Genomic DNA, 72,089 nt, shown 5'->3' on the forward strand with positions numbered 1-72,089 from the left:
TTTGATCCTTAGGTTGGGAAGATCCCCTGGAGAAGGAAATGGTAACCCATTCCAGTATTCTCGGCATGGACAGAGTAGCCTGGCAGGCTACAGTCCATGGGGTCATAAAGCGTTAGACATGACTGAGCAAGTAAACAAGACATAGCTGACTCACTTTGTCATACAGCAGAAACACAGCATCATAAAGCAATTATCTTCCATTATTAACATTAAAAAATTGATAACCGTTAAGAAAGCACCGCTAAATCCCTTTCCAACTAGACAGAAACCCCAAACTTCTCTTATGTATAGCTAGTGCATTCAGCTGCTCTGCTACTTTGAAGATCATTTGCAGAGATGAAAAGCCAAGTCCACTATTACAAATAACAGTCTCTACTAGTCCTGCAGCCACGTTCATAAGTCCAGGTGGGAAAAAAGCCACTAATTTAAACACTATAACATTTGGATGCATAAAAAAATCACTTGGACATTGGCTGAACACTGGTTACCTTAACAATAGTCCACCAATTCCAAGAACCATTTCCCTTGCTTCTTGTAAAATTTCAGAGGTAGAGCAAGGTAGATTTTATTAAAAAAAAAAAAAATTACAAGAGTCCAAATGTGTGGTTAGACACTATGTGCGGTGTGAAAACACTATTTCTCACCTTCCCCTGGCCCAGCCCCAGATGATGGCTACCGTCGTCAAAGTCACCACATGCAAAAGCCACTCTGACTCAGCTGCCGGCCTTGCACCGACCCCCTCTGAGTAAGAGCTGTACTTAACTTCGCAGAAGGAAACTTAGCCCTCGCCTTCATTGGCTCTGCAAGCCACCTGCAAGGGAAGCACCTTGACACTGAGGATGAGTATCTGGGACTCGAGGCACTTTCAAGTGTCTCGGGGGACTTGCTAAAGTTAGCCATTTGCACACAGTAAACACTTTTGAATGACTGGACCTCATTTTTTTTTTCCTGCTGTTTAATAAGTCTATAATTAGAAGAATTGGAAGCAAGGTGTGACTAAGAACTGACCACCTGTGCTCAGTTCTTTTGCATCCAGTCTTTCATTTTCAACTACATTCTTGAAGCAGGTATTTCAATGCTTGTTTTGCAGAAAAGGATGGTGAGGTTCAGAAAAGTCAAGACTCTTTCTGGTAGGGAGTAAACAACCAGTAAGTGACAGATCCCAGGTTCTAACCCTGATCTATTTCTCTCCAACCCTTTCACTGCACCACCCTGCAGTCTCCTCTTTCTTCTTCTCTTTTCTTGGAGCCCTGGCCACCTTCCTACATTCTCATCTCAACATGCTCTGCTTCTCTTCTAGATGAACTCTGCCGTCAGAAGGCTGGTCTGCCCCCAAGGCGACTCCGACGCTCCAACTACTTCCGCCTTCCTCCCTGTGATAATGTGAATTTGCAGGGACCCAGTGGTCTGTGATCAACAAGGAAGAGGAAGGAAAGAATGTGTGGGTGGGAGGGAACCCCTTGTCCAACCACTGTCAGCTAACCCATAGACATGAGTAGTTCTTAAACCAATCCCTTTGCAATGTCTAGCTTTTGTCCCTACTTCTTTATTTTTTTTTTACCCGCTTCTATCACTTTTCAGTATATAACATATAGTTTTTGTAGTATTGCATGGTTTTGCTGCTTCTCCATATCATAGACCTGGTAGATAAATGATTAATGTGTCACTTAGATAGAAACATTCTATGTACAATGTCAAGAGAAAATAAACTTGAATAAAATTATTAAAAATATTAACTACTGAATCTGTTTGAGATAGGTCTTAGGGGGGAAGATGCTATCACTGTCAATCTCAACTAACTACAGAACATCAATATTTTACGTTCAAGCATTTCCTAGATTAACTCTCCATTCACTTACGTGGTCCTCTTTACTCCAATTATTTTGCTGGATTGTCCTAACTTTTGCCTGGTATGTCCTCTTTCTGTTGTTCAGTCACTCAGTTACACCCATGGACTGCAGCACACCATGCTTCCCTCTCCTTCACTATCTCCTAGAGTTTGCTCAAACTCATGTCCATCGAGTCAGTGATGCCATCCAACCATCTCATCCTCTGTTGTCCCCTTCTCCTCCGGCCTTCATTCCTTCCCAGCAACAGGGAAGGATTTTTTTCTTTTTCCAATGAGTCGGCTCTTTGCATCAAGTGGCCAAAGTGTTGGAGCTCCAGCTTCAGCATCAGTCCTTCCAATGAATATTCAGGATTGACTTCCTTTAGGATTGACTGGTTTGATCTCCTTGCAGTCCAGGACTCTCAAGAGTCTTCTCCAGCACCACAGTTCACTTCAGTTCAGTTCAGTCGCTCAGTCATGATGGACTCTTCGCAACCCAATGGATCACAGCATGCCAGGCATCCCTGTCCATCACCAACTCCCAGAGTTCACTCAGACTCACGTCCATCGAGTCCATGATGCCATCCAGCCATCTCATCCTCTGTCTTCCCCTTCTCCTCCTGCCCCCAATCCCTCCCAGCATCAGAGTCTTTTCCAAAGAGTCAACTCTTCACATGAGGTGGCCAAAGTACTGGAGTTTCAGCTTTAGCGTCACTCCCTCCAAAGAAATCCTAGGGCTAATCTCCTTTAGAATGGACTGATTGGATCTCCTTGCAGTCCAAGTGACTCTCAATAGTCTTCTCCAACACCACAGTACAAAAGCATCAATTCTTCGGCGCTCAGCTTTCTTCACAGTCCAACTCTCACATGACCACAGGAAAAACCATAGCCTTGACTAGACGGACCTTTGTTGGCAAAGTAATGTCTCTGCTTTTGAATATGCTATCTAGGCTGGTCATAACTTTTCTCCCAAGGAGTGAGTGTCTTTAATTTCACGGCTGCAGTCACCATCTACAGTGATTTTGGAGTCCCCAAAAATAAAGTCTGACACTGTTTCCACTGTTTCCCCATCTATTTCCCATGAAGTGATGGGACCAGATGCCATGATCTTCATTTTCTGAATGTTGAGCTTTAAGCCAACTTCTTCACTCTCCACTTTCACTTTCATCAAGAGGCTTTTTAGTTCCTCTTCACTTTCTGCCATAAGGGTGGTGTCATCTGCATATCTGACGTTATTGATATTTCTCCTGGCAATCTTGATTCCAGCTTGTGCTTCATGCAACCCAGCATTTCTCATGATGTACTCCACATATAAGTTAAATAAGCAGGCTGACAATATACAGCCTTGACGTACTCCTTTTCCTATTTGAAACCAATGTGTTGTTCCATGTCCAGTTCTAGCTGTTGCTTCCTGACCTGCATATAGGTTTCTCAAGAGGCAGGTCAGGTGGTCTGGTATTTCCATCTCTTTCAGAATTTTCCACAGTTTATTGTGATCCACACAGTCAAAGGCTTTGGCATAGTTAGAAAACATCAATTCTTTGGGGCTCAGTCTTCTTTATATGCTCTCTTTATGAGAAGGATTATGGTAATTGTGTAGTTCTAGAAAGTACTCCAGAGACAAGAGTTATTCAGTCCTACTATAGAGACCCAAAATGTCTTCTGCTAAGCTCAGAAGCTGAGGCTAGAGAAAGGAGTACACCAGGTATAAAGGTATCCAGTTTTTCACGCGGTTAGTTATTCAATCACCAAGCAGAGCTAGAAAGTCTTATGTAATTATTCTTTGCGGTAGTAATGGGGTTAGCCCACCTCTACTCCACCTCCACAAGTTAATCAGACAGCTTAATCTGAAATCGGATCATTGCTCTGAAGTTCCTGGAGCTGTTGCTACTTCTCTTATCCTCATCACCATAATCTAGAGATGATCATGCAGATGGATTCTGGAATCATCTGACTGGGGGCCAAAGAAGGGAATTCAGACCTGAATTTTAATAGGCAAGCATAAAGTATACTTGATGGTTTACAGAGAAGAGTAAAAGAAACACAATATTCAGACAACCTGCATTCTTATCCTGGCTCTGGCAGGAACCAGGTAAACTCAGATCAGTCAGTTTCCCTCATTATGAAGCCCTGGTTCAATTTCCCCATCTTTAATATAGAAGAAATTTATGTTTATTCAAAGATTTCTTTTCATTCAATGATGAGATTTAAATGCATTGTTCATATTTCTTGAAGCCTAGATGCAATCTAATTCACAACTATCGTGTCTGCTTTACAAGAAGATAAATACTCTATATTAGGACAACAGTCCACAACGTCATAGAACAAAACCATATTATGAGTGACAAAGTAAACATCATGGACACTTTCATCTAAACAACACAGTACCTTTCCAAAAAAGCCAGTAGAATTCAAACAGAAACGAGGGCACTTTGAGACAGTTCTATGTGGCAGAAGTCCACTTGGTAAGGGCTGGATTCCTTCCATGTTGCAGAAAATCTACCGAAATGAGGACTAGATTCTTGCTGATAAGAAGCATTTCCTTCTCCAGAGTATCTTCCCTACCCAGGGATCAAACCCAGGTCTCCCGCATTGTAAGCAAGACACTTTACTGTCTGAGCCACCAGGGAAGTCTGTTAAGAAGCAGCTTAGTTTAATAGGATTTGCACAACTGATTAAAGAGAAATACTAGGAAAAAAACCCTTGAAGCACAGAATCCTTGCCTCAGTCCCTCAAAGCAGATGTACTCGTATACAGACAGAGTCTATGGATACTGTAGCCAGTGGAGAGAGGTTTCAGAAGGCACCGTGTTTCTGAGAACATTTAAGAGCCTCTTCATGAAACTGACCTTACTGCACATTGACTGAGAGGGGCATGCCCACCAGAAAGCACCCCAATCCCATTATTGTATATATTGCAAATTAGACATTTAAAATAAAACTTTTTCCAACTTCCTTCTCAGAGGAGAGTGGTCTCCTTTGGTCTGTTTCTCTTTTCTATGTTTAGAAAGAAGGCCTGAACTTGGGCTTTTGTCTCCCTTTGAAAGCTGAGTAGCAGCATGGCTCACATATGTCTGTTTTGCTCTTCTCCATCTTCGCCTCCTTCCTTAACCACTGGTTCTGCAACATTACAAACTTGTTTACTCTCCCCCAGATGTGGCCCACTCCTCGGTTCTCCAGAAAGTTCTTTCTTTTCTGTCCCCTTCGGTCTTACTGGATGCAGTTTCATGTTTCACCCTTCCTTTTCTCTTGCATCAAATTCCTGTGCTTTGCCATTTCTCACTATTCTGATGTTCTCTGCTTTTTGTCTTCTTCTCCAAGTGGAAAGCAACACTTCTAACTCACTTTTCATCCTTGCTTTCCTCCCCCTTACAAAGGCTGTTTTCTCTCATAACTTTGCTCTAAGAACAGTTCCAGGGCAGTTCCGGGAGATTAGTTTTGGTTCCGGTTTTCTTTACCTCTGTCCTCTCTTCCCCATTTACAAAATTCCATTCACCTTTTTGGTACAGCCAGGACAGTGTGGAGGTTCCTTAAAAACTAAAAATAGAACTACCATATGATCCAGCAATTGTACTACTGGGTATAATCCAGGGAAAACCGTAATTCAAAAAGATATATGCATCCTAATGTTCATTTCACCACTATTTAAAATAGCCGGGATATGGAAGGACCTAAATGCCCATCCAACAGAGGAATGGATAAAGATGGATATACAGTGGAATATCACTCAGCCATTAAAAAGGATGATGCCATTTGCAGCAATATAGATGGACCTAGGATTGCCATGCTAAGTGAAGTAATTAAGTCAGAGAGAGGAGCAATATGGTATGACATCCCTTATATGTGGAATCCAAAAAGAAATGGTACAAATGAACTTACAAAATGGAAACAGGCTCAGTCTTAGAGAACAAACCTATGCTTGCCAGGGGCAAGGGTTGGGGAAAGAAATAGTTAGGGAGTTTGGGATGGACATGTACAGCATACATATAGATGGACATACACCGCTGTATTTAAAATGGATCACCAACAAGCACCTACTGTATAGCACAGGGAACTCTGCTCAAAGTTATTTGGTCACCTGGATGGGAGAGGAGTTTAGGAGAGAATGGATACATGTATATGTACGGTTGAGTCCCTTTGCTGAACACCTAAAACTATCACAACATTGTTAATCGGCTATATTCCAAAACACAATAGAAAGTTAAAAATTTCATTCACTTCCTTTTTGTTGCTGTTTACTCTCAGCCCATTTCAGGCCCCTGGTGTTCTAGCTTTCCTCCCTTGGTCCACCCCAGAAAAAGATTTGAAAACATTTCACTCTTTATGGTATTAACATTATTCTTTTCCTGGTGAACACAAATGACAACCTTCTTAAGCAAGGAACTTCTATTCTATTCTGATGAAAAAAAGTTATTTGAGGGAATTCTTGGGGGTCCATTTCCACTGCCAAGGCCCGGGGTTCAATCCCTGGTGGACAACTGAGATCTTGCAAGCCTTGCTGCATGGCCAAAAAAAAAAAAAAAAAATTATGTGAACGGAAACAGTGGATATTTAGTGTTGGAAATAAAAGATTTGGTAAAAGTAAAATTAGGCTTCCCAGGTGGTTCAGTGGCAAAAAATCTGCCTGCCAATGAAGGAGACATGGGTTCAATCCCTGGGTCAGAAAGATCCCCTGGAAAAGGAAATGGCAACCCACTTCAATATTCATGCCTGAAAAATTCCATCGACAAGAGGAGAATGACAGGTTACAGTCCATGGTGCTGCAAAGAGTTGGAAATGACTGAGCATGCCTGCAAAAGTATCATTAGGCAGTGATGATTATCTCTTCCTGGCACCTTGAACAGACAGACTCAGCTGCCTGTACACCTCATCTAAAAAGAAAAAAAAACAAACATGCTTTCTTCTTGTCTTCTCTTCCAAAATTGCTCTGAACCTAACTTTACCCCATCATTTCATGCATGTGACTGAAGTAAATTCTCTTTCTTCTTTGAATGAAGAAGTTTTGGAGATTCAAATGTGCACGCTACTCTCTAAAAAGAGCTCCTTGCACACTTTCTCTGAGTATTCATTTGACTCATGGTGCAAAAAGCTGTCTCCCCACTTCTGGACCTTTCTTTTGATGTCCCCGAGCAGTATGTGTTACCAGCCACAAACTCCTCCCCCTCCACAATGCCTGGCGCTCATGGTGAAAGTTGATGTTTACACCTGATCACAAGGTGCAAGCAACTTTGCTTCCTTCTGTACAGAAGCAGCTGGAACACACTGAAAAGACACAGCTGAATAGAAAGAGAAGTTGGAAGAGTACCAGAGAAGGGGGAGAAGGGGATGGCAGAGTGTCAAGAGATGGACATCAGAGAAGGGGAACCCAGAGGCTAGAAGGTGGAAATTCACAAATCTGTCTGGGAGAAGTGTGGTGGAGGATCTGAGTTCCATACCAACCCATCTGGAACCTTACAGGGTAGAGTGAACATTGGGGAGGCAAACTCTGGGAGACAAAGATTTGGTTAAAAACACAACATTCCAGGGCTTCCCTAGTGGCTCAGTGGTAAAGAATCCACCTGCCAGTATGGGAGATATGAGTTCAGTCCCTGATCTGGGAAGATCCCACATGCCACGAGGTCACTAAGCCTGTGTACCACAGCTACTCAGACTGTACTCTTGAGCCCGTACTCTGCAACAAGAGAAGCCACCGAAACGAGATGCCCATGCACGGCAGCCAGAGAGCAGCCTCCATTCACTGCAACCAGAGAAAAGCCCGTGCGGCAACAAGACCCAGCAGAGCCATTAACTAATTAAAAAATACAACATTCTAATAAAAATTGAAATCCCTGTGTGTCTTAGCACTTTTCACTAACCAAACACTAGCGAAAGTGACTTGACTTTCTCTGTGGTAGAGAGAGAAACAGGTGGTCACAGTTTGTTTTTTTTTCTAAAAACCAGTCAACCAAAGCCAGAAGTGGCGGTCAGACGATAACTTCTGGGCAGAACCTAAGATGGAAAAGCAAATGTTGTTTATATAAATAGAAACGTAGAGCGTGTACCATAGCTTCCTGTTGACAAAATGAGCTTCGCTTCACCTCAAACCTTCAATGGTTTTAAAAATAACTGATAATGGGTTTTTTTTTTTTCCTTTCAATTTGTCCAATCACTTTCAGTAAGATTCTAGCTTTTTCTTAACCCACAGGTTCTAAGTTCATTTCTCCGTCTCCAGCTTTCTTCTCATTCATTCTCTTTTCCTTTCTGCTGTGTGTTTACCCAGCCATATATCTATACTGTGGAGCTTTTGGGAGTACATTACCATAGTTCTGTACCAATCCGTAAGGGCTGAACTCAGGATAATCTCATAAATGTATGTGAGATTCACCTCCTCCCCTAACCGTTATAAAAAGTAGTAGGGGACTTCCCTGGTGATCCAGTGGCTGAGAATCCTCTGCCAGTGTAGAGGTTTGATCCCTGATCAGGGAAAATCTCACATGCGGTGGAGCATCTAAGCCCCTGCGCTGCATCCACTGAGTCCCTGCACCTAAAACTCATGCTCTACAACAGGAGAAGCCACCGCAATGAGAAGCCTGAGCACAACTGGAGAGTAGACCCCACTCGCTGCAATGAGGGAAGCCCATGCCCGGCAACGAAGACCCAGTCCAGCCAAAACAGAAATTTTAATTAAAAAGAAAAAATACTGATAGGCTTTGAGCAGGTACAGGTCAATATTTTAAAGGAAAATGAGATTGGTGAGCATTGAGGTATCAACCCTGTCATTGAATGTTTTTCTAATATTTCGTCCTTTCCCAAAAGGTCAAACACAGAGCTACAATGAAGTAGTGAGAACTGTACAGAAACATCATTCTTGAAAATGGGTGAAATTCTGAGGGGGAAAGGAAACTAAAATAGTGTAAATACAAATAAGCCTATGAAAGTGTGTAATATGAACATTAAAACCAAAGTGCTAAAAATAAAAATTACTTCAAAAATGTTCATGTTAGATATACATGACAGCTCCTTAACTGGCTACTGAGAGAAACCTATTGTTTGTTGGAAGGTGAGCTAAAATCTTATATTTACAGTTCATAGGAATTGCAGTATGTTCTAATGACAAGAATAATTTCTGTGCTTCCCTGGTGGCTCAGTGGTAAAGAATCCACCTGCCAATGTAGGAGACGTGGGTTCCCTGCTACAGGAAGATCCCACACGCCTCAGAGGAACTAAGCGGTGCCCTACAACTACTGAGTCTGCGCTCCAGAGCCCACAAGCCACAACCATTGCGCCCATGGGCTGCAACTAAAAGCCCGCATGCCCTAGAGCCCGCAAATTGCAACTGGGGAGTAGATCCTACCGGCCTCACTAGAGAAAAGCCCAAGCGGTAACAAAGACCCAGCAGAGCCAAAAAACAGGCAAATAAATAAAATTACAGAAAAAATTATAATTTCTCTCTTGCCATGTAACAAACTAAAAAAATATACCATCCGAACACAGAGCATCTAAAATCTAAATCAGTGTGGTTCTAGGCATAATGAAATGTGGGTTTGTATCATCCTATTTGTCTAAATGGCATAGAAGAATTGCTACTGGTTTGGGGGCAAGTCCTGATGTCACACTCACCTTATGTGATCCTAAGGTAATCACCTGTTATAACTGTAAATTGGTCACAATACATCTGCCTTAGGAGTGGTTCTGAGGATTAACAAGGTCAGGTATTCAAAGGTTTTTTTGCCTGTAAGACTACTATTTAATAAAAGTAAGGGACTTTTTTCCTAGTTAAGCCATTTGGTTTCTCCCTAACTGTCCTTGAGGAGGTTGACTTTCTTCTTTCCCTTGTGACAACATGAGGTGTGTGTGTGTGTATATGTGTGCATTAGTGGCTCAGTTGTGTTTGACTCTGTGACACCATGGACTGTAGCTCACCAGGCCCCTCAGTCCTTGGGATTCTGCAGGCAAGAATACTGGAGTGGGTTGCCACGCCCTCCCACAGGGGATCTTCCTGACCCAACGACTGAACCCAGATCTCCTGCATGGCAGGTGGATCCTTTACTATCTCAGCCACCAGGGGAGGCCAAAGTGAAATGACCCTCACAGAGTGGCCTTTGCCTGGAGAGGTATGGAAACCTGCCAAGGGTGTACAATGCCACAAATGCTAGTTTCTCTACAGCTTGACCTTCCTAACTTAAATTTTATTTTCGCAGCATCCAAAATCTTCTTTGGGGCAGAGCAGAGTCTTTTTTGCAGGAGCAGCTGGCAGGTCAGCCTCTGATGCTCAAACTTGCAGGATTGGAGGGCAGGTAGGATGGGTGGGGTTGTGTGGCATTCCCAAGCACTGGACAACTAGACACCTTGCAACCCTTGCAAGCACCAGAGGGCAGGACAGAGCCACAGCCCATAAGGGAGTCCAGAGCCAAATGGGCAAAAAGAAGGCCAGATCTCACCTCTGGCCTTGGGAATGCAGCCCTTGCCGTGATTGTGCCCAGGCAGTGCACACCTGCAGTGTGGGCAGGTGTGCACCATCAGTTTGGGGGTTATTCCTGGAGACGTGCATCAGGCAGTGTAACCCCCATAACCACAACTGTCTTGTCTTCTCAGCCAGGAAGCTTTATCGTCCCGACCATCCACAAAAGAAAGGGAAAGCTTCGGCTGGCTGGGGCAAGTCATGAACAGCCTCTTCAGCACATCTTGGCTGAAGATGGAGTTGGTTCTCTGGCCAAAAATTTGTACAGCTTGACCAACACCCTTGGGAGATGTCCTGGCCCTGGGCTCCTCATGCTGAACTTTTGGAAAGAAGTCCACTTATTGATGGAGCCTACTGCTTGGCTAGGGGTGTGTGTGTTTGTTTGTCTGAACAAACATTGTTTCATTTTGAGTGTGACCCTTTGAGATGGACAGCAGAGGGATCATTATTCCTCTTTTTCAGATAGGGAACAAGGTTTAGAGAAGTGAAGGGACCCATCTACTTACTGGATAAAGTATGGCAGAACCATGCCTGAACTAAGTTCTAAACCTTAGGTTAATGTCAATGTTCACTCAGTAGCCAAAGTAAAACTCAGAAACGTCTTGTTTAGAAATCACAAGTAATTTCCTTGGTTGCTGAAGAAGGTTTGTGAGCGAATCTAGACAACCCTTGGTGTCACACACCACATGCACCTCCCAGGAACTGCACCTCTCTGGAATTCTGTGGGGAGAGCCAGGGGTTGTGAACCATGAACCTGGTTAGAAGGAAGAACATGAGAAAAGCCCAAGATGGCCATACTTTTCCTCTTATCAGAAGGACGGAGCACCAGTTTGTTGGCTGATTAGTCAACAGTTTTAATCATGGTTTCTTTGGGCGATAGAGAAAGTGATTCTGAGCACAAACTCTGCAGCTTGCCCTCATGGCGGCCAATCCTGGCTCCACCAAGCAGATGAGTCATGTGGGTTACTCAGCTTGTTTCTACTTTCACCTGCTGCCATGGCAGGTGTTTTCTTGTTTTCTTTCCAGGTTTGATTTTTGATCAAAGATAAAGCAGAGCTTTCATTTATACCACAGACTGTTTTCTCTTGTTCAGGGGCAGAGAGATGCTTAGTTTTGTACAGCCTGGCCACAGCCTTCAATGCCCTGCAAGTACCCATTCTGGGCACCTGAATATCCCACTCCTGTTCTTTACTCTCCTCTGTTCCAGGAAATGTATCAGCTTTGCCTCTCTTACTTATGGGCTTTCTCCTCTGTTTACACATACTGACAGCTGAGAGAATACCCATCATTCCCATGTTTTCTCCAGCTCTTCAGATCCTTTTCTCTGAATTAATGAGGATTTTAACATTTGTTATTTAGGTGAAATCCACATAAATAAAAATAAAGTATACAATTCAGACTTCCCTGGTGGTCCAGTGGGTAAGAATCTGTCTGCCAATGCAGGATAACATGAGTTTGATCCCTGGTCTGGGAAGATTCCGCTTCCCTACAACTACTGAATCCGCAGTCTAGAGCCTGTGCTCCACAACAAGAAATGCCACTGCAGTGAGAAGCCCACACATCACAAACAGAGAGTAGTATCCTCCGTTCTCCCCAATTAGAGGAAGCCCGAGAGCAGCAAAGAAGACCCAGCACAGCCATAAGTTATTAATTTAAAAATATACAATTCAATTACATTTAGTGCATATATTGTTGTTCAGCTATCACTTCTCTCTACTTCCCAACAGTTTTTATCACCCCAAAAAGAAAATCCTAAACCATTAATCATTCATGATTTTTCCCTGCTGCCTCAGGCACCTGAGTAACCACCAATCTATCTACTGCCTCCTTGGATTTATCTATTCTGGATATTTCATATAAATGGAATCATACACTATGTGGTCTTTTGTGTCTGCCATCATCAGGTTTTAAGGTGATCGTACGGGACACAAATGACTCACAGGAGCAACTTCTACTTCTCTTTATGCTGTAGCAGTACCTCCGGTAAGGAACCTGTGGAGGGAGGTCTAAAGTAGCCAGGACAGGGACTTCCCTGGTGGTCCAGTGGTTAAGAATCCAGTTGGCAATGCAGGGGATGTGGGTTCAATCCCGGGTCTGGGAACTAAGATCTCACATGCCATTTGGCGCAACCAGAAGATAAAAATTAAAAATAATGAAATAAAGCAATCAGTAACCAGGACATTTGGGTAGCAGAATCATGTTCAATGTCAGCAAAGTGCAGAGTGCACTGAATGACTTTCTAGCTATGCCGAGTCGACAATTCCTGCCTTCTGTAACAAAGTGAAGACCCCTCGATGGTATATTTAGTCCACGTGAGGATGGGTTGGGGGAGAGGAAAAACAAGGAGGTCTTGAAGGAGGAGGAAATCCAGTTCACACACTAAGGAATCTGGGGCTGTTGATGTCAAATGCTTCTCAACTTTCTAAGATCCTGAAATTAGTTAAATCAAGAAGCAGTGTGATCTAATGAGTAGTGATGGAATGACTATTGTAAGGCAATGATCACTACAGACCCTCAAGAAAGGTGAGAACTGAGGAGGAAGAATGTGCCAATATGATGCCAGGACTTCCTAAAGAGAGGATGATCTGATACCAACGACTGTTGGTGAGTAATCAGAAAGAGCAGAGAATAGCGATCCTACAAGGAACATTTAATCTGCTATCCTTGCTTCAGGACCTATCCCTTACTCATTTTAGAGCTATTTTTAATCAAAATTACCTCTACCAGTCAATGAAATCACATCATTCTTTATACTGCATCACTGAGCAAAGAAATAATATGGAATTTGGTTTTCCAAGTGCCCACAAAGAGAAAGAAAGACCTGTATGTTATCTGAAGCAGTTCTCATTTCCCCTGGCATTTCAATTGTTTATTAAGCAAGCAAGCAAACACACACACACACACACGCACACACAAAATTTTCAGAAGTACATAAAGTCACACAATCATAAAATTTTAGAGCTGGGGAAGACCTTGAAGGTCTTCTAGGCCGATGAAAACTAACCACCTGCTTGGAATTAATGGGTGTTTGTCAAAAAGGCAGAGTACTGGGCTGTACTCCAGAATGACTCCAAAATCTGTAGGAATTAAACACTGGAATGTGCAATTTTATACACTTACCCAAACCTCAGAGTATGAGAACCTCAAAATTACTCACATTTTATTACTTTAAAAAAGTATTTTATTACTCACATTTTATTACTATCAGAAAACTTTGAACCATGGGAGCAGATTACTTTGATGATCATAATTTATATTTTTAAGGCATCTGATCTTCTTAATACTTTCAGCTGCTATAAGATACTATTTTAGCAAAACAGTTGTTGTTTATAGAATATCTTCCATGTACTAGACCACATGCAGAACCACGTATTTAAATTACTTTTAACAAGGGCTTTCCTGGTGGCTCAGTGGTAAAGAATCCACCTGCCAGTGCAGGAGACACGGGTTTGATCCCTGGTCCGGGAAGATCCCGCATGCTGCAAAGGAACTAAGCCCACAGGCCACAACTATTGAGCCTGTGCTCTAGAGTCCAGGAGCCACAACTACTGAGTCCACGCACCTAGAGCTGGGGCTCCGTGCTCCACAAAAGAGAAGCCACTGCAACAAGAAGCCCTCTCACTGCAACTAGAGAGCAGCCCCTGCTTGCCACAACTAGAGAGAGACTGCAGCAATAAAGACCCAGTACAGTCAACAATAAATAAATTATTCTTTAAAATTACTTTTAACAGTCTTAAGCATTTCAACTCTTTGGCCCTCAATGTTCACATCTGAAAACTGGGATAATAGTTTCTACCTCTTTGACTTAAATGAGATCATATGTGCAACTTGCTTACACAGAGCCTATCATAAAGTGCACAAAAATGGTTAGTTATTACTATTATTTATTCACATTTTATACATGGGGAAAGTATAACATATGGCAGCAGGCAACCCACAAAGACAGTTCACTAAGAAATGATGGAAACAGAACTCAAGTCTTCTTGTCTTTGATTACAAAACCCTAACTTTTCACTCTCTCTTGTATATGCGTGATCAATGAAGCTTTGGTTAATGTTCCTATCAAAAATAACTCTTTTTTTAGACCTTTGGCCAGCCCCAGGCTTTTGATGAATGCTTCTGTGTTCTTTCAACCTCAGTAAGTTCTGGGCAGCTGCACAGCAGAGGCTGAGTGAGTAATTCCTGTATATGTCCCTCAACTCTTTCAGACCCCAGAGAAATTCAGTAACATGGCTGGCAGTAAAGTGAGAAAAACAAAAGTTGGGAAATGCAGAAGTTGAAGCACTCCAAGACCACACTTTAACCCACGCGGAAACCTTTTTGGGCTCTTTTCAAAAACAACAAAGTATCATATTGAACAATCTACCTGGTGTCCAAAAATAGTGGTCTAGGGAGTCATTGTCTGAGCATCTCATCTCTCAGACACAGGAATGTGTACCCTGGAGAACTACCAGGGGGACTTCTGGCCATAACGAAACCCCAGCTTGTGTTTCTCATGAAAGTCCAGTTGGTGGTGAAGCCCAGATGTCCATGACAACTCAGCCACCAGAGGCACAATTTCCAAGTCATGTTGTTTCCGTTAAAAATAACCTAGCCAGGTAGTCCTGTGGTTTCTGACTTTTCAAGAGAAGTTGGTGAGGGAAGAGGGTAGTTAGTAAGGAAAATAACTTTTAAAAATACCTGAAGGAAACCCCATTTTTTAAAAAATCTCACTAACTCCAAATCTCCAGGAATGAAAAATGCTACTGTCATGATAAGAGATGTACTTTTTTTTCCTCCTTTAACAGAAGAAAGGTGAGCAGGTACTATAACTTTCTGAGAAATGAGGTTATTTTCTAATGCTAGATGAGTCAGGCTTCTTAAATAATTTTTACAGCCATTATGCAAGCTATTTAACTCTCCATTTTGTTAGAAAGCTTTTCTTAAGAAGCTTATATGAATATGAATGACATCTCATTTTTTTAAGAGAAAAATTGAACTTTTTTTTTAAAAGCACAAAAACCCTACATACTAAAATTGCACACATCAAGTATTGGTCCAGTCTTATATCACTCTATTTACAATTAAACAGCACCATGGTTTTCTCAACTAGGTTAGTTAAACATGCCCAGAAAATTGTTATTCAAAGTCTATGTTCCTTTAAAATAAAATTAACTCTTTAACTGAGCTCAATCCTCAACAAACAAAAGAACCTTTACCTTTACCATAGATAATTATATCACTGAATTTACTTAAGAAAAATAGATTTGAACATTTCTTTTTTTCTCCAGTTGACAAACTTTGAGATATACTGCTGTTTAATGTGGCACACAAATTAAGAAACGTTTTGATAACAGGGGCATTATACTGAAACACCCTCACATACCTCCACCTCCACACATAAAAATATTCCTTTGGAGTCAATGCTGCTGTCTCCTCTTGAATTTGACATTTCATTTTTATCTGTCATCATTGTTTTCTTATAAGCCATCACTCATACCAGAATAAGCTATCATTGTGGCTAAAACATATGAAGCACATGTTGAAGCTCTGTGTTTGCTCATGTTGTTTCTGCCAACTTGGAGAGAGGATGAGAAATTTTATCAGACATATTCATGTATTCCAGATACTAAGCTTTCACACTCACACAGTAAAGCTAAGCAGATCCTTGGAATGACTTTGTGAAGAATTCTTTCCCAATGTCATGTGCTTCATAAGTGAAAGGTACAGACCCAGGGCCCAAGATTTCAGACTATCCTCCGGAAATTCTCTGCTCTGTACATTTTCCCCCCCTTTTTTTGGCCACAAAGCATGTGAGATCCTAGTTCCCCAACCAGGGATTGAGCCCATGCTCTCTGCATTGGAAGGGTGGAACCACTGGGCCACCAGGGAAGTCCATCTGCTCTGTACTCTATTAAAATTCTATCCGTTCATCAGAATCTTGATTGAGAACTCAATCTAGGGAATTCGCTGGCAGTCCAATGGTTAGGACTTGGCACTTTCACTGCCAAGGTCCCAGGTTCAATCCCTGGTCAAGGAACTAAGATCCCACAAGTCAAATCACTTGGCCAAAAAAGAAAAAGAAAAAAAAAAAAAAAAAGGAAATCAGTCTATTGTGAAGCAATAGATTATGAATTCTTTTCTTCCTCTGACTTCATCGTACTAAGTGGGCAATGGTATCCTGTTACTAGGATTAAATAAGAGGTGAAGAGACCGCTGTGTGGGATGCTTTACCAAGAATTCTCTGCAGAGAATCATGGAATCGTTGTTTCTCAATGTGTTTTTCCCATTAAACTAAAAGAGAAGTAAAATTAAGAGGCTGAGCATCTTAAACCAGCCACACGTTGGGCTGAAATGTCTTTGTAATCTATGTTTTTCCTCTAATGTTAACACGATGCTCTATTTACTTGTGGGCCTGCCAGATGTTGACTTACCCTCCATGAGTGCATGATAAGTTGATTCAGTCGTGTCTGACTCTTTGTGATCCCATGGACTGTAGCCAGCCAAGCTCCTCTGTCCATGAGGATTCTCCAGGCAAGAATCCTGGAGTGGGTTGCCGTGCCCTCCTCCAGGGGATCTCTTTGACCCAGGGATCGAATCTGTGTCTCCTGCATTGGCAGGTAGATTCTTTACCACTGAGTCACCAGGGAAGCCCTCTATTGCCATGTACTCATATTTAGGTGTGAAGATATGTGTATCCAATTTTTAGAAACACAAGGCAGTCGTCCCTTCAACTTTGGGATGCAATGATTCTCTCATTTTTATTTCAAGTCTTTTATTGACAGTTAATTCTTTTATATTGTCATTTAAGATCACCTATTTTAAAGCTTGAAAGATAAGTTTCTTGAACAATAATATGCATCATTGTTCCCCTTCAAAGCTCAGCCTTATGCTTTCTCATAATAAGACTTCAGTAAGTATTAGATGAATGAATTTCAGTTTTCAAAGATGCTGTTTATAAATTACTTATAAAAGCACTTTTTGAATTATCTCCAAAGGGGTAAAACATTAAAACAAACACAACAGAATTTTTTCCTCTCCCACAACCTTCATTTTCAAGTACTGAATTTGTATATGTTGGAGAGAATCTTCTTTATGCAATCTCTACACTGAAAAGTAAGATTTTCAAAACAAGAGACAGTATATAAGAATGTACATTGAATTGTACATTATTAGATTCTACCAGTGCTTTGATGTTTTTGTTGTTCAGTTGCTCAATCATCAACCCTATCAAATCTAATTTATGAAATAGAACTAAATATCCACAGATAATTCTAGTGGAGGTGATGGAATTCCAGTTGCGCTATTTCAAATCCTAAAAGATGATGCTGTGAAAGTGCTGCACTCCATATGCCAGCAAATTTGGAAAACTCAGCAGTGGCCACGGGACTGGAAAAGGTCAGTTTTCATTCCAATCCAAAAGAAACACAATGCAAAGAATGCTCAAACTACCGCACAATTGCACTCATCTCACAGGCTAGTAAAGTAATGCTCAAAATTCTCCAAGCCAGGCATCAACAGTATGTTAACCGTGAATTTCCAGATGTTCAAGCTGGTTTTAGAAAAGGCAGAGGAACCGATTGATGCTGAAGCTGAAACTCCAATACTTTGGCCAACTGATGGGAAGAACTGACTCACTGGAAAGGACCCTGATGCTGGGAATGATCAAAGGTGGAAGGAGAAGGGGACGACAGAGGATAAGATGGTTGGATGGCATCACAGACTCAATGGACATGAGTTTGAGTAAACTCTGGGGGTTGGTGATGGACAGGGAAGCCTGGCATGCTGCAGTTCATGGGGTTGCAAAGAGCCGGACATGACTGAGCAACTGAACTGAACTGAACAGATAATTCTGCTTCTGGAGGAATGGACTTGACTGTCACCTTTTTTTTCTTTCTTATTTTGGCCAAGCTGTGAGGCATGCCTAGTTCCCTGACCAGGGATCGAACCTATGCCCCCTGAACTGGGAGTATGAAGTCTTAAGCACTGGACCACCAGGGAATTCCCAAATTTTTAAATTTTATATTTATTTTTTTGCCACAACTGGTGGCGTGTGGGATCTTAGTTCCCTGACCAGGGGTGGAACTCTGGTCCATGGCAGTGAAAGGCCATGTCATAATCAGGGGACCACCATGATTGCCATCTTTCTCTGTTCTTTCCCACAAGGCCTGGTCTTGCGTGCTTCCCAAAACACAGTGTTTTATTTCTCTTTGCTGCTTAGCTGAGACTCATGTCCCATTATTGAACTGAGAGGTGGGGAAACATTCTGGCGAAAAATGGCCACCAGAGACTCTTTCAACAAAACAAAGAGCTCCAAAATCCACACTTCAGTTAGATTTAGATTTAATTACTTGCTAGACCAACTGTCTACACTTTTATGTGGAAGAGAAATCGTATCTTGCGCAAGCAATTTATTGAGTCTGTCTGACATACACAGCCAAACCCAATTCTAACAACACAGTCAATATGGGGGGTAGGGGGGGGAGACTCTTCTCTGCAGCTCTGATGAAGATTTCTAAATGGATATGGTCAATCTAAGATCTGCAAGGTTGATTTTACCAGCAAGATAGCATTGCGTGAGCTTTTAAGTAAGGCAGATCATAAAAAAGAATGAAATTCTGATGCATGCTTTAAGATGGATCAATCTTGAAAACATGAAAAGTGAAATAAGGCAGACACAAAAGGACAAAGATTGTATGTTTCCACTTACGAGTGTCTACAACAGTCATATCCATATAAGATTACCAGGAATGGCCAGGGGGAATGGTGAGTTACTGTTTAATGATTATGGGTTTTTTTGGGGGGTCGTGAAAAAGGATTTTGATGGCTGCACTTTGTGAATGCAGTTAATACCACTGAACTGTGCTTTTTAAAATAGTTAGAGGGACTTCCCTGGGGTCCAGTGATTAAGACTCCATGTTTCCACTGCAGAAGGTACAGGTTCAATCCCTGGTCAGGGAACTAAGATCTCACATGATCTGCAGTGCAGCCAAAGGGGGGAAAAAGGGTTAGAATCCCAGAAACCAAACCAAAACGAAACAGAAACAAAGCAGGTGCATCAGCAGCCAGTCTGTTTTCCTATTTCCGGCTGGAACAAAAGGGCATAATTTGAAGAGAGAGAATATGCAAAAGGAGCTCATACAGTATTGCCAGATCACGTCAAGTTCCCACCATCAGTATCAGGAATTGAGCTTCCCACTGGGGTGAGCTGGGAAATTTTTTTCTAATTTTCAGATTTTGTGATGTTACCATCTCTGAGAATTAATATTTAAACTTCCTTTGGAAGGATGTGTGTGCATGTCACTCTCTAGACAATCAGTTGATACCACTCATATCTGAGGAAACAAGAGGATCAGATTTTACATGCCCTTGGATGATCACACCTTGGCCTCTGCAGAGGAAATTTTTTTTTTTTTTCTATTTTGGAGGATTGTGCCACACTGCCTGTGGGATCTTAATTCCCTCAACTAGAGGAGACTAAACCAAGAATTGAACCGGCGAGCTTGGCAGTGAAAGCATGGAGTGCTAATCACTGGTGTGCATGTGTGATAAAGTCCGCTCAGTCGTGTCCAGCTCTTTGCGACCCTATGGACTGTAGCCCGCCAGGCACCTCTGTCCATGGGATTCTCCAGACAAGAATACTAGAATGGGTTGCCATACCCTCCTCCAGGGGATCTTCCCCACCCAGGGACTGAACCCACGTCTCTTATATCCCCAGCATTAGCAGGAACATTCTTTATCACTAGTGCTACCTGGGAAGCCCGCTAACCACTAGACCACCAGCAGAATCCCTGCAGAGGAACCAACCTCTCATGGACCTAAGACTCAGTGAACATAGACAATTTCGTACTTGAAGTTATAAGTGCCAAAGAAAAATATACGTTAAGGAAGTGGAAAGAGAAAGGTCAGTGTGATGGGATATAGTGGAAATTTTAGATATGAGCCAAGAAAAAGTCTCAATTCGATACAAGGAGTATCTGAGTAAAGACAAAGGACCAAGCAGTAATAACAGCAAGGGGAAGTTTATTCCAGACAGAGGGACAAGCAAGTGCAGAGACTGAGGCCTGTGTGTTCCTTGTGCAGAGCAAGGAGAGTGGTAAGGCAGGGGCAGAGGGCCGGGCAGAGGGTCTGGGGAGCCATTTGTAAAGATGTTGACTTCTTACTGAGAAAGGCGGGGTCAGGGAGAGTTGACAGCAGAGTGACATGATCGAAAATATTTCAAAAATAGGACTTCTCAGGCAGCCCAATGGTTAAGACTCCACAATTCCAATACAGGGGGCATGGGCTCAGTTCTTAGTAAGGGAGTTAAGACCCTGCACACCATGCAGCCAAAAAGGAAAATAAACCTTAATTAATATATATATATTTTTCGAAAGAATTACTCTGATTGCTGTGAGAATAGACTGTAATTGAAGAAAGGTGGCGGCAGGAAGGCCAGTTGAGCGGCTGAACACTTTTTCAGGATGCTTAGACCTGGAGGTGATGACAAGTGGTCAGAGTCTGGATTTATTCTGAAAGGAGAGTTAACAGGATTCAGGCATGAGATTTAAAAGAGAGCAACCAAGAAGATGGCCAGGATGGCTCTGAGTGCCACTGAGACAAAGAGGGAAGAGGACCGGATTATACGTTGAGAGAGAGAACAGGTGCTCAGTTTTAGCCATGTTTGAAATGCCCAGACATCCAGAGGGAGATGCTGAGGTGGAAGATGGATATACTTACTTTGAGTACAAGGGAGAGTTCCAGGCTAGAACTACAGACTGGGGCAAGGGGAGGATCATTAACATATAGACGATTTTTTAAAGCCTTGAAGCAGAAAGAGAGCAAGAACCCTGGCCGCTTGGCTCACTATTGCAACACCGGCACCTGGCAGTTTCTGTCACCTAGTGGGTATTGAATGTCTTATTGAATGAATAGATAGAATACATATGAATGCAGGAGGGAGAAGTAAAAATCTTTATTAGACCAGCTTGTATGAGGGAGGGAACTTAAAGCCTCTCATTTGAAAAGCCCAACCTGTTTTCTAAGTTCAGTGCAGTCACTTAGAGGCTGATTCTGTGTGATGAAATAAATCTTTTGTTGTTTGAGATGCTGTTGCTTCTGACTTCAAATTAATCTATGGCTTCTGTGGAAAAGATGACCTTATGCAAAAATTATCCTTTGGTGTAATCATCTAGCCTTCTAGCAATTCTTGTAAAGCAATCAAAGGGGGAAAAAAAAAAAAATCAGTGGTTTGGGAGGCAAAAATCTCCGTCCTAAGTCCTGAGTATACTTGGCCAGCAAACAAGCAGGAACAGTTAGTGTCGGTCTTTATTGAGACTCAGAGCTATTGTGTAATTAAATGAGGAATAGATGCTTTTGGCTGATCGGACACACGAGACTTTTAAATTTATTGTTATTATTATGTTTTAAAGATACCATTTTGAGGAGTTTCCTGGCAATCCAGTGGTTAGGACTTGGTGCTTTTACTGCTATGGCCTCGATTCAATCCCTGGTCAGAAAACTAAGATTCCCACAAGCCTTGAGGCTCAGCCAAGAAATAGATAAATGAATAAAGATATCATTTCTTACCAGGATTACAATATACAGTCTGTCTACTTCTCCTGTCTCCTGATCTTTACTACCTGTGGAGGGTGGACTGCATTTTTAAAGAAGCAGAACTAAAGGGACCTATACATTAGGCAGAGTGGCCCTCAGTCATTTTCTCTCTGTGAATTTTTGCCTATGAAAACCCCACCCATCTCCAGTGGACCCAAACAGGAGGAAGCCTGCTGGGGTATGGGGTACCTGTTGGTGGTGATGCTGTTGTGGGGAGGAGCCTAAAGGGCTGAGTTCAAATTTGAATGTGTGAGACCGGTGCATTTTCAGCCAGTGCAGCAGAAGTGCTGGAGGCAAGCTTTTCTTCTTAAGATCTTCAGGGAGCCAAGAAAGACAAACTGGATTCCACCATGGACAGGTAAAGCAGTCTGCTTGTGGGTGGTTGCGCTGGCCTTACTCTCAGAGCAAATCTGAGTGATAACATGCGTAGACTTTCCCTTTCCCCTAACACTGACTCACAGGATCTGCCTGGTCAAGATACACATTTATTTTTCTGGATCTGTCTCATCTTCTGTTCAGATCTTACATGCTTTCCGCCCAATTATCTTTCTCTTTTTTCCTTTCCATACTCAAAAGAACTTTTATGCACCATGCATTGACTTGTCCTTACAGTTAGGATAGTTTATGGTAGTAATATTCATCAGGCAAATGTTAAGAGACTCAAATCATGAAAAGGTCATGGCAATACTGTACTAAAAACAGTAGTGGTAATGGTAATAATTCTGTAAACATTCAACTGTAGAACCTCTTGAAGAAAAACTTGACTACAGAGACTTTATTGAAAATTACATAGTCAAGAAATTATTTTCTAAATGCCAATATTCAAAAGTATTTGCTTGAAGGTCAGTCACTGTCTGTGACAAGGAGATAAATTCAATTGAAAAAGCTTCTTTAATATTATAGGCCAAAGAGGCAGTTAATGGCATTTTTACTCTTTACTGAGTCTCTCCATTTCTTCAGACATGACTTAACTTACTTCTTTAATGCATACTCTGTAAAATTTTGATGATGTCTTCACATGAAGTTTATGACAATGTTATTATCATAGAACTTAACCTATTTCTATTGCAAATGTATGCAAATTTATACCTAATCCATATACTTCAATCTCAGTGTAGAATCTTAATGGTGGATTAAATGTCCTTCAGAAAACTGAGGGCAAAATATCACACGTCAGCTCAGTTTACAGTGAAAACTAATCTGTGGTATGAGACGAAAAAGGCTCAATGGAGATACTTGTAAATAATGAAATGCAAAACAACAGTAAAATCAGAGTTGAAATTCAGAGAAAGTCAGAGAAGGAGAGAGGATGAAATTCAACAGGAGAAAAAGGGAAATACATGATTTTCATTAAGGAAAATACTATCTGCAGAGCACAGCACTGATGGCACGCGGCAGGAAAGGATGACTTGGTCACGATTACTTTTAACCCATCTGTCTCTGGTTTGCATTGCTGGGGATGCAGCCAGGGTTCCGCTTCAGGGCACACAGCTGTCTGGCGCAGCTGTCAACCTGTGGGCCTTACAGACAGTCTCTACCGAGTCCTCTGCATCCTCAAGAGAAACCAAAGAAGACTTCCCTGGTGCGTCAGTGGCTAAGACGCCACACTCCCAATGCAGGGGGCCTGGGCTCAATCCCTGGTAGGGGAACTAGATCCCACATGCCACAAATAAGACCAGGTACAGCCAAATAAATAAATATTTCTTAAAAGAGAGGGAGAGAAACCAGAGAATAGGAACTAAGCCCCCAGCTATAATTAAAGATACTTAACAAGGTCACAGGCATGCAATTCAATTCACTGTGGCTGGTAACTTCTGATGGAAATAGTATTTTCATGTGGGGGTAGAAGGCCATTTGAATTCCTTAGTCTGTGTCCTATCCTTCCTTACACTCCCAGGACACTTTTCCCTCCTACGGGAACCGCCCGGCCAATACCACCTGCAATGCATGATATTGTATCCCCTCCCCCACTTCTCATCCACACAGCCCAGGAGGACAGGTTAAATGCAAAAGGAATTTATTGGTAAGAGACGATGCCTAATCCATTTAAAACTGGGCCCAAAGGAGAGAATTTTTTTTCTTCCTCTCCAGTATTTATTAGGCATCTACTATGTATTCGGTTTATGTAATATGCTGAGGGTGGTTATGTCAATTAACAATAGTAACAGTAACGAGGTAGTGCTGTGGTGGTTTTACCATGGTAAATTATTATCACTTTAGAATAAAGCCAGTGATTATTAGATTTTTATTAACATTCATTTTGGATTTCTGTCAAGTGTGAATTTTTAATTATAAAAATTTGATTGACTAACTTGTATATGGTTTCATATATGTAATGTATACACTGGTGATACATCTAATTCTCTACCTCAGGATTTTCTGTTTTTTTTTTTAATACCTCAGGATTTAAAGTGGATTCCAGGGACTTCCATGGAAGTCCCATGCTTCCATTGTAGGAGGCATGGGTTTGATCCCTGGTTGGGGAATTAAGATCTCACATGTCATGTGGCACAGCGCCCCACCTCCCACACCGCCCCCTCAAAACGATTTCCAATAAGCTTCATGTGTGTGGGAAAAACATTCAAATTACAACACCTTTAAAAATCTCTGGCCCTTGCTTACAGATTTAGTAAGGGTGACACTTGGGAAGTTGACTTCTGGGTCTATCTCATGTATTTCACTATCAAACTATCAATAATCAACATGTCCATACAAAGGTAGGTGTAGAAGCTTTATTCACAATAACCCTCGAATGGAAAACAACCCAGATGTCCCTCAACAGGTGAGTGAATACACGAAATGTGCTGTACCGAAGCAATGGAATAGTGCTTTGCAGGACAAAAGAACAAACTCTCCTGATACATACAGCAGCATGGATGAATGTCAACGTCATAATATACTTAGTACAAGAAGTCAGACACAAATGAGGCGATAATGCATGTTTAAAATAAAATTCTAGAAAATAAACCATCATTTATAATTACAGTGCCTGGGAGGGGGAAAAAGAACTGACTGAAGAGATGGATGAGAAAACTTGGGGGGAGGGGTGCCCTGAAAATGTTCCGTACACGACAGTAGTAGAGTGTTAAGTGTTTACATCTGCCAATATTCATAGAATTGTGAATTTTAAATGGGTGAATATGTAAATTACGCGTGTGTGTGCTCAGTCGCTCAGTCATGCCTGACTCTTTGCAACGCTATGGACAGTAGCCCATCAGGCTCCTCTTGTCCATGGGATTTCCCAGGCACAACCCACTGGAGTGGGTTGCCATTTCCTTCCCCAGGGGATCTTCCCAACCCAGGGATCAAACCCGATCCCCCTGCATTGGCAGGGAGATTCTATACTGTACCACCTGGAAACCTCAATGTAAAAAAAAAAAAAAAAAAAATTGAAATAAGTTTCAATTCTCTCGCCAGCAAACCGTATTCAAATTACTGCCTAGATCATTACTTTGACAAATTGTCTGCACTTCTGCTCAACGCCACTAGGTGGCAGCGTTATCTCCACAGGTAGATATTTTTGCTGAAAAAGACAAAGGACAAAAACCAGGGACACTAACTACTGATGCTTTGGTTATCAACCACATTGGGCTACAGTTCATGGGGTCACAAAGTGTCAGACACAGCTAAGCGACTAACGCACGCACACACACACACACACTGTATAGCTTGTGCTATGTTCACAACTACAAAGGAACTTGTGTTGGCACAGTTATTTCTACAAATTCAACTCAGTTTAGTGCTTATAACATGCAAGACACTGTGCCGGAAAACAAAAAGCAATCTGTCCCTGACCCCCATCCCCGGTGTGTGAAGAACATGGCAAAATATCTAGATTGTATTGTGAATTTATACATGAGATCAGCCTAACTCAAATCTTGTAAATATATATGCATAAAAAGACTAGAAGGAAAAACATAAGTATATTAACAGTGATTGTCATTAGATAGTATGTCTAATTAGTAAAATGTAGTATTAGTCACTCAGTCATGTGACCAGCTCTTTGTGACCCTATGGACTGTAGCCCTCCAGGCTCCTCTGTCCAAGGGATTTTTCCAGGCAAGAATACTGGAGGGGGTTGCCATTTCCTTCTGCAGAGGATCTTCCCAACCCAGGGATCGAACCAGGGTGTCCCATGGTGCAGGCAGGTTCTTTACTGTCTGAGCCACCAGGGAAGCTCTGTGTCTTAATTATCACTAGATATATTGGTATTTTAAACCTTAATTCTTTAACATTTTAAAAATTTTCACTTTCTACTTTTTTGTAATATTCAAGTTGAGAATGGTCAAATACCTCTCACACTTTTAACATATGACTCAAAAAGTGTCACTTCCTGACTCAAAGCACAGAAATTCTAATCTACATTCTACATCTGAGGGGGACAGACGTAGCAATCAATTGATAACAAAGGTTGAATGCTTTGATAGGGATGAGTGGAGAACAGCAGGAAACTTCAGGAGGGGTTTTTTGTTGCTGTAATATTCAGTTTTGCCTAGAAAGAGGGGATAGTGGCAGTTGAGAAAGGTCTTCCTGGAAGAGCTGAAATTGATATTAGGCTTTGAAGGAGGGGTAGGTTTTGCACAGTGGGGTAAAAAAGGCAAAAAGAATTCAGTCAGGATATGTATACCAGCAAGATGGCTGGAAAGAAAACTAGAGACTAGTGCCAGGGGGCCTGCTACACAGGTAAGGAAGGGGGTGAAATGATGGGAGAAAAGAGAAAAATACTAAAAAGCAAGGATAGAAATGTAGTTGTGTCCAACTGTAACAGCTTTACCACAATTAATGAGTTTGGAGTTTATTCTAGATTTTCTGAGATCTCTAGGGCACCTCATGGAAACTGTTATTTTGAAGGGACTACAGGCAGAGACATCAGTTAGAGATCAAGACAATGTGATAAAAAGAAAGATTAGGGCTTGGATTGAAGCAGAGAACCGAGAGAACAGAGCAGGGACACTCCCAGAAATACTGGAAAGTTTGACTCAATAAATTTAGATGATTAATTAATTAAATATGAGTGAAGGAGAATCAAGAATGATTCCAAGCTTTTAGACTGTATTCTTGGGATGGCAAGTTGGTAGGACAGGAGAGGGAGGTCAGGACAGGGCAATTTGGGAATATTGTTTTGGCCACTTAGAATCTGAGATCTGTGTTGGACATTTAGGTAGACGTTGGGGCCTCCCTGGTGGCTCAGTGGTGAAGAACCCACCTGCCAATGCAGGAGATAACAGAAGTTCGATCCCTGAGTCAGGAAGATTCCCTGGAGAAGGGAATGGCAATCCACTCCAGTATTCTTGCCTGGAGAACTCCACAGACAAGAGAAGCCCGGCGGGCTATAGTCTGTGGGGTAGCAAAGAGTGAGACATGACTAATACTGGAGAGAAAACCTGAAAAGATGAAACTGGGAAAGACATCTGTAAATCCAAGTTATCAACATCTAGAAAGCAGCCTGTCCTGTGAGCATGGATCACTTTGGGGTTCTTGCTGTCTCAACTGGTCTTAAATACAAGCATGAAAAGGGGTAGTGGATCTGAAGTTCAGTAAGTCTTAGGCATCCAGCATAAGGAAGCAAGAGCATCTCCTCTGGTTTGGCCCAAGTATTACAAATTTTTCTTTAAAAGCTGATGGAAAGCCAAGAAGGCTGCATCTCCTCCCTCTTCTCTCACCCACAGCCTCTTGATGAAGCAGAGACAGTTTATTTACCAGTTCAAAAACGTGCGCTGGGCTAAGGGCCGCCATGAGACCTACTTGTGCTATGTGGTGAAGCGGCGGGACAGTCCCACCTCCTTCTCACTGGACTTCGGGCACATTCGAAACAAGGTATCAATTAATATCTCGCTATTAATTAATTAATGCCTGCTACACTGAGGGCACTTTTATAGCCCCCTGCTGATGATGCTACTCAGCCTGGTTCATTTGTCTTGATTAGATTTCTGAGATACCTTTTCTTTTTTCTATGTCCCTGCACCCACAATAGACAGGTTCCAAAGGCAGTCATTTAACATCCTCCCCAATCCTGCTGGGCACATCAAGGCCACACCTTGTTTCAGTGCTAAGAATCACTGCCCCAAACCTTCCTCTCCTTTCCCCAGCATCCAAATTGCTTTTCAGATTAAGGAAGAAACCAAAAGAAAGAGACTTTTTATTTGGGGGAATATTATCAGCTCATTCAAGCTGAACTGTAAACGTGGAAAAACAAATTGTGGCTTTGGAGTTTTAAAAAATGAAGGAAGAAGAATTAGGAAAAATTAATGATTCAGTTCTATCTTTCAAATGATTTCTATTCCTTCCTGCTCCCCTAGATCATAAGCCAGTAAGTACATTCATCATAGTGACCCTCAGAAAATTCAGGGAAGCCATGAATTAAAACTAGAAGATCAGGATTTCCCTGGTGCCACAGTGGATAAGAATCTGCCTGCCAGTGCAAGGACACAGGCTCGATCCCTGGTACAGGAAGATTTCACATGCCCTGGAGCAGCTAAGCCCATGTGCCACAACTACTGAGCTTTCATGCTGCAACTACTGAACCCTCGCACCCAAGAGTTCCTGTTCTGCAACAAGGGAAGCCATGAATAGATAAATAAGAAAAACTGCTTCTCAATAATATGGCAGCAGTGGTGGTTTAGTCGCTCAGCTGTGTCCGACTCTTAGGACCCCGTGGACTGTAGCCTGCCAGGCTCCTGTGTTCATAGGATTCTCCAGGCAAGAATACTGGAGTGGACAAGAATACTTGCCATTTCCTTTTCCAGGGAATCTTCCCAACCCAGGGATTGAACCCAGGTGTCCTGCATTGCAGGCAGATTCTTTACCAACTGAGCAATAACATATCTAGCATTAAAAAAAAAAAAAGACCTAGAAGATCAGAGAATTACATTTTCAAGAGACTTCGTCACCAAAATCCAGAAGAGTTTACATAACATGCAGTTGACACATGGTCTTGGCGGAAACGCAGGGAAGAATCCCTGGGTAGAATGACACTGACACATGCCACTTTTCTTGGCCTGTATTTGTATTGTGTTCATTATCCCACTTGCAATTGTTTTAGCTTCTAATCTTTTCCCTATTTGGTGATAAGACACATTCTAAATATAGAAAGCTTTTGTGTTCCTTTCCTTCTCTCTCCCTGAGTCTTCACAACAAAACTCCATTTAACTTATGAGGAATCAGAAGATCTAAAAGTTGGGTGACTTATGGAACCTAGGTCTCCAGATTCTGGGAGCAATGACTTTTCTGCAACATGAAGTGGACTTGCTATATCTCACTATAGTGATTACTATTACAATCATGGGGGGTTATACAAAGAGCAAACTCATTACAGGCACACCTCAGAGATTTTCTAGGTTTGATTCCAGAACATGGCCATAAAGCATACTGCAATAGAGAATGTTGCAATAAACTGAGTCAACTTTGGGGGTTTCCTGAAAGCGCTAGTTTTTCAGTCCTTTCTGACCCTTTGTGACCCCATGGACTGTAGCCCACCAGGCTCCTCTAGTCCATGGACTTGTCCAGGCAAGAGTACTGGAGTGGCTTACCATGCCTTCTCCAGGGGATCTTCCCGATCCAGGGATCAAACCTGGATCTCCTCCATTGCAGGCAGATTCTTTATCATGTGAGCCACCAAGCAAGCCCTAGTACATACAAAAGTTATATGTTTACACTATTCTATAGTTCTTTTAAGTATGCAATACAATTGTATCTAAAACAAAAAGTGTATATCTTAATTTTAAAGCTTACTGCTAAAAACTGCTATCATCTAAGCCTTCGATGAGTCATACTAGTAACAAAGATCACTGACCACAGATAACCATAATAATGAAAAGTTTGAAATTTGAAGAATCACAAACTGCAACACAGAGACACAAAGTGAGTGGATGCTGTTGGAAAAAATGACACCAAAGGACTTGCTCAAGGCAGGGTTGCCACAAACCTTCGGAACGTGAAGTATCTGCAAAGTCCAATATAGCCAAGCACAATAAAACAAGGGACCCCTGTATTTAATTGTTCTTAGACCACAGTCGGTGCCTACCACCTCTTTTACAGCACCCACTTGTCAGTCTCAGACTCTCCTAACCCTAACTTTTTATTCTCCACTTGGTGTAGTGGAGTCCAGTGTATTTTCACAATGGTTACATCAACAGCACTTCCAAGCCATGTTCTTTCCTCTCCAAGGAAGGAAAAGCAACTTCACAAACAAAAATTAAATCTGAGATAGTGTGATGCTACTTGACCCACTCAAACCATTCCATCCTCCCTCCCATTATTCCACAGAAAATCGGCTCCCTTTCCCCTTCCCAAGGCCGAAAGTGCAAAGAGTTTAGGCTCACTGCTCATCATTGTGTCCTTTCAGGCAGTTGCTTAGCCTTTCTGTAATCTAGGACAAAACTGAAGACAGGCACCCCAAAAAGGCTGACCGGTGGGAGGGACACGAATTACTAATGACGGTGAAGCTACCAGCAGGACAGTCAAGGTCGGTCACCATCCCCTGAGTCTCTGCTCTCTCCGCAGGCCGGATGCCACGTGGAGTTGCTCTTCCTCCGCTACATCTCTGACTGGGATCTGGACCCTGGGCGGTGCTACCGCGTCACCTGGTTCACGTCTTGGAGCCCCTGCTACGACTGTGCGCGGCACGTGGCCGACTTCCTGCGGGGGTACCCCAACCTGAGCCTGCGGATCTTCACAGCGCGCCTCTACTTCTGCGACAAGGAGCGCAAGAACGAGCCAGAGGGGCTGCGGCAGCTGCACCGCGCTGGAGTCCAGATCGCCATCATGACCTTCAAAGGTGCTCGGGGACCTTTCGGCCCGGCTCTGCAGAGCAGGACTGGCCATTCAGATTGGGAAAAGCCAGGGTGAGAAATAGGGGAGAGAGGGGCAGAATTCTAACTCGCCCCCAAAGTCCTAACTCACCTCTGGCGCCAAAAGCTATCAAGGAGAATTGGAGGAAAAGAATCGGTGGGCCCAAGACTTTGGGGGAGGGGTGGCAGGGTTTTCTTTCTTTCCTCATGATTTGAGCTCTGACCCATCCCCTCCTCTCTCCTTTTTAAATTTTCAAATAGATTATTTTTATTGCTGGAATACTTTTGTGGAAAATCGTGAAAGAACTTTCAAAGCCTGGGAGGGACTGCATGAAAATTCGGTTCGTCTGTCTAGACAGCTTCGACGCATCCTTTTGGTAAGTGAGGGGGCTTTCTTTGCTTCTCGTTTTCTTTCTGTCTCCAAAGTTATCTATCCCTGGCACTACTTATCTTTCCTTTTCCTATATTTCCTACATTTCCGCATATGTGTTTGTGTGTGTGTGTTTATCATTCTCCTCTCATTTTTCCTATGATGAAAACTTTCTCGTCTGTTTTTGTTGTCATTTCTCCTACAACTGAGTTTGCTCTAATATTTCACAATTCAAAGCCCTCTACTAGCCCTCTGGGGTTTCCCAGGTGGCGCTAATGGTAAAGAACGTGCCTGCCAATCCAGACGACAAAAAAGACTCAGGTTCGATCCCTGGGTTGGGAAGATTCCCCTGGAGGAGGGCATGGCAACCCACTCCAGTATTCTTGCTGGGAAATCCCACGGACAAAGGAGCCTGGTGGGCTACAGTCCATGGGGTCGCAAAGAGTCAGACACGACTTAGCACAATCACTAGCCTTCTAGTAAAATTCCTTTCCCTTCCACCCTTCCCCACCCTAATCCCCTCCCTTCTCTTTCCTCACTCACATCTTTAACTTAGACTCTCCTCAGAATCCATGTTACTCCTGGTAAAATTTCTTCCTCTCTTTCTCTTTCCTCTCCCTCTCCCTTTCTTTTCTTCAAAAATATTAATGGGAACGTCCCTGGTGGTCCAGTGGTTAAGACTCTGAGCTTCTGGGGCAGGGGACATGGGTTCAACCCCTGGTCGGGGAGCTAAGATCCCAGATGCAGTGCAACCAAAGGATACAAATTTTAAAAAGAAAAAAATTAACACAAAAATTACAAAGGCACTCACTGTCTTTCTCCACAGCCACTCTATGAGGTTGATGACTTGCGGGATGCATTTCGTACTTTGGGACTTTGATACCAACCTTCAAGAATGTCACATACAAAGAAGTATCTGTGAAGATAGTGGGTAAAAGAACTATCTTTGAAGAATTCTTCTGTTCTTCAACTCTCACTTTCTTTGAGTTTAAAAAAAAAAAGTATTCATAGAGGACTTTTTAAAAAAAATGTCTTGAAAAGAGAAGGAACACAGACCCACCAGGGTTAATGCCAAAAAACTGGTTCAGTTTTTCAATGTAACATCGCCCCCTACTGGGAAATGGCAGAACTGCAAGGCCTGAGAGCCCCTAAGTGTCAGTACTCTTGACTTTTAAGCAGAGAGAAAGCAAGAGGTTAATGCTGAGGAGCATGGTGAGAGGATCAGAGGTTTTATGACCAGTATTTTTAATTATTTGATTCTTGTTCTGCGTTTTCAACGGTATTAACAATAGATTTTTCTACTTTTTCTTTGGGGTTCACTTTCAAGTGAACAAACTTGCCACCCTGTGACCCACAGAACCTAATGAGAGAACCTGGGTGACTGCAACCCCAAGCTGTCTATTCAAAGCATTAATATCCAAGCATGTGTTCTGTGTTTAATTGTCTGAAGGCTGATTTTAATGTTTGTACATACTAATTTTTTCTTGGCACGGAATATGCATGATCACCGTTAGGATGTTGTATAATAAAGGAGCTTAAAATGAATTTGAGGGCTGTGAAAAAGACATGCTACAAGTGAATTAATACCTCAGGTAAAAATCGGCAAAAAGATCCTTTTAGAATCTTAATTGTGCAAGCACACGTCTCCCACGTAACTAGTGAACGCTTGGAAGGAAGTTGCTTGAATGTTGAGAAAAGAAAAAAGTCCATTCTCTCTGAACCTCAGGAAAGTCAACCAGGTCAAGATTTTTCCCTTTTTTTTTTTGCCTGTATGGGTCCCTTCTCTCAAAGATGTGACAATATAAGAGACTGTGACAGAAGACAGTATTTGAGAGAGAAGGACGACAGAGCATTGCAAGGAAATAGTGTTTTATCCATTAAAATGGAATGATCCACCACAGCACAAACTGATTATTTGTTCCTAATAACTATCATGGACTGTGAGGAAAATATTCAGAATAACCATAACACAACTATTACCTAGCAACCCTTGCAATGCAGATAAACAGACCTACAGGAAAAGTTGAAAGCAAGAAAAGAAAAAAACTAGAATGCATAATTATACTGTTTTACTCTCATTGTACATAATTTGTGAAATAATTAAATATTAAACATCCTTATTCATGTATTCATGTTATATGTTTATGGTATGCAGTGTCTCATTTTTATCATAATTTCCCTTTTTGATTTGTTAAAATGGATTTGTAATGTCTCATACATTTATACCTTTGGAAATGCTAATAGTAAACCATATAATTGTAACACAGTCTAACACTGTATTAACATTGCTATGAAATCCATTTTCTTGATTTTTTTAGTAAATTTTTCCCACAGCAAATTTGATTCTGGCTCAATCAACTGAATAAATGATAATTTTTGGAGATTTGGAGATAAAAGGTCAAACTAAAGTAATTCCAAAGGTGATTTTTAAAAAGTTAAACTACACAAAGTCCGTATGATGGAATAGACTTCAGAGTCCAAGAATAAGTGCACACGTCTATGTTCAACTGAGTTCTGACAAGGGCGCTGGGACCATTCAGTACAGAAAGAACAGTATTCTCAGCAAATGATGCTGGGACAAGTGGATATCCATCGACAAAAGACTGGATCACACACACACACACACACACAAATTAATTCAAAGTTTATCAAATACCTAAATCTAAGAACGTTCCTAATCCGTACCTCCCTGCATAAGTCTGCTGTTCACTCAGGGAAGGCCTAAGATACTAAAGACTTTTTCTACAAATAAGAAACAGGGAACCCAGCAGGGCCTTTCCTGGGCATGTCCTTTTCAGTCCTCCTTTTGATAGGACTCAATCCTGAGGGGAACGGGAGTGGAAGTTTTAGATAGAGATGTTAATCATAAACTCAGCAGAGGAACTCTGTTTTATGAGGACTTGGTTTCAAACTCACAGACTGAGGAAATTATTTACAGATATTATCTGATAAGAGTCTAGTATCCAGAATATAGACAACCTAATTTAGGGACTTCTGGGCAGTCCAGTGGTTAAGACTCAGCGCTCCCAATGCAGGGGGTTTGGGTTCCATCCCCAGTTGGGAACTAAGATCCCACCTGCTGTGTGGCTCCATTAAAAAAAAAAAAAAATGCCGATACATTTCTCCAAGGAAGATTAACAGACCACTAGTAAGCGGATGAAAAGATTCTGGACATCCTTAATCGTGAGGGAAATGCAAATGAAAACCACAATGAGATACCACTTATAGTTACTAGGATGGGTATAAACAAACAAACCAAAAAAATAATAATAGCCATTGTTGGTGAGAATGTGGAGAAATTAGAACCATATATTGCCTAGAGGAAATGTAAAATTGTGCAACCACTATTAAAAAGTTTGGTAGTTCCTCAAAAGTCAGTATGAAATTACATTAAAAAGTTTGGTGGTTCCTCAAAAGTCAGTACGAAATTACTGTATGACACAGCAGGTCCACTCCTTGGCACACACCCAAGAGAACTAACAACAAAGGTTCAAACAAAAACTTGCACATGAATATTCTAGCAGCATTATTGGTAGTAGCCTAAAAGTGGAAGGGCTTCCCTGGTAGCTCAGCTGATAAAGAATCCACCTGCAATGCAGGAGACCCTGGTTTGAGTCCCAGGTCAGAAAGATCCCCTGGAGAACGGATAGGCTACCCACTCCAGTATTCTTGGGCTTCCTTGGTGGCTCAGAAGGTAAAGAATACATCTGCAATGTGGAAGACCTGGGTTTGATCCCTGGGTTGGGAAGATTCCTCTGGAGGAGGGCATGGCAACCCACCCCAGTATTCTTGCCTGGAGAATCTCATGGACAGAGGAGCCTGACCAGCTACAGTTCATGGGGCTGAAAAGATGTCCACTTCCAAAACAGATAAATCCAGAGTTCAAATTCTCTTAAAATTTTCAGCTTGAAATGCCAATATTTAATGTAGGATTCTTTATATTATATTTGAATGCATATTATCTTGAACTAAAAACAAATATATTTGGAGACCAGAAGGAAGGGGGCAGGGCACAACCATTAACATAAATTGCTTAGAACCAACTAGGTTCAACTTTCAGTAGATCTTGAGTCTCATTAAACACTAATTATAATTATAATTCATTATCCTCTAAATGACACACCCACAGGGGCCAGGACAGTTCAGGGCCAAAAAGGCCAAAAAAGTAGGTGGTGGCCCCATTCTGAAAAATCCCCACCCCTCCTCCAAGCTGGTTCGAATGTTCCTCCCACTTATCAGCCGAGGAAACTACTCAAGCCATGAAAACTAACCACCCCGTATTTCAGGGCCCCTCTCCTCTTCAGGCCTCCCAGGTGGCGCTAGTGGTAAAGAATCTGCCTGACAATGCAGGAGATACAGGAGACAATTTCGGTCCCTGAGTCAGGAAGATCCCCTGGAGACAGGAAATGGCAACTCACCCCAGTCTGTGGGGTCACAAATAGTCAGACATGACTGAGCAGAAGCACAGTGGGACTGCAGCCCACCAGGCTCTTCTGTCCATGGGAGTTCCCAGGTAAAAATACTGGAGTGGGTTTTCATTCCCTCCTCCAGGGGATCTTCCTGACCCAGGGATCGCACGCAAGTCTCCTGAGTCTCCTGCATTGGTAGGTGAACTCTTTACCACTGAGCCACCTGGGAAGCAGTGTAGGAGGCCACAGAGAGTTGGACACACTGCCAGCTGAGCAGCAGACACCTAAAGATACACATAACACTTAGCCACTACAGACTGAACAGATAAAATCCAAACTCATCTGGGGTTATCTCCAGAGAGAAAAATAGGATGGGAGAAAGAAAGTAGGGGAAAGGGAACTTAATGCTTTTTACTCCATACAGTTCTACCAAAAAAAAGCACAAGTTTTTAATAGTTAAAATTTTAGAAAAATACCATTGAAAACAGGACTCAACAGGAATTCTTGTTTTCTATTCTCCAATGTTTATTTACTAACATACAGACTATTCCACTAATTTCAGAGGTTGAGAAGATTCGAGTGCATAGGTGAGAACATGCCTAGAAACTTTCTTTACCAATGATTTATGAAACACTTTAAAGGCCAGACAATGTGCAGGAAAGGGAGTTAGGGTTCCATCAGAGAAAGAGAACCAGAGAAAGATATATACATTATAGCAAATGGAACTCTACTCCATGTTATGTCCCTGGATGGGAGCAGAGTTTGGAGAATGGATCGATGTACATGCATGGTTGAGTCCTTTCTCTGTTCACCTGAAGCTATCACAACATTTGTTTGTTAATTGGCTATACCCCAATGCAAAATAAAAAGTTTACAAGAAAAAAAATAAAACAAACAAACAAAAAAGATATTGACTCACACGAATGTAGGAGCTGGCACAGAGTCTGAAATCTGCAGTACAGGGTGGCACGAAGGGCTGGTGAGAACTTTAAGGCAGAAGCTTCAGTCCTTTGCTGAACTATCTCCCTGAAAGCCTCTCAGTTGTTCTTAAATCCTTACTAACTGAATAAGGCTCACTCAGATTATATAAAATACAATCAAGCATTTTCTTTTTGGCAGTGCCGCAGGGCATTCAGGATCTTTGTTCCCCTACCAGGGATTGAACCCTGTGACTCCTGCAGTGGAAGCAGAGTCCTAATCACTGGAATTCCGACTAAGGGATTACTGACTTCTTATCTACAAAATACCCAACAACACCCAGATCAGTGTTTGACTGAATAACTGGGATTTCACTAAACTGACCCATAAAACAGAATGTATATGTAAGGAACCAAACAGCAGTAACAAAAAAACCAAAGTAAAATTAAAAAAGAAAACAACCCACATATCACAGAGAGTTAACATTTGATTGAGACTATACATTTGTCATGGTACTAACTGCTTCATATTACTGACCCAGCGAAGCTCCATACTTGTCTTGGTTTAGTCATGGTTTAGTCACTAAGTCGTGTCAGACTCTTGCGGCCCGCCCCATGGACTGTAGCCTACCAGGCTCCTCCGTCTATGGAATTTTCCAGGCAAGAGTACGGGGGTGGGTTGCCATTTCCTTAGTGTAGCTCATTTCATTGCAGATAGCAGAGACTAACTCAATCTACTCATAAAAAGCAGATTTGTTTTACAGTTACATGTAGACTGGAAAAGTGAGATGGTTTTGCTAGTGACTAAGAGGTTGGGCTTCCCTGATAGCTCAGTCGGTAAAGAATCTTCCTGCAATGCAGGAGACTGGGTTTGATCCCTGGGTCGGGAATATCCTCTGGAGAAGGAAATGGCAATCTACTCCAGTATTCTTGCCTGGAAAATCCCATGGACAGAGGAGCCTGGTGGGCTACAGTCCATGGGGCTGCAAGAGTCGGACACGACTTAGTGACTAAACCACGAAGAGGTTCTAGTGACTAGCTACATTTCCTGGCTTTTTCAGGGACCACATGGCTTCTATCTCTCTCGGTGTCTTTTTTCTCCCTAAAGGTAGAAGGCAGAAGGAGCAGAAGGTGTCAGAGGATGAGATGGCTGGATGGCATCACGGATGCAATGGACATGAACTTGGGCAAATTTTGAGAGCTGGTGAGGGACAGGGAGGCCTGACATGCTGCAGTCCATGGGATCACAAAGAGTCATACACGACCGGGCAACTGAACAACAACAAGGGTTCCCTCTGTTCGGCTCCATAACTTGCTGTCTTCTTCTGAAAGTTCCGGCTCCATATTACCTCAGATCATCATAGATTCTCCAATCTTCTCTTCTTTTTTTGTAGTCTTGGTTCACCTATCGGGGATGAAACTCATGCCCCCTGTAGCAGAAGCATGGAGTCTTAACCACCGGACTGCCAGGGAAGTCCCTCTATTTTTTATTCTTAGTCCTTAAATAATTTTTAAAATAAAGTTTTATGTAGAGAAAAGTGCCAGAATCCTAAGCAACGGTTTGAGAATTTTCATAAACATCTGACAAATAGCACAATCAAGAAGTAAACACTAGGGACTTTCTTGAGGTTCCAGTGGTAAAGAATCCACCTTCCAATGCAGGGGATGCTGGTTCGATCCCTGGCGGGGGGACTAAGATCCCACATGCCACTGAGCAACTAAGCCTGTGCACCATGAAGGAGTCCCAGGTACTGAAACTAAGATCTGATGCAGCCAAAAATAGAAATAAGGAAGTAAAATTTTTAAAATGTTTAAAGAAATAAAACAAGGATTTTCCTAGTGGTCCAGTGGTTAAGACTCCATGCTTTCACTGCAGGGGGACATGGGTTGGATCCCTGGTTGGGGAAATTGCACATGCCATTAAAAAAATAGAAAACACAGCTAACATTCCAAAAATTCCCCTCATTCTGCATCCCAGCCCTCGTTTAAATGAAAAATTAGAAGTGAGAAGAGCTAATGATACATTTGGCAGAGAGAATAGCATTTTGAAGATGGAGAGGTTAGGGTAACATTTAAGGAGGTGCAGCTGTAGAAGAGGAGTCTAGAGGGTGGGGCAGCACGGGGCTGATCATGAAAAACCCTTTATTAAGTTGAGGGATTTAATTTTTAAACCCACAGGCTATAAAGAATACCTGAAAGGATTTTTTCAAACAAGAAATAATTATGTCCTTCATAAAAGGAATGTGACTTCTAGGAGTAGAACCTATCTTTTGCTAATCAGCTGTAGAAGTTATAGTTGACGATGAAGGAAGAACTCCTACAGTACTGAGATATGCCTAAGTCATCCTGGCTTACTACCTGTTGTAAGTGTACGCTAATTAGTACAACCTGCTGTGTGGTCATTTAAATATGCATTGAACATCTACCTTAACCATTAGAGAAAAGAATTCATTTAAAACTCAAAATGGTGTCAGTGTGGTTCAGGCATTCAAAATGGAACTGGGTAGCCATTGTGGATGTAGTTTTGGACATGTTCTTCCATGACTGAGAACTTGAACTTTCTGAACTGTATCAAACTCAGGGACACTACTAACCAATCTGAAAATAATGTCCACTGCCAACTGCACGCTTATGGTCTCAAGGTCGTTCCTTGTAAAGATGCAACCATTTGAAGTCCCAACCAACCCTTGCTCAACAAACATCCTTATTTCTTGCCAGTTTCAGTTTTGATTCTTGACAAACAGCTTTATTCATCTCTCTTAATCATCCCAGGGTCAGGTAGCAGGCAACTATCGACCATCCCTATAGTAGCTCTGGTGGCTCAGACGGTAAAGAATTTACCTGCTATGCAAGACACCAGGGTTAGATCCCTGAGTCAGGAAGATCCCCTGGAGAAAGAAATAAACCACTTCAGTATTTTCCAGTGGGAAATCCCACGGACAGAGGAGCCTGGTGAGCCATGGAGTCACAAAGAGTCGGACACAACTGAGCAACTAACACACCATAGGTTAGAACCCAGTGAAATTAATTCAAACTCGCCAGTCTTAACGTCCTTACCCTGCACTGCCTTGTCCTTCCTCTTTGTTGTTTAGCTGCCAAGTCGTGTCCGACCCTTTTTTGACCCCATGGATTATAGCCTGCCAGGTTCCATTGTCCATGGGATTTTCCAGGCAAAAAGACTGGAGTGGGTTGCCATTTCCTTTTCCAGGGGATCTCCCCAACCCAGGGATCAAACTCACTTCTTCTGGCCTTTCCTCCTGGAAACACCAATAATGGTTCTGATCTAAACCTGTCCTTCCTGTCTTGTGTCTCCTGACCACTCTGTTCTTTCCTGTGACCCTGTGTGGCATACTGTGCGGCATACTGTGCCTCCTGTCATTAAGATCTGTGAATATAATAAACTTTACTATGTCTCCTCATGGCTGCACTTGAATGATCATCTCACAAAGGAATATAAAACAGAAAAAAAAGATATTAAACACTTGCATCCCTCCAGGAAGGACTGCCTCAGGCTTATAGGTCTTAAGATAACATTTAGCTATCTCCTTGACTCATTCCCTCAAGGCCTTGTATGCATCCAGTTGGTGCCTTTACCCCCCACCCAAGTTATACATAGTACACTGAACTGTGGTGTTGGAAAAGACTCTTGAGAGTCCCTTGGACTGCAAAGAGATCCAACTAGTCCATCCTAAAGGAAATCAATCCTGAATAGTCATTGGAAGGACTGATATTGAAGCTGAAGCTCCAATACTTGTGGACACCTGATGCGAAGAACTGACTCATTTGAAAAGACCCTGATGCTGGGAATGATTGAAGGCAGGGGAAGGGGACAACAGAGGATGAGATGGCTGGATGGCATCATCGACTCAATGAACATTAGTCTGAGTAAACTCTGGGAGTTGGTGATGGACAGGGAGGCCTGGCATGCTGCAGTTCATGGGGTCGCAGAGAGTTGGACGCGACTGAACTGATTCCCTTTAACCCATGAGAGTGTTTCTAGTTTCCTGAAAGATGGTAAAATTGGAACAAAGACCCTCTGACCCTCCCTTGTCTACCTAAATTAGAGCTAAACCTCTCAAGCAAAAGGTACCCTCCTTGTTTTGTTGTTGTTGTTTATTTGCTAAGTCATTTGGGTATCCCACCAGGGATGGGCTGTCCATGAGATGTTTCCAGGCCAGAATACTAGAGTGGGTTGCCATTTCCTTCTTCAGGAGATCTTCCCAACCCAGAGATAGATAGAACCCCAAGTCTCCTGCTTGGTAGGCAGATTCTTCGTCACTGAGCCACTAGAGACAAGAAATTGAGAGCCAAGAAGGGTGTGTAAGCAAATCTTGTTACTTCTTCATCTGCATACTATAGCAAGCCCAAACCCCTTTTATCCAGTCAATTCTTCACAACCCATTGTTTCTTTGCCTAAATTATACAGAAGCTCTATGCTTTGGTTAGTTCTTTAAATCTCATATTTCTATGGGGCTCCTGTATAGACAAAATGAAAACTGATTTCCTCTGGTTACTCTGTCTTGTGCTAATTAATTACACCAGCCAAAGAATCCAGATAGAAAGGAAAAATGTTTCTACTTCTGTATGGTTTTAGTATTTCCCTAGGAGACTAAATTGTTATAAAATACACTACTTTTTATTTTGTATGTGCATGACCTTTAAGGCTGGTGTAAAATAAACTGACAACCTAGAATCTATATTTCAACATGGCTTTATTATTTGTTATGCATTGTATAGAGGATAACTTCTGTTTCTTTTGGGGGGAAAATGCCTTGAGGTAATACAGAAAACTTTACTTAAGGCTGAAGAATTTACTACCTTGTAGAATGAGAACATTCTTAGGAAACATGTCACCCTCCATGGAAATTTGATTTGATATACAGCTGGAAAATTATAAACACATTTCCATATTTAAGGATTTGGGGATTCAGGAAGACACAGGGTAATTTTCCATATTACTTCAAGACTCTAGGAAATCTTTGGCTAACCAGTAATTAGAACACCTTGCTTCTGCTGCAGGGGCATGGGTTCATCCCCTGGTTAGGGAACTAAGATCCTGCATGCCCTTTGGCGTGACTCCTCCCAAAAAGACTCTGAATTATCTTACCTCCATTGCTAACCTGGCTATATAATCTCTCATACAGCTCCCTTTTGATAGCACCAGTTTAGAAAGCACTGTCTGAGTCCTCTCTCTTTTTTTAAAATCTTTTGGCCAGGCCACATGGCATGTGGGATCTTAGTTCCCCTACCGAGAATCAACCAACACACCCTACATTGGCAGTGTGAAGTTATAACCACTGGACCACCGGGGAAGTCCTCTTGAGTTCTCTCAGTGATGACTAGTCAGAACTTGGGTGAATACCCCTGCCATTTATCTGCCAGAGAACATGACTGATGCACCAACCTTGCCTTCACAGAAAACCGGTAGAATAATTCCCTTCTCTACCAAGAATATATTGTCTACGGCAAGTGTGGTTTTATCCTTCCAGCTTGCTCATAGCACAGTGTACTATCATAAACCCAGGAAGAGTTCCACACCACTTACCAGGTTTTTTTCTATTAAGTTGTAGCATAAAGTGAAAGAAAGCATCAGTTATCAAGAGAAAATTCAATCAAGAGATACTGACTGGTTTGCTTCTTTTTTTCAAATTTATTCATTTTTTAATTGAAGAATAATTGCTTTACAGAATTGTGTTGATTTCTGCTTTTTTGGGGGGGGTGTTGAGCAGGGGTTCTTGATGCCCTGCTCTCTCCAGTCCAAAGTGGAAGCCCGTCCCTCCCTTTTTTTCTCTTTTCTTTTAAGTTACTAAAGGTGATAAAGTTAATAAACTCTTTAGAGTCTCATCTTCAACAATTTTTCTCTATTCATAAACATCCTTCCTGGATCTTCTAGCTCAGAAACCCACATCTAGCCTCAAGTAAAAAAAAAAAAAAAAATAGAGTATATGCTTGGAGGAAGTATTTTTTTCTTGACACCTTGGCCATCTCTAATACTTGGCAGTGTGGGAAGGTCATGTGACCTAAAGACAGGTTCTGAGTAGTCACCCTGCAGTATGGTATCCTGGTTTTTCTGCTGGCCGTGCAGAGCTAGGTACACAAAAATTGTCCCCAGTTTCCATTCCACACAGGCATCCAAGCTGAGAGGGGCTATCTGTGGATTCCTGGCTGTGTAAGCCACAACTCACTAATTCATGCATTCATATGCCAGCCCACAAATACAATCACAAATATTGCCAATGCCTACAAAATCTAGGAAAAACAAGAATGTATTTCCACGAGGGGAGGATAGAGAAAAGGGACAGTTAGGGAGTTTGGGATTGACATGTACACACTGACATATTTAAAATGGACAGGGACTTCTCTGGTGGTCCTGTGGTAAAGACCCCACGCTCCAAATGCAGGGGACAGGGGTCAGGGAACTAGATCACACATACCGCAAATAAGATCCAGCATGCCACAACTAAGAGTCTGCAAGCCACAGCACAGCTAAAGGTCCTGAATACCAAAACTAAGTCTGGAAAAGCCAAATAAATTTTTAAAATATTTTAAAATAATAATAAAATGGATAAGCAACAAGGACATACTGTATAGCACAGGGAACTCTACTCAGTGCTCTGTGGCAGCCTGGATGAGAGGGGAGTATGGTGGGGGAGGAGAAAGTATACGTGGATATGTATGGCTGAGTCCCTTTACTGTCCACCTGAAACTATCACAACATTGTTAATCGACTATACTCTAAGGTAAAATAAGTTGAAAAAAATATATATATATATTTCCAATTATCTTCATAACAAGTCAGAACTCTGGCAAGAACAGAGTATACACTCTATAAAGTGAAGATAAGAGTTTATGGGAGTCAAAAAGAGATAATGAAGTGTCCTGGGGTTCAGGCGTTATCCCAAATCTTGGCTGAGAGGCCAGAAAAAGTATGATCTTCAGGGTTGGAAGAGTTTGCTGTAGGGAGACCCAGCTCTGGACAGAACATGTCTGTGAAGTCACAGGCCATCAGGAAGACAGGCAGAAAGGCTGGCTAGCTTGATGCTTACTTAACAAGCTGTCCTAATCTTTGGACCATGAAACCTACCCAGTACAAATAACCAGCTCTGGGGGTTAATCAAATAAATTCTGCCCCTAGGGTTTTAAAGTTGTCATGGTCCACACAGTTTGGTTTCTTTTTCCTTCTAATTTTAAATCCCAAGGGGGCTTCATGTACCCTTTATCATAGATAAGATCTGAATCTGAAATTAAGCCAAGAGGGATAAAGCATATCAAAATCAGTGAGCTACAAGTTTGCAAAGGCCTTCATGAAAATTGGTGAAGTTGAACTAGGGTCTAAAAACCACAGAATCAGTCAAAGAGAGAATAAAATCTTGGATTACAAACTCCCACACTTTTTTTCCTAACTAGGAAAGTTTCGATTCCTAATGAAATGTTCTCACATTAGTTCACACAAAGATGACATTTCATAAGTATTTTACTACAAAATAAAATGACTCTGGACTCCCCTGGTGGCTCAGTGGTATAGAATCTGCCTGCCGATGCAGGACACATGGGTTCGTTCCCTCATCCAGGAAGATCCCACCTGCCATGGGTCAATGAAGCCTGTGCGCCACAACTACTGAGCCTTTGTGGGAATCACAGCTACTGAAGTCTGCACTTTGTAGAGCCTGTGCTGCAAAACAAGAGAAGTCACTGCAATGAAAAGCCCATGCACCCCAACTAGAGTAGCCCCCGCTTACCACAACGAGAGAAAGCCCTCGAAGAAATGAAGACCCAGCACAGCCGAAAATAAATAATTATTGAAAAAAAAGGAAACATAGTTGTGAAATAATAAATAATAATAACTATCATTTATTGAGTGCTTATTATATCCCAGGCTGTTCTAAATGCTTTACACGTATTATATTGTATGACTCATATAACCACCCTGTGATGTAGCTACATTATCTCATTTTATAGGAGAGGGAACTGAAGCACTCACAGATGAAGTAATTTGCCCCAGGTCATGCAGCTGGAATTTGAGTGGTCTGGATGTTCCAATCTGTCCTGTTACTACCAGACACCGTATAATCATATTTACATATTAAAGGTTGAGCTGATATTCAGCTACTCCAACAGCGTACAACCAGACAGTCTGATTGGTTGATACTCTGTTCTGATTTAGTTGGTGTATGCATGATTTCATTGTTAATATATTATGATAATCACTTCTGATTATTAGGAGGTTTCCTGGTGGCTCAGAGGTTACAGCATCTGCCTGCAATGTGGGAGATCTGGGTTCAATCCCTGGGTCGGGAAGATCCCCTGGAGAAGGAAATGGCAAGACGGAGGAGCTTGGTGGGCTACAGTCCACGGGGTTGCAAAGAGTCGGACACGACTGAGCGACTTCACTTTCTGATTATAGGTGTAGTTGAAGCCACAGAAATGGATGAGATGTCCCAGGAAGTGTGTTGATATAGTGTGGGAAATCTAATGTTTGTTCACTGTGAAAGCAAAGACAGGGTCTGTTTTATTTACTGCTATATAAGTGAAAAAGTGAAAGTGAAAGTGAAAGTTTCTCAGTCATGTCCAACTCTTTGCGGCCCCATGGAATTCTCCAGGCCAGAACATTGGAGTGGGTAGCCTTTCCCTTCTCCAGGGGATCTTCCCAACCTAGGGATCGAACCCATGTCTCCCACATTGTAGGCAGATTCTTTACCAACTGAGCCACAAGGGAAGCCCATTTACTGCTATACAGCATATTAAAAAGCAGAGACATTACTTTGCCAACAAAGGTTCATCTAGTCAAGGCTATGGTTTTTCCAGTAGTCAGGTATGGATGTGAGAGTTGGACTATAAAGAAAGCTGAGTGTCAAAGAATTGATGCTTTTTAACTGTGGTGTTGGAGAAGACTCTTAAGAGTCCCTTGGATGGCAAGGAAATCTAACCAGTCCATCCTAAAGGAAATCAGTCCTGAATAGTCATTGGAAGGACTGATGTTGAAGCTGAAACTCCAATACTTTGGCTACCTGATGGGCAGAACTGACTCATTTGGAAAGACCCTGATGCTGGTGATGATTGAAGGTGGGAGGAAAAGGGGACGACAGAGGATGAGATGGTTGGATGGCATCACCGACTCAACTGATATGAGTTTGAGCAAGTTGGTGGAGTTGGTGATGAACATGGAAGCCTGAGGTACTGTAGTCCATGCGGACATGACTAAGCAATTGAACTGAACTGATTACCAAATTGGTTTTACTCAATCTATTGAATAAGTGAATGAATGAATGAATGAGAGCTGATAATCTTATAAAACATTAGTAATTCAGTGGTGGACAAAGTAAGGAATGCCTGAGAAGAAAGCTGGGAAGAAGGGAACCAGGAGAGAATAGGTCTTGCATATCGAAGAGTTCCAAGTATAATGTGGTCAAACATATGAACAATGCAAATAGGTAAAGGAAGTTAAATATTGAAGAGAGCCCATTGGTGGCCTTAGCAAAGGCCTACAAAGGAGTTGAGTGAAAAAAGATAAAGAAAAGAATGCTGAGGGACTTCCCTGGTAGTCCAGTAGTAAGACTCTGCGCTCCCAATGCAGGGGGCACAGGTTTCATCCCTGTCAGGGAAATTAAAGCCCACATGCCAAGTTGGACAGCTATAGAAAAAAATTTTTTTAAGAAAGAAATAGAAAAATGAGTCTACACTAGTATTTCCAGAAACCTGACTGGGAAAAACTGGATCCATGTTGTTAACACGTAATTGGAGCATAGAGGAAGGGCTACCTTTTTTATCTGGCAGTTAAGTGACATTTTGAAAATTCTGCTGGCTCTTTAAGAACTCCTACAAAATTATTCTAAAGTTTATTTAGTAGAAAAAGCATGTGAGAAATCTGAGAAAATTCTGAAAATGAAGAATGATGGGGGTGGGGATAAATTGGGATAAATTGGGATAAATGGCATCACCGACTCAATGAACATCAGTTTGAGCAAGCTCTGAGAGTTGGTAAAGGACAAGGAAGACAGGTGTGCTGCAGTCCATGGGGTCCCAAAAACTTGGACATGATTGAGTGACTGAACAACAAAACCTGTATATCAAGATTCAATTCAGTGACCTTTCTGACTTTCCCCAACCCACCAGCCCTCCAGCACCTTACCAACTCAGTTCAGTGGGGAAATGCCACACAATAGGGCAGATTAAAGACTATAAATGTATGACCAGCATCCCAAAGGAGCTCTTTTAACTAACAGTGAGTCTGCTCCATCTCTCTTGTCAACTCATCCTCCCCACACTGGAAGCCAAAGTACTGGAGCTTCAGCTTCAGCATCAGTCCTTCCAAAGACTGGTTTGATCTCCTTGCAGTCCAAGGGACTCTCAAGATTCTTCTCCAGCAGCACAATTCAAAAGCATCAATTCTTCAGTTTTGGTCCAACTCTCACATTCTTACATGAAAAACCATACCCTTGACTATACATACAGCAAGAGTAGTCACTGCACCAAGAAGCCGGAGCACTACAGCTAGAGAGTAGCTTCCTCAACTAGAGAAAACCATGCACAGCAATGAAGACCCAGGGCACCCAAAATAAATAATTTTTTAATTATTAAAAAAAAAACTTAGTAACCAGTTTGATGCTCTTTACACAAGGGAAAACAAACCATAAATTGGGGGAATACAGAGCCTCAGAAGCTATGGAACCCTCTTCCCCAGGGATGTCTAGGCTAGAGTGAGTTTTATAAAGCATTAGAAGCAGCAACTTGTAAACAAGGCATTCATGATTGTCTGGGAGCTCAGGGGTTTTCTTATAAGGCTGGCAGGCTTCTTTTCTAGGGTTAGGTAAGATAAAGCAAAGTGGGAGGGTTGTGATTGGTCTATGTTAGGTTTCTTGGACCCTGGGGCATTTCCTGTTTATGTGAGGGCTGACCCTTCAAAGTGGGCTAGCTTCCATTCCCGGGGTCCCAAAATTAAGTTCTGGACCCAATTCCACTGTTGGCGGGGAGTTCTACCACCTCCCCGCTGCCCCCCACCCCGCCTCCAGCCCCAACACACAGGAGGGAGTGCTCAGTCCTTCAGTTGTGTCTAACTCTTTGTGACCCCGTAGCCTGCCAGGCTTCTTGGTCCATGGGATTTCCCAGGCAAGAATACTGGAAAGTGAGTGAAGTTGCTCAGTCATGTCCAACTCTTGGGGACCTCATGGACTATAGCCTGCCAGGATCCTCCTTCCATGGGATTTTCCAGGCAAGAATACTGGAGTGGGTTGCCATTAGTTACTATTTCCTCCTGCAGGGGATCTTCCTGACCCAGGGACCGAACCTGCGTCTCCTGAATAGGCAGGCAGATTCTCTACCAGTGAGTGAGCCAACTCACTGGTAAAATCCCTGATACTCAGAAAGATTGAATGCAGGAAAAGAAGGGGATGACAGAGAATGAGAGGGTTGGATGGTATCACCAACTTGATGGACATGAGTTTGAGCAAACTCCTGGAGGTGGTGGAGGACAGGGAAGCCTGGCGTGCTGCATTGCATGAGGGTAGCAAAAGAGTCGGACACGATTTAGCAACTTAGCAGCAACAACAACCCCTCCTAGAAGGTCCAAGGGTAGAACCGAAAGCACCAACCCTACAAACACAGTGTATCTCCCTTGGCAACCAGCCCTTTTCCTTAGGCAACATAAGGGCATTCCAAAAGTTGCCTCATTAACATAGCAAAACACCTTTATCTCTCTCATAACTAAGGAAATTCCAACGGTTTTAGAAGGGCAGCCTTAAAAAGGGATCAAAGTCCCAATAAGTATTCCTTATTATAATTATCATTATAATTCATAATATCAGTCCCCATAAAGTATCTTCATCAGCATGCCGTGGAAACTAGAAATTATATATTTGACTACGTAAAATTTTAGATTCCTCTTAAGAAAGCTCATAACGTTACCGAATCGAACTTGGATCCTCTCGCCGGTCCCGCAGCAAAGTCGATTTACTGCCTCCAAGCTGTGTGAGGGGAAAGGACAGCGTTTATTGCAGAGTATGGAGGGAGGAGAGGGGGCGGCTCAATCCCAAAGACCAGAACTCCCGATGGCTTTCAGAGAAGAGTCTTTAAAGGCACCATTTGGGGTGAGGGCTGCAGAGGGCATGACTTTTTTCTGATTGGTTGGTGATGAAGTAACAGGGTGGTGCTTCAGAAATCTAAGTCATCAACCTTCTGGTTCCAACCCATCTAGAGTCCACGTGTTTGTGTTCAGCATTATTCACCTGGGCTGGGGTCCTATTTTCTGCAGAGCAATTCAAAGATATGCATCAGATTGTTATATATACATACCACACACACACACATAGGATTGTTTTATACACACACACAGGAGATGCAAGTTAGATCCCTGAATTGAGATGATCCCCTGGTGGAGGAAATGGCAACCCACTCCAGTATTCTTGCCTGAAAATCCTCACAGATAGAGGAGCCAGCAGGCTACCGTTCATGGGGCCAGAGTCGCATGCGGCTGAGCAACTGAGCAGGCAAATCCCTTGAAGAGGAAGGAAGGCTCTTTGTTGTTTAGTTGTTCAGTCGAGTCTGACTCTCTGCGACCCTATGGACTGTAGCCCACGAGGCTCCTCTCTCCATGGGGTTTTTCAGGCAAGAATATTGGAGTGGGTTGCCACTCCTCCTCTAAGGCATCTTCCTGACTCAGGGATTGAACCTTAGTCTCCAGTGTCTTCTGTGTTGCAAGCGGATTCTTTACCACCAAGCCGCCTGGGAAGGGACTATTGCTTCTTGACTGCTTTTCCTTAGTTTCTGCACTCTGTCAGCTTCCTAATTAGTAACTGCTGAAATCTGGTCTTTGAAAGTCAGAAGAGAGCTTGCAGACTAAATCCTTTTTCTAACAAACAAGAAACAGGGGGACACAGAGGGGCATTTGTACCTAGGAAGGCCCCACACGGTCCAGCTCGGATTCAATAAAGTCAAGAGACCCGGAAAAATCACAAATGAGAGATATAGATGTTTTCTCTAAAATGCAAAGTGCTAGTCTCTCAGTCATGTCCAACTCTATGATTCCAAGGACTGTAGCCCACCAGGCTCCTCTGTGCATGAATTTCTCCAGGCAAGAATACAGGGTTGGGTTGCCATTCTCTTCTCCAGGGGATCTTAGTGACCCAGAGGTTAAACCTGAGTCTCCGTCATTGCAGGCAGATTCTTTACCGTCTGAGCCTCCAAGGAAACATAAATCTGCAAAACTTCCTCATAAATTAATAGAGGAGTGAAGACAAACCAATAGGGAAAAAAGGAGGGGAGGCGTGGGGCAAAGGTTTGTAGAAGAGCATGTCCTAAAAGTCTCTTTGGCATGTGGATTAGTTCAAGCTGCAATCAAAGCCCAAAAGACTCAAGAAAAAACTTTGACCTTTCCTCTAACTGCCTTAAGAAATGTACACAGCTGCTATTCCCAGAATAGAGCTATCACCAGAAATATCTGCAAAGAAAGGCTGAGTGTGTGGTGGAGACTGGGCAGGTCCTAAAGATGAGAATACACTCGGTGTTCTGATGTCTATGCATAGCTTGGAGAAACTTCTGTTTACCATTCAGTTTCCATTTCCATGTGAACTGCCTTCCTCCCCTTTGAGATCCCAAATCACTACTTCCAGCCTCTTTTGTCTTTAGCCAATGATGGTATTTAAAGTTAGGGCTTCAGCCACTTGGGTGAGTTATTCTGTTTTCCTGGGTCTGTCCTGTGAATATGGGTGTCCCTGGTGACTCAGACGGTAAAGAATCTGCCTGCGATGCTTGAGACCCTGATACGATACCTGGGTCAGAAAGATCCCCTGGAGAAGGGAATGGCTACCTATTCCAGTATTCTTGCTTGGAGGATTCCATGGACAGAGAAGCCTGGTGGTCCACAGCCCATGGGGTCACAAACAGTCGGACACGACCTAGCGACTAACACTCCCATGTATATGTTACTGAACTTTTTATTTCCTCCTGTTATCTGTCCCATGTCAGTGTAATTCTTTGACCAGCCTGAAGAAGCTACAAGAATAGAGGGAAATTTCTTCCTCCCCAACAGCAAAACACAATTTCCAGAAGACGGTCAATGAACACCCACACACAAAATGCTGGAAATTGCAAACTGAAGAACTAGAAATTAGGACTTCCCTGGTGGTACAGTGGATAATGTTAGGCAGGGTGGTTGGCTCAATGAGGGCCATAATAGCGCCGGGAACCTGAGTCATGTTTCCTGTTTTCTTGAAGAACATTCCTTAACCAAATAAGGAAACTTTTCTATATGCGATAGCATAAGGAAGGTGTTGCATGAGCTCATTCTGCCTGTCCAATCAGGTATCGCCAAGTACCCTGTAACTGAGACAAAGAACTGACTGTGTATAAACCTCCATACTGCTTTGTTCGAGGCTCTCGTCTGATTCCGCTGCGTCAGATGAGGCTTGAGCCCTAGCGTGCTAGAAATAAAAATTCCCTTCTTGCCTTTGCATTACGACGGTGGACTTGTTCACTCTCTCGGTTGGTTTGGAGATACGGGATCGGTGCATAACAGATAAGAGTTTGCCTGCCAACTCAGGAAGCGTGAGTTCAATCCCTGGTCTGAGAAGATTATACATGCTGCTGAGCAACTAAGCCTGTGCGACACAATTATTGTGCTCCACGACAAGAGAAACCAACGCAGTGAGAAGCTGGAACACTGCAACGAAGAGTCTCCACTCACCGGAACTAGAGAAAGCCTGCACGGCGACAAAAAACTCAGAGCAGCCAAAATAAAATAAAGCGAAGTGACGTCGCTCAGTTGTGTCCGACTCTTTGCAACCCCATGGACTGTAGCCTACCAGGCTCCTCCATCCATGGGATTTTCCAGGCAAGAATACTGGAGTGGGTTGCCATTTCCTTCTCCAGGACATCTTCCTGACCCAGGGATTGAACATGGGTCTCCCTCATTGTAAGCAGACGCTTTACTGTCTGAGCTACCAGGGAATAAAATAAAATAAATTGTTAAAAAATAAATTAAAAATAAAGAATTAGAAATTGAAGTGCTGTTCATCCATCAGACCATCAAATGTTTAAGAGATTGATCATACCCGGTGTGACATAGTGGTTTAGAATAAGAAATATATATTTAGTCCTCATTCTGTTCCTGTTACAAAGCTCCTAAAACCCTTCGAAACTCCCAAGTGTCAGAGCACAATAAAGATGTTCATTGTTATATTTATCATGTGACTTTTGGAATCCCCCTAGGTCGTTTAAAGCTGAAGTCTTGCTTCTGAGAATATCAACCATGTGTCTAGAAGCCTGGAACTTTCAGTTCAGCCCCTGACCTTGAGGGAAAGAAGCTGGAGAGAATTTAGTTCAATCACTGTGGACCGTGATTTAGTCAATTCTGCCTATGTAATGATGCCTTCATAAAAATTCAAAAAGAGGGGTTTCCAAGAGCTTTCATATTGGTGAGCCAGAAAGTAACCATATCCCAGGAGGGTGGGCACACCCCAAACTCCACCGGAAGAGAAGCCTCTGGGTTCAGGACCTTCCCAGTTCTCACCCTGTGTATCTCTTCATCAGGCTGTTCATTTGTCTCCTTTAATATCCTTGGTTAATAAGCCGGTTATCTAGTAAGTCATTTGGCTTCCTGGATACTGTGAACTGCTACTCTAGCAAATTAATTGAACCCCAAGAGTCAATCAAGAGAACCTCAAATTTATACTCAGTTTATAAGAAGCACAGGTAACAATCTGGACTTTTTTTTTTTTCTTTTAGATTTATCTATTTTTGGCTGGGTCTTCATTGCAGTGCTTGGGCTTTTTCTAACTTTTTCTAGTTGGATTGAGCAGGGGCTACTCTTTCCTGCAGTGCTCAGGCTTCTCATTTGCGATGGTTTCTCTTGTTGGGGAGCACAGGTACTAGGTGCTCCAGCTTCAGTAGTTGGGGTGCACAGGCTTAGTTGCCCCGAGGCATGCAGGATCTTCCCTGACCAGGGATCGAAGTACATTGACAGGCAGATTCTTAACCACTGGACCAGCAGGGAAGCCCAACCTAGACTTTGAACTGACTTCTAAAGTGGGGGCAGTCTCGAGAGACTGAGCCTTTAACCAGTGGGCTCTGACATGAGACAGTATCAGAACTGAATTAGATTTGTGGAATACCTGATAGTGAGTACCAAGAATGAGAGAGTTACTTGATGTGTCAAAAACCCACACCTCTAGTATCAAAAGTAAACTAGAAAAGCAGGTTGGGAATAAAGGGAAGACACACTTGAGTGTGTTTTTTCAGTATCCAATGTTAGCAAGGATGTAAGAAAATTGGAATTTTTTTTTTTTGGATACAGTCTCCTGGATACCTTCTTCCGGATCTTTATACCCTTCTTCTCCAAACTAGATCATTAATTCCTGTTGCCCTGGGCTCTCCCTTCACTATCATCCTGTGAATTTTTTTCCCCTTCTCTTCTGTGTTGACTTACTTGTGTTCTGAATTCCAGGCGTTCTCCTTTTATGATTTAGTCCCTCATTTTGATGTAGCAAATGCTCTGGTGGCTTCCTGAGAGAGCATGAAAAATCATGTCTATTCCCACTGATATTAGATAGCTTGGCTGACTGTAGAAATCAGCTGAGAAACATTTTTATCTTCAAGAATTTTAAAAGCATGGGTCATGGCTTCCCTGGTAGCTCAGTGGTAAAGAATCCTCCTGTCACTGCAGGAGACATGGGTTCTATCCCTAATCTGGGAAGATCCCACATGACCTGGAGCAGCTAAAGCTTGTCTACACCAAAACCATTGAGCTGAACTCTAGAGCCTGGAAGCCACAACTACTGAAGCCTGCCACAACCAGGAGGCTGTGCCCCACCACAAGTGCGTGCATGCCTGCTCAGTCGTGTCCGACTCTTTGTGACCCCTGGACTGTAGCCCACCAGGCTCCTCTGTCCATGGGATTTTCCTGGCAAGAATATTGCAGTGGGGATCTTCCCTATCCAGAGATCAAACCCAGATCTCCCTCATGGCAGGCAGATTCTTTACTGTCTGACCCACCAGGGAAGCTCATGGAAATCGATAAACTCAGACATTTTTTATTGTGGTGAGTAATGAAACTGAGTAGGACTCTGTGAAACTATCAGGTACGAGGCCTCTTTTGTTGGCTCCCCCATCTCTGGTAGGCAAGACTCCAACCTCCATGACCTTCCCTGAGTTCCAAAGGGCAGATTCTAACAAGTTGCTAATCAAGGGAGGAGCAGCCAAGAAACAACCCTAGGCAAGACATAAGGGACATAAGAGAAGCTCATTAAGATTAGGAGACACCTGAGATCCTTCACAAACTCTAATCTTGTCAGCAACCCCACCCTTGGGAAGTATTGTTAAAAAATTCCTCAATAACCTCTCCAAGGTGGGACACAGTTTTTAAAGGTAGGAGCCCGCTGTGTCCCCACTTTGTCTGGCAAAGTAATAAAGGTCACCTTTTGTGTTTTTCACTGCACTACAAGGCAGTCATGTGAGACCTTATTTCCCTGACCAGAGATTGAACCTGCACCCCCTGCATTAGAAGGTCAGAGTCTTAACCACTGGACCATCAGGGACGTCCCAAGCTATCCTTTCCTACTTCAACCAAAACTCTGCATCCGATATTTGATTCATCATCAGTGTACAGACACTGAGTTTTTGGCATCAGTAATTATATATATATTTCTATACTGTAAAACAATTGTAATCCCAATTTTCCCATTATCTCAAGTCACCATGCATTTCATCGCTTTTTAGTTCAGTTCAGTTCAGTTGCTCAGTTCAGTTCAGTTCAGTTCAGTCGCTCAGTCGTGTCCGACTCTTTGACAAGAAAACACACTGGTCATAGCAAACACCCTCTTCCAACAACACAAGAGAAGACTCTACACATGGATATCACCAGATGGTAAACACTGAAATCAGATTGATTATATTCTTTGCAGCCAAATGGAGAAGCTCTATACAGTCAACAAAAACAAGACCAGGAGCTGACTGTGGCTCAGATCATGAACTCCTTATTACCAAATTCAGACTGAAATTGAAGAAAGTAGTGAAAACCGCTAGACCATTCAAGTATGACCTAAATCAAATCCCTTATGATTATACAGTGGAAGTGAGAAATAGATTTAACGGCCTAGATCTGATAGATAGAGTGCCTGATGAACTACGGAATGAGGTTCGTGACATTGTACAGGAGACAGGGATCAAGACCATCCCCATGGAAAAGAAATGCAAAAAAGCAAAATGACTGTCTGGGGAGGCCTTACAAATAGCTGTGAAAATGAGAGAGGCAAAAAGCAAAGGAGAAAAGGAAAGATATAAGCATCTGAATGCAGAGTTCCAAAGAATAGCAAGGAGAGATAAGAAAGCCTTCTTCAGCGATCAATGCAATGAAATAGAGGTAAACAACAGAATGGGAAAGACTACAGATCTCTTCAAGAAAATTATAGATACCAAGGGAATATTTCATGCAAAGATAGGCTTAATAAAGGACAGAAATGTTATGGACCTAACAGAAGCAGCAGATATTAAGAAGAGGTGGCAAGAATACACGGAAGAACTGTACGAAAAAGATCTTCACAACCCAGATAATCATGATGATGTGATCACTCATCTAGAGCCAGACATCCTGGAATGTGAAGTCAAGTGGGCCTTAGAAAGCATCACTACGAACAAAGCTAGTGGAGGTGATGGAATTCCACTTGAGCTATTTCAAATCCTGAAGGATGATGCTGTGAAAGTGCTGCACTCAATATGCCAACAAATTTGGAAAACTCAGCACTGGCCATAGGACTGGAAAAGGTCAGTTTTCATTCCAATCCCAAAGAAAGGCAATGCCAAGGAATGCTCAAACTACCGCACTGTTGCACTCATCTCACACGCTAGTAAAGTAATGCTCAAAATTCTCCAAGCCAGGCTTCAGCAATAAGTGAACCATGAACTCCCTGATGTTCAAGCTGGTTTTAGAAAAGGCAGAGGGACCAGAGATCAAATTGCCAACATCTGCTGGATCATGGAAAAGCAAGAGAGTTCCGGAAAAACATCTATTTCTGCTTTATTGACTATGCCAAAGCTTTTGACTGTGTGGATCACAAGAAACTGTGGAAAATTCTGAGAGAGATGGGAATACCAGACCACCTAACCTGCCTCTTGAGAAATCTGTATGCATATCAGGAAGCACCAGTTAGAACTGGACATGGAACAACAGACTGGTTCCAAATAGGAAAAGGAGTACGTCAAGGCTGTATATTGTCACCCTGCTTATTTAACTTCTATGCAGAGTACATCATGAGAAGCGCCGGACTGGAAGAAACACAAGCTGGAATCAAGATTGCCAGGAGAAATATCAATAACCTCAGATATGCAGATGACACCACCCTTATGGCAGAAACTGAAGAGGAACTAAAAGCCTCTTGATGAAAGTGAAAGTGGAGAGTGAAGAAGTTGGCTTAAACCTCAACATTCAGAAAATGACGATCATGGCATCTGGTCCTATCACTTCATGGGAAATAGATGGGGAAACAGTGGAAACAGTGTCAGACTTTATTGTTTTGGGCTCCAAAATCACCGCAGATGGTGACTGCAGCCATGAAATTAAAGACGCTTACTCCTTGGAAGAAAAGTTATGACCAACCTAGACAGCATATTCAAAAGCAGAGACATTACTTTGCGGATTAAGGTCCGTCTAGTCAAGGCTATGGTTTTTCCTGTGGTCATGTATGGATATGAGAGTTGGACTGTGAAGAAGGCTGAGCGCTGAAGAATTGATGCTTTTGAAGTGTGGTGTTGGAGAAGACTCTTTGAGAGTCCCTTGGACTCCAAGGAGATCCAACCAGTCCATTCTGAAGGAGATCAACCCTGGGATTTCTTTGGAAGGAATGATGCTAAAGCTGAAAGTCCAGTACTTTGGCCACCTCGTGCGAAGAGCTGACTCACTGGAAACGACTGTGATGCTGGGAGGGATTGGGGGCAGGAGGAGAAGGGGACGACAGAGGATGAGATGGCTGGATGGCGTCACGGACTCGATGGACATGAGTCTGAGTGAATTCCGGGAGATGGTGATGAACAGGGAGGCCTGGCGTGCTGTGATTCAGTCACTCAGTCATGTCCAGCTCTTTGCGACCGCATGAATTGCAGCATGCCAGTCCTCCTTGTCCATCACCAACTCCAGGAGTTCACTCAAACTCAGTCCATCCAGTCAGTGATGCCATCCAGCCACCTCATCCTCTGTTGTCCCCTTCTCCTCCTGCCCCCAGTCCCTCCCAGCATCAGAGTCGTTTCCAATGAGTCAGCTCTTCGCATGAGGTGGCTAAAGTACTGGAGCTTCAGCTTTAGCATCATTCCTTCCAAAGAAATCCCAGGGCTGATTTCCTTTAGAATGGACTGGCTGGATCTCCTTGCAGTCCAAGGGACTCTCAAGAATCTTCTCTAACACCACAGTTCAAAAGCATCAATTCTTCAGCACTCAGCTTTCTTCACAGTCCAACTCTCACATCCATACATGACTACTGGAAAAACCAAAGCCGTCACTAGAAGCTTTTTGTTGGCAAAAAGTAATGTCTCTGCTTTTGAATATGCTATCTAGGTTGATGATAACTTTTCTTCCACAGAGTAAGCGTCTTTTAATTTCATGGCTGGAATCACCATCCGCAGTGATTTTGGAGCCCCAAAAAAATAAAGTCTGACACTGTTTTTATTGTTTCCCCATCTATTTCGCATGAAGTGATGGGACCAGATGCCATGATCGTCATTTTCTGAATGTTGAGCTTTAAGCCAACTTTTTCACTCTCCTCTTTCACTTTCATTAAGAGGCTCTTTAGTTCCTCTTCACTTTCTGCCATAAGGGTGGCATCTGCATATCTGAGGTTATTGATATTTCTCTGGGCAATCTTGATTCCAGCTTGTGCTTCTTCCAGCCCAGCATTTCTCATGATGTGGTGGTTCAGACGGTAAAGTGTCTGTCTACAATGCAGGAGACCCGGGTTCGATCCCTGGGTCGGGAAGATCCCCTGGGGAAGGAAATGGCAATCCACTCCAGTACTATTGCCTGGAAAATCCCATGGACAGAGGAGCCTGGTAGGCTACAGTCCATGGGGTTGCAGAGAGTCAGACACAACTAAGCGACTTCACTCTACATAGAGGTTAAATAAGTAGGGTGACAATATACAGCCTTGACGTACTCCTTTTCCTATTTGGAACCAGTCTGTTGTTCCATGTCCAGTTCTAACTGGTGCTTCCTGACCTGTAGATAGGTTTCTCAAGAGGCAGGTCAGGTGGTCTGGTATTCCCATCTCTCGCAGAATTTTCCACAGTTTATTGTGATCCACACAGTCAAAGGCTTTGGCATAGTCAATAAAGCAGAAATAGATGTTTTTCTGGAATTCTCTTGCTTTTTCCATGATCCAGCAGATGTTGGCAATTTGATCTCTGGTCCCTCTGCCTTTTCTAAAACCAGCTTGAACATCAGGGAGTTCACGGTTCATGTATTGCTGAAGCCTGGCTTGGAGAATTTTGAGCATTACTTTACTAGCATGTGAGATGAGTGCAACAGTGCGGTAGTTTGAGCATTCTTTGGCATTGCCTTTCTTTGGGATTGGAATGAAACTGACCTTTCCAGTCCTGTGGCCAGTGCTGAGTTTTCCAAATTTGTTGGCATATTGAGTGCAGCACTTTCACAGCATCATCTTTCAGGATTTGAAATAGCTCAAGTGGAATTCCATCACCTCCACTAGCTTTGTTCGTTGTGATGCTTTCCAAGGCCCACTTGACTTCACATTACTGGATGTCTGGCTCTAGGTGAGTGTTCACAGCATCGTGGTTATCTGGGTCATGAAGATCTTTTTTGTACAGTTCTGTGTATTCCTGCCACCTCTTCTTAATATCTTCTGCTTCTGTTAGGTCCATACCATTTCTGTCCTTTATTGAGCCCACCTCTGCATGAAATGTTCCCTTCAGTTCAGTTCAGTTCAGTTAAGTCGCTCAGTCGTGTCTGACTCATTGCAACCCCATGAATCACAGCACGCCAGGCCTCCCTGTCCATCGCCATCTCCTGGAGTTCACTCAGACTCAGGTCCATAGAGCCAGTGATGCCATCTAGCCATCTCATCCTCGGTCGTCCCCTTCTCCTCCTCCTGCCCCCAATCCCTCCCAGCATCAGAGTCGTTTCCAATGAGTCAGCTCTTCGCATGAGGTGGCCAAAGTACTGGAGCTTCAGCTTTAGCATCATTCCTTCCAAAGAAATCCCAGGGTCGATCTCCTTCAGAAAGGACTGGTTGGATCTCCTTGCAGTCCAAGGGACTCTCAACAGTCTTCTCCAACACCACAGTTCAAAAGCATCAATTCTTCAGCGCTCAGCTGCCGGGGTCCAGCCCCGGTGGATCTAGGGTAATTCGAAGGTGGGGACGAAAGCGGCATCCTAGGAAAAAACTTATTTAATTACAGATATAGAAAGAGATTAGAAACAGATAGTGTAGTAGGAAAATTAGTGGAGAAAAGGAGGCTGAATAACTTGGTTTACGTGGAATACCAATCACCACCTATGTAGGCCACAGGCATCTTTCCATTCACCCGAAGGAGAGGAGGCACTGAGGCCTCCCCGGTCCAATCTTAGAAACTCAGGCAGAATTAGTAAGCTTGGTGAGTACCCACGTACCAGATGGGAATTCAGCCAGAAGGGAAGAAAACGACACTGGGGAATCGGTCTTTCCAGAAACTGATCTGATTTCTTTATTTTTTAGGTTTGTTTATATACATTTTGTTATACATAAGGATGAATACAGAGTCATGCGGGGGTCAGCAGACCTGACCTTTGTCACAATCAGGTACTTCATATAAAATTATACAAAGGTCTTATGGGTTTTACATCAACTTCTGGCCATGAGGCCTGCTGACATTTTACGACCCTTTCTTTCTGATAACCAAAAAACTTATTTTTTCCAAGGGTGTTTTTTCTTAAACCATGCACCACCCTCCTAATAAAGTTGCATTCCTATAGGGTGAGGGTGTAGTGAGTTACAATCAAGAAAGGAATTTATTTAACCCAAGGTTAACATGATTAATCTTAAAGGTTAATACTTATAAGGAATATGGAGATTTAGCAGCAAACATCAGCCCAACAAATGAAAATCCTTTCACCAATGTTCCCCTTAAGATCTATTTAGTCTTAAGATAGTGATAAAGTTACATTTGTACATAGCAAGGACACAGCGATTTATAACAAAGTACAGTGATCTATTACAAAAGAGAAAATTCATTAACTCAAAAAGTCTAGTATTGCTAACCTTAAAAACTACTATATTTCCTTTTCTATATTCCAAATACATTGATTAATATATTCCCAGGTGCCTAAGGATATGGAGGCCTGGTGGCAATCATTGACTCAACAATGAGAAAAGCCCTATGCTAATTAAGACTTTCAAAATACTCCAAACTCTCTGTGCTGTTTATGGTTGAGAGGCTATCACACAAGCTAGTCTGTCAGCAGAGAGGTTTGACCTGAGACACCCTTGTCACACCCAGGGCAGGGAATTAGCAGCCATTATTGGCACAATAAATGAAAAACCCTTCACCAATATAATTGCTAATCAACCCACTATACTATACTAATAATTTTCTAACTTTTTAAAAGAGTCTGTATATAGAAAGTTTAAAGCATCTCATGCCTCTCATGGTTGGGAGGCTGTAAACAATCACATGTGGCCGGACAAACCCGGTCAGGCAGGCTAGAGAGCCTTCACAGGAGTTGGTAAGTTGAAACACTCTTGTCACGCCCAGGAATTTTTATTAAGTGGAGCTGCAAGTTAACTCCTTTTCCAAGAGAAATGGTGATGGGGGAGAGCCCCCTGTAAAGTCAGTGGTGTAGGTGAGAGCATTAAAACAGACTCAGGTTTTGGGGGCAGATGCTTGGGAACAGGGGGTCTCCTGAGGCTCGATCCTGCCGAAGCCTCCTTCCTCATGACCTTTGCCATGGGCTGAGTTCCTCACGCTGGCTCCCGGCACTCAGCCTCTTCACAGTCCAACTCTTGCATCCATACACGACCACAGGAAAAACCATAGCCTTCACTAGGCGGACCTTAGTCGGCAAAGTAATGTCTCTGCTTTTGAACATACTATCTAGGTTGGTCATAACTTTTCTTCCAAAGAGTAAGCGTCTTTTAATTTCATGGCTGCAGTCACCATCTGCAGTGATTTTGGAGCCCTCAAAAATAAAGTCTGACACTGTTTCTACTGTTTCCCCATCTATTTCTCATGAAGTGATAGGACCAGATGCCATGATCTTCGTTTTCTGAATGTTGAGCTTTGGTATCTCTAATTTTCTTGAAGAGATCTCTAGTCTTTCCCATTCTGTCGTTTTCCTCTATTTGTTTGCCTTGATCTCTGAGGAAGGCTTTCTCATCTGTTCTTGCTATTCTTTGGAACTCTGCATTCAGATACTTATATTATTCCTCGGCAATATCATTCCATTTAGTAGAACTTCACTTTTCTGGGTGCTGAAATTACCGTAAAGTTTCCCTAATCTGTTGATAACCAGGATAACTGTCGTAACTAGACGGAGAATAGTTAGAATGAGAATCTACATCTATTGGCTTCCCTGGTGGCTCAGTGGTAAAGAATCCACCTGCCAATGCAGGAGATGTAGGTTCAATCCCTGGGTTGGGAAGATCCCTGGAGAAGGAAATGGCAACCCACTCCAGTCTTCTTGCCAGGGAAATCCCATGGACAGAGGAGCCTAGTGGTCTACAGTCCATGGGATAGCAAAGGGTCAGACCTGACTTGGTGCCTATCCCCTTTATCTATTAAAGAGACTTTATCCCAGCCACTCATATGGTTGGCTAATTTCCTGATTACCATAAAAGATGGACAACGAGTAAGGATTTCTTGACTGAGCCTCGTCTAGCTTCACCTGATTTTTGAAAGTTTGCTTGGGCAGAATTTTTGCACCTATAGGAGACCTGCCACCTGTCAAACATTTGCAGTTTTGTTAATATTTCAAATCTGTAACATTTCCGCAGAAGTGGGTTTCCTTCCTAGGTTTTTCAGTTTCCTTACAGATGTTCTCCATTTCTCAAAGTGTGTTTCATGGAACTCTATTTTTACATGACTTTCAAATATGTGTCTTTTAAAGTTTCCTTCTTAAGAAGCTGGGAAATTCTGCACAGAATCTCTGAAAGGTTCCCAATGTGTGTTTTAAAAATGAATGTCCAGAAAAAATAAATAAATAAAAATGAATGTCCATAATGAATCTTTAAGGGAGTCTAGTACGCTTTGATTAGCATAAGAAAAAAACTTTAACAGGAACTTTTACAGATTACTGGGGTGGGGTTGGTCAGGACTGGGTGGGCGGCTGCTGAACCCTCTGTGGAGTTTCCTCTGAAGTATGGTGATTTCTACAGTTCCTGCTGCAGCTTTAAGTACCTTAAAGCTTCTGGTATCAACATTTTAGGGAAATGGTAGGCTCAGAACTAAACTGTCTGGGTGGGATTTTGCTTGGAGGACAGGGGTAGTCTTTTGATATTCATTTTTTTGTTTTTGAGCTTTTCTGCTCTAGGATACGGGAGATGAACTTTATTTACAATACTTTAATTTGGCAGGTTTTCTTCTACTTTTGGTCTGCCTGGAACTGTTTCCATATGATGTAAAAAGCAGGTGTAGTGTCCCATTATTCTGTGGTTTGGGGATTTTTTAATTTGTTTTTTATTTTTTAAAATTAACCATGTCAGCTAGGATTAGACTCCCTAGAATCTATCAGTGGAAAAGTAACAATGAAAAAATGCTTTTGGAAATTCAAATTTCAGACAAAAAGTGCTTAAGACCTGGTATTTTTCCTAAGTACTTTTATTTATACCAGAAGCATTAAGGTAACCCAGTGCCAAGTACCATTCTTAAAAAATTATTTTATATAACCAACCAGTGTTTATTTAATAAAAACAAGTAGATACATATAAATAATTACTGGCAGTAGTTTATAATTATTGGGTTAAAAATAATATTGAAATATGGGACTTTCTGCCAGTTGGGTAATTTTCGCTAATTTTTTTTGTTGTTGGTATGTTTTCATTTAAAACCTGAAAATGGAGTAAAATATGACTATTTAAAATGTTGGCCCTGAAAAAAATCAAGATTTAAATATGTATTTGTACTGAAAAAACTAATCATAACTACTAAATCTTAGCCATCTTAGGCTTGAAAGAAAAGTTGGTATTTTGTAAATGCTAGGAGAAGGAAATGGCAACCCACTCCAGTGTTCTTGCCTGAAGAATCCCAGGGACAGGGGAGCCTGGTGGGTTGCTGTCTATGGGGTCGCACAGAGTCGGACACGACTGAAGTGACTTAACAGCAGCAGTCACCACAGAATGCAGCTTAGCAATTGTAGGCTTAGAAAGTACTTTTGGGGAGTTTCCTGGTGATCCCGTAGTTTGGACTTCACACTTCCATGGCAGGGGGCACAGGTTTCATCCCTGATCAGGGAGCTAAGATAGGGCATGCTGAGGGCCAAAAAGTATTTATTTGATGATATGTCAAACAATATTCATCATGTGCTTTATGTCAGTGAACAGCACTCTGATTGCACTAATATTTCAGTTGCACAGTAGGACACCTTCTTTTGCAACCTCCATGTCCAATCACCCGTAGTTTTACATCTTGCTTACTCTTGATTACACAAATTTCTTTCTACCACCTTAGCCTACTGCCCAACTTGACCATTCTGCAGTGGAGGGAAGGCAGAGTGAGGAGAAACTTCTAGACATCTCAGTTGTTTTTTTTTTTAACATTATATATTTTAAAATTTTTATTGGCATATAATTTATTTACAATGTTGTATTACTTTCAGCTATGCAGCACAGTGAATCGGTTATACATACACATAAACTCACTCTTTTTTAGATTCTTTTCCTATATAGGTCATTACAGAGTATTGATTAGAGTTTCCTGTGTGTTATATAGTAGATCCTTCTTAGTTATCTATTTTATATACAGTAGTATGTATTTGTCAATTCCAATCTCCCAATTTATCCCTCCCCTCATTTTCTCCCTGGCAACCATAAGATTGTTTTCTACATCTGCAACAACTCTATTTTTGTTTTGTAAATAAGTTCATTTGCACCATTTTTTTTTTAATTCCACCTATAACTGATATACAATATTTGTCCTTCTCTCGTCTGGCTTACTTCACTCAGTACAACCATTTGTAGGTTCAGTTTTTTGCTTTGAGTGACTAAGTAGATAGTAGAGTTACTTTACAGAATAAAGAATATTTGCTTTTCAAAAACTGAGTTTGATTTTCTTATGCCTACATGAGTGTAGATGTTTTGCTGGGAATTATCTTAGGAGAGAGGCCTAACTAAAGAAGTAGATTTAGAAGACATCAACAAAGAGAGGAACAAAGAAAAGACAGAAGATGTCAACAAAAAGATGATAGTGGAATATAGAGGTGCCGATTAGAATTCTTTAAAAAAATTATAGATATAATTTTATATCATTATAAAGATTATATATATATATAATGAATTGAGGAAAAAGCTCACAGATATGACCTAGAGAATACCATCATTTAAGGGACAAGCAGAGGAAAAGGAAGTTCAAAGAAACCAAAGAAGATTAGTCAGTGTTAAGTCTGCGCTTTCTCTAGCCACCCACTTGTTCTCCAAAAGGAAACTGTTAGTTTTTTTTAAAGCCTGAGTATATTATTTTAGAGAAGTTTCATGAATGTTTAAGCAAACATCTGATATCCATACCGCAATCTGCTACCATGTTACGATGACACAAAGATAACCCATGAAAAGGCCAACATGGCAAAGAACTGAGGCCTCCAGCCAACAGCCATATGAGGGTGCCATCTTGGAAGCAGGTCCTTCAGCCTCAGTCCAGCCTCTCTGAAGCTCCTTATGTGCTGAAATCACATGAAACACTCAGGGCAAGAACCACTTTGCTAAGCCACTCCCAAATTTCTGACACAGAAACTGTGAGATAATAAATGTGTTTTGAATAAGCTGCTAGGGTCTGGGGCTAGGTGATTTGTAACTAATACAATAAAGAGAAATAGAAGTTTCTGGCTTCAGTTTTCATTTTCTTTAAGCTATAATCATCCAGATTTTTTATTCTTCCTTTTTTAGGTTTTTATTATAGATTATTTTAGGGAGACTTCCCTATAGCTCAGATGGTAAAGAATCTGCAGTGCAGGACACCAGCGTTCAATCCCTGAGTCGGGAAGATCCTCTGGAAAAGGGAATGGCAACCCACTCCAGTATTCTTGCCTGGAGAATCCCATGGACAGAGGAGCCTGGCAGACTACAGTCCATGCGGTTGCAAAGAGTCAGATACTACTGAGTGACTAACACTACTACTGCAGATTTTTTTTAATTTTTATTTATTTTTAATTAAAGGATAGTTACAATCTCGTGTTGGTTTCTGCCATACAGCAACATGGATCAGCCACAGGTATACATATTTCCCCTCCCTCTTGTGCCTCCTTCCCACCTCCTACCCCATCCCAATTCAGATTTTATAGATGAGTAAATTTAAGGCTCAGACAAGTTAATATATGCATTCTAAGTTGCAGTGTTTAAGTGACAGAGCTATGAACATTTTTGGTTTTCTGACAAAAACAATGTTCTTTGTACTCTCTCAATAGCCTCTAGTAATTACAAATAATTTATTTTTTTATAATTAAGTTACTGCTGTAGATAGACAGGTCCTCTCAGTCAGTAACCTAGGCACTAGTGATATAAAGGCCGATGAGGCAAATTAAGTAGATTCAGTATGAAGCAGAACAGTGAGAGGAGGACTTTCCTGGTGATCCAGTAGTTAAGAATCTGTCTTTCAATGCAGGGAACACGGATTCAGCCCCTGGTTGGGGTACGAAGATCCCACAGGCCGCAGCACAACTAAATCCACACACCACAACTAGAAAGCCCCTGCACCACAACGAGGACCCAGCCCAGTCCAAAAAAAAAAAAAAAAATTGCTTAACATTAATATTAAAAAACAAAAATGAACTGTGGAATAGTATTATACAGAGATAATTTTTTGATGAGAGTCATAGATGTGAGAAGGCTCAGAAAAATAGAAAGAAAAAGCATCAGAAATATTTTGGCAAGAAAGAAGTTTCAAGTCAGATAGAGAAGGAGAAATATCATATGACATCCCTTATATGTGGAATCTAAAAAGAAATGATAGAAATGAACTTACTTACAAAACAGAAAGAGACTCGCAGAGTTAGAGAACAAACTTATGGTTCCTTGTACACACTGCTATATATAAAATGGATAACCAACAAGAACCTACTGGATAGGAACAGGGAACCCTGTTCAGTGTTATGTGGCAGGCTGGATGGGTGGGGAGTTTAGGGGAGAATGGATACATGTATATATATTGCTGAGTCCCATTGCTGTTCACCTGAAACTATCACAACATTGTTAATTTGCTATACCCCAATACAAATAATACTGTCACCCTGCTTATTTAACTTATATGCAGAGTACATCATGAGAAACGCTGGGCTGGAAGAAACACAAGCTAGCATCAAGAATGCCAGGAGAAATATCAATAACCTCAGATATGCAGATGACACCACCCTTATGGCAGAAAGTGAAGAGGAACTAAAAAGCCTCTTGATGAAAGTGAAAGAGGAGAGTGAAAAAGTTGGCTTAAAGCTCAACATTCAGAAAACAAAGATCATGGCATCTGGTCCCATCACTTCATGGGAAGTAGATGGGGAAACAGTGGAAACAGTGTCAGACTTTATTTTGGGGGGGCTCCAAAATCACTGCAGATGGTGACTGCAGCCATGAAATTAAAAGACACTCACTCCTTGGAAGAAAAGTTATGACCAACCTAGATGGCATATTCAAAAGCAGAGACATTACTTTGCCAACTAAGGTCCATCTAGTCAAGGCTATTGTTTTTCCAGTGGTCATATATGGATGTGAGAGTTGGACTGTGAAGAAGGCTGAGCGCCGAAGAATTGATGCTTTTGAACTGTGGTGTTAGAGAAGACTCTTGAGAGTCCCCTGGACTGCAAGGAGATCCAACCAGTCCATTCTGAAGGAGATCAACCCTGGGATTTCTTTGGAAGGAATGATGCTAAAGCTGGAACTCCAGTACTTTGTGGCCACCTCATGCGAAGAGTTGACTCATTGGAAAAGACTTTGATGCTGGGAGGGATTGGGGGCAGGAGGAGAATGGGACAACAAAGGGTGAGATGGCTAGATGGCATCACTGACTCGATGGATGTGAATCTGAGTGAACTCTGGGAGTTGGTGATGGACAGGGAGGCCTGGCATGCTGCGATTCATGGGGTCGCAAAGAGTTGGACACGACTGAGCGACTGAATGGAACTGAACTGAATACAAATAAAAAGTTGAAAAAAAGACAGAAGTTTGGAGATTGACAAAATTTATATCTACCTCAGAGATTAGTCGAGAGTCAAGAGAGATTTATCCTTCTTCTAGAATGATAATCATAGGCATGCCTTCTAAAAATAAGTAATCATAAATATACTAATTATTTAATGTTATCTCTTTATTTCAAATTTTAGGTCCTTCCCATATTGTTGCATAACTTTATTACATAGTTCTTAGGATGCTTATCATTCACGTTTGTATGGCTTATCCATACCGACTTCCCAGATCATAAATTTAATAGTCAAATTAGTAAAAATGTTTAAATGGAGAATAAAGTGACAGGAGGTAGGGAATGACTGGCATGAGGAGCTTGGAGAAATATGTTCAATATATGAAACAAAGCAACAGATGTAATAAATAAAATTTGACTTGGGAATTGCCTGGCAGTCCAGCATTTAGGCCTCGGAGCTTCCACTCTTCCACTGCAGGGTACATGGATTCAATACCTGGTTGGAGAACTAAGAACCCACAAACCAAGCAGCAAGGCCAAAAGAAAGTAAAAAAGCCAGAAAAGTGAAAAATCTTGGCTCTCAGCCCCAGAGAACCAAAACAAATGAGTCTTTCTAAAAAATTAATGATTTGCACTATTCTTCCTGTATAATAAAAGGAAATACATCAGTTCATGTGAGAAACTGCCTCTATTCTATCTTTGAGAGTTTTTTCTTCTCCTAATATCCCATTTTTATAAAAATAAATAAATGCTGTTTTTCATGGTAGTTTTAAAAAATGCATTGACAGTCTTCAAACAGACATCTGATAGGATGCCACCCGATCTATGCCCCTCAAAGAGACTGCCTTATCCCCATGCCATCCCAGGAAGGCAAGCCAGACTGAACCAGTCTGACCCTATTATGGAAGGTGATCCTATGTTGCTTACTGCTTACTGGCACTCCCTGCATTCTTTGGGGGGGTGAGGGGAAGAGCACATTTCTTTTTAGTTTCATTTCTGCCATGGTGTTGCCTATCTGACCCTGGCCAATTGCAAACGGTTTCTGTTTCCTAGCTTCCTTGTTATGCAAACACATCATGTGCTCACCATTTCCTCTTCTTTCTTGGCACATGTCTGGGCTTGACTCTTAGCCACCCTTACAGCTAGGTGGGGCCGCAGGTCTGATCTTTGCTGAGTGACCTTTGCAAAGGTCAGAAGTGACATTTGCCATCTCCAATCCTTGATTCTGAAAAAGACCTTTCACACTGCAAAATGCTTTCTTTCTCTGTGTGGCCCCTGCCCCGCTCCACCTCCTGTGAGCCAGCTGATGTAACAGAGGACTCCAAGGCCATAGGGGATGGTGTAGTCACCAGATGGAAGGAACCGAGGCCCCTGAGTTACTTCAGGGAGAAACAGCATTTACCCAAGTGACATTAGACTGCAAAGGGAGTGAGAAATAACCCTTTTCTATGACTTAGCGACTAAACAACAGCAACAATGTGCAGAAGTTAGATTGTCCTGTGTTTCCCTTTAGCATCTTCTGAGAAATTGGCTCCATGTCATTATCTAGCTTGAAGTCACAGCCAAAGTCCCTACATGTCAAATCCAAGATGGCCTCTCTTGAGTCTCATTTCCTGGGATTCAGGTCCTTGTATGCCCCACCCGCTCCACCACTGAATCATGGCTAGCCAGTGTGATCCAAGAACACTGCAGAAGAAATACTATATGACTCCCAGACTTGGCAATTTCCACCTTGGTCCATCTTAGGCCACTTGCTCTGTAGGAAGCCAGCCACTGTGTCCCGAGGACATTTAAGTATCGCTGTGGAGATACCTGCTGTTGTTTAGTTGCTAAGTCCTATCCGACTCCCTTGAAACCCCGTGGACTGTAGCCTTGCAGGCTCCTCTGTCTATGGGATTCTCCAGGCAAGAATATTGGAGTGGGTTGCCATTTCCTTCTCCAGGGGATCTTCCTGACCCAGGGATCGAATCTGCATCTTCTGTGCTGGCAGGTGGGTTCTTTACAACATAGTCACCAGGGAAGCCCATGGAGAGACCTACACGGCGAGAAACTGAGACCCCCCCACCGCCTACAGGTGCCCACTTGCAGCCACGCATGTGCCCCCTGGGAGCGCATTCTGTGGCCTCAGTCGTGTCTAGAGATGACTGCGATCCTGGCTGACAGCTTGGCTGCAAGCTCATGAGATATCCTCAGCCACCAACACACAAGTGACTCTTGAATACCTGACCCAGAGAAATGGGGACATCATAAATACTCACTGTTATTTTAAGCCTGCAAAGTAGTGGGGAAATTTGTGATACAGCAGTAGATAATACTATCTGTGATACTGCTGTTTGTGAAAATCTCTATAGGGACTTCCCTGATGGTCTAGTGGTGCAGACTCCACGCTTCCAAAGGAGGGGGCGCAGGTTCAGTCCCTGGTCAGGGAATTAGATTCCATATGCCACGACTCAAAGTTCACATGCCACAACCAAACATCTCACATGCTGCAAAGAAGATTCAGCACAGCCAAATAAATAAATAAGCAAAACTAAATGTTTTTTCTCTAAAGAGAACTTCTATATTCTGTTTTTTAAAATCTTTCCCCCAGTATTATTGAACATAATTGATATATAACACTGCATACATTTAAGTGTACAACATAATGACTCGATATATGTGGCAAAATGATTACCAAATTAACTAAGCGGCAGCCTGATGTGGAGAGCGGACTCATTTGAAAAGACCCTGATGCTGGGAAAGATTGTGGGCAGGAGGAGAAGGGGACGACAGAGGATGAGATGGTTGGATGGCATTACCGACACAATGGACATGGGTTTGGGTGGACTCCAGGAGTTGGTGATGGACAGGGAGGCCTGGTGTACTGTGGTTCATGGGGTCACAAAGAGTCGGACACAACTGAGCAACTGAACTGAACTGAACACATCCATCACCTCACATAGTTACACTTCTTTGTGTGCGATAAGAAATTTTAAGATCTACTCTTAGAAAATCTCAGGTACACAATATAGTACAAACTATAACCATCATGCTATACTTTACCTTCCCAGAATTTATTAGTCTCAAAATTGCAGGTTTGCCCAGGAATTCCCTGATGGTTAGAACTCTGTGCTTTCACTGCCAAAGGCCTGGATTCCATCCTGTGTCACAGAACTTAGATCCAACAAGCCACTAGGCTCAGCAAAAAAAAAAAAAAACACTGTGAAAATTTGTACTCTCTGACAACTTTCACTTCTGCCCCTGGTAACCACTAACCTGCTCTCTTTCCATGAGTTCAGTTTTTCTAGAGTCCACATGTTAGTGAGATCATATAGTAGCTGTCTTTGACTTATTGTAAATAGCAAAATGCCTTCAAGTTTCATCTATGTTGTTGCAAAGGGCAGGATTTCTTCTTTTTCATGGCTATGTAACATTCTATTGTGTATATAGATACCACAGTATACCACATCTTTATCCACTCATCTGCTGGCGTATACTTAGACTATTTTTGTGTCTTGGCTATTGTAAACAATACCACAAGGAACATGGAAGTGATTTCATTTCCTTCAGGTGTATAAGGATTGCTTTGGCCCTTAGGATCTTTTGTTGTTCCGTACAAAATTTAGGATTTTTTTAAAATTTCTGTAAAAATGCCTTTGGAATCTTGATAGGGATTGCATTGAATTTATAGATGGCTTTGTGTAGTAGGGATGTTTTTTAACAATATCAACTCTTCCAATCCATGACCATGGGATATCTTTCCATTTATTTGTGTCTTCTTCAATCCGTTTCATCAGTGCCTTATAGATTTCCGTGTACAGATCTTTCACATCCTTGGTTAAATTATTTCATATCCTTGGTTAAATTAATTCCTAAGTATTTTATTGTTTTTGATGTTATTGTAAATGGAATTGTTTCCTTAATTCCTTTCCAGGTGATTTGCTGTTAGCATATAGAAATATACAAAAATATCTAAATATATCTCAATTCTAATGGTGCTTACTCTTTAGTGGGTCATCAGTGCCTACTCATGAAACAGTATGTACACAAGAATTCATTCTATCCATCTCCAAGTCACAGGAAGTTGTATCATCCCTGTCGCTAAAAGGATACAGGGTGGAATCATTTGGTAATGACAATTTTGAGGAATAAGTCTGAACACTCTGAGCTGATTCTGATGTCTTCTTGAAATCTGTAAGCAGGGAGGGAGACCCTGAAATTAAAAAATAGGTTAGAATAAGTTTTCTTAATGCCAGGAACATTTTAAAACATCATTTGGAAGACCACTGAACTACTTGGAAGAGACTACAAATTAGTCACCTACATTCCTTCAGTAAGATGACATGCATCAAAAAGGAAAACAAGGATATCTGCAATTCAGTGTAACCAATATGCATTGTAACAACAGTAATGATGATGATTAAATCTAATTATGGAGCCCACCTATATCTTGAGCTTTCCTGGTGGCTCAGTGGTAAAAAATCTGCTGGCCAAGCAGGGAATGCAGGTTTGATCCCTGGGTTGGGAAGATCCCCTGGAGATGGATATGGCAACCCACCCCAGTATTCTTGTCTGGAAAAGCCCATGGACAGAGGAGCATGGCGGGCTACAGTACATGGGATCACAAAAGAGTTGACCATCACCTTTATCTTAGATCAGTTTATCCATTCCCTTCCCCTCTTATTTGCCACAAAGACATTGTCTTGCTCTCACATTTTAAAAAGATAAGTCAATGACTAAATCTCAATATAAATGGCAAAGTGATGGTGAGAAGAGCGCATATTAAAATAATCAGGAGAGAACTTTGAAGAAAGATGCTTCTTTTTGCATCAGAATCTGTCCATTGCAGTAACTTACTGAAATGATACAGTAGAGTTCCAGTGCATACAAGTTCATCCACAGAGGGGGATATCTTGGCCAGTGAGCTTCTTTCCCCTGGGGGTAGTTGACAAAATTCCTCCAGCAGTAATCATACTCTAAGGAAACACAAATCTTTGTTCATTCAACACATAGAACAGAAAGTTGAATCCAACTTAAAAATATACCATATAGAAATCCCTCTGGCCTATTTCCTGCTGGGGAAGGGCTAAATTCTTCCAGCATCCCTAAAAAGAAATGGAGTGGGTGTCCATTCCCTTCTCCAGGGGATCTTCCTGACTCAGGGGTAGAAGCTGGGTCTCCTGCTTTGCAGACAGATTCTTTACCTTTTGAGCCACCAGGGAAGTTTCCCAAAAGGAACTCAGCAATTACTGTAAGATGGTACAGAGGGGGCTTTGCTCATGGCTCAGTGGTAAAGAATCCACTTGCCAATGCAGCAGATATGGTTCAGTCCCTGATCCGAAAGCCACAACTGTTGAGCCTGCGCTCTAGAGCCCAGGAGGCATGACTACTGAAGGCTGAGCACCCTAGAGACCTTGCCCAGCAACAAGAGAAGCCACCACAGTGAGAAGCCAGAGCACCGCCAGTGGAGAAGAGCTCACGAAG

At 42.2% G+C, this 72,089-nt stretch overlaps 3 protein-coding genes and 1 non-coding gene across 5 annotated transcripts in view; 3 read left to right on the forward strand and 1 right to left on the reverse strand.

The window, feature by feature from the left end:
• The window catches only part of MFAP5 (microfibril associated protein 5), an 11,771-nt gene extending 10,035 nt beyond the window's left edge, over positions 1–1,736 (forward strand). For both annotated transcript variants that reach the window (XM_015094961.3, XM_015094962.3), the window contains one exon: positions 1,301–1,736. In XM_015094961.3, coding sequence (XP_014950447.1) covers positions 1,301–1,413 — 113 coding nt within the window. In that variant the 3' untranslated portion in view covers positions 1,414–1,736. The remainder of the gene's footprint in view (positions 1–1,300) is intronic.
• Positions 1,737–16,213: 14,477 nt separating this feature from the next.
• TRNAE-UUC (transfer RNA glutamic acid (anticodon UUC)) lies at positions 16,214–16,286 on the forward strand. Its single transcript has one exon. It is a non-coding gene; the product is annotated as a tRNA-Glu (tRNA).
• A 5,823-nt stretch (positions 16,287–22,109) lies between these two features.
• Positions 22,110–33,338, forward strand: AICDA (activation induced cytidine deaminase). The gene is made up of 5 exons (XM_042247582.2): positions 22,110–22,199; positions 27,511–27,658; positions 30,344–30,617; positions 30,892–31,007; positions 31,827–33,338. Exons 1-5 carry the CDS (start codon positions 22,192–22,194, stop codon positions 31,878–31,880), a joined length of 600 nt encoding a protein of 199 aa, XP_042103516.1. The 5' UTR covers positions 22,110–22,191; the 3' UTR covers positions 31,881–33,338.
• Positions 33,339–67,047: 33,709 nt separating this feature from the next.
• Positions 67,048–72,089, reverse strand: part of APOBEC1 (apolipoprotein B mRNA editing enzyme catalytic subunit 1) — a 9,150-nt gene continuing 4,108 nt past the window's right edge. The window contains exons 4-5 of the mRNA XM_012175461.5: positions 71,463–71,581; positions 67,048–70,818 (exon numbers count right to left, since the gene is read on the reverse strand). Coding sequence (XP_012030851.1) covers positions 70,660–70,818; positions 71,463–71,581 — 278 coding nt within the window. The 3' untranslated portion in view covers positions 67,048–70,659. The remainder of the gene's footprint in view (positions 70,819–71,462; positions 71,582–72,089) is intronic.

The sequence above is a fragment of the Ovis aries genome, chromosome 3, assembly GCF_016772045.2.
Source record: "Ovis aries strain OAR_USU_Benz2616 breed Rambouillet chromosome 3, ARS-UI_Ramb_v3.0, whole genome shotgun sequence".
Classification (NCBI taxonomy): domain Eukaryota; kingdom Metazoa; phylum Chordata; class Mammalia; order Artiodactyla; family Bovidae; genus Ovis; species Ovis aries.

What these genes read in the sequence shown, in the direction of transcription:
- AICDA (XM_042247582.2), top strand. An exon ending in CGCCATCATGACCTTCAAAG is followed by an intron (nt 30,618 to 30,891) that starts GTGCTCGGGGAC and finishes ATTTTCAAATAG; the next exon opens with ATTATTTTTATTGCTGGAAT. An exon ending in AGCTTCGACGCATCCTTTTG is followed by an intron (nt 31,008 to 31,826) that starts GTAAGTGAGGGG and finishes CTTTCTCCACAG; the next exon opens with CCACTCTATGAGGTTGATGA.